This window comes from Melospiza georgiana, chromosome 1, assembly GCF_028018845.1.
Source record: "Melospiza georgiana isolate bMelGeo1 chromosome 1, bMelGeo1.pri, whole genome shotgun sequence".
Classification (NCBI taxonomy): Eukaryota; Metazoa; Chordata; class Aves; order Passeriformes; family Passerellidae; genus Melospiza; species Melospiza georgiana.
The window spans coordinates 153,218,258-153,289,085 of NC_080430.1; the positions used below are offsets into that span (position 1 = coordinate 153,218,258).

At 49.5% G+C, this 70,828-nt stretch overlaps 1 protein-coding gene across 1 annotated transcript; it reads left to right on the forward strand.

The window, feature by feature from the left end:
- The first annotated feature begins 6,374 nt into the window (after positions 1–6,374).
- RHPN1 (rhophilin Rho GTPase binding protein 1) lies at positions 6,375–31,945 on the forward strand. The gene is made up of 15 exons (XM_058035097.1): positions 6,375–7,218; positions 15,067–15,185; positions 19,440–19,568; positions 21,733–21,808; positions 22,088–22,165; positions 23,030–23,154; positions 23,815–23,981; positions 24,456–24,643; positions 24,749–24,905; positions 26,958–27,077; positions 28,951–29,145; positions 29,385–29,461; positions 30,175–30,321; positions 31,172–31,330; positions 31,417–31,945. The coding sequence occupies exons 1-15, from the start codon at positions 7,129–7,131 to the stop codon at positions 31,612–31,614; spliced, it is 2,025 nt and encodes a 674-aa protein (XP_057891080.1). The 5' UTR covers positions 6,375–7,128; the 3' UTR covers positions 31,615–31,945.
- The last annotated feature ends 38,883 nt before the right edge of the window (positions 31,946–70,828 follow it).

Genomic DNA, 70,828 nt, shown 5'->3' on the forward strand with positions numbered 1-70,828 from the left:
GGGATAGGAGCTAAAAGAAAATGAGCTCAGAGGGGACACAAACAGATCCTTAAAATCTGACTCCTGGAGGTCACTAAAAATCCTAAAGAAAGGGGGAAAAAATCAAAATGTATGGAAAATGGGGATAAGGAGCTAAAAGAAAATGAGCTTAGAGGGGACACAAACAGATCCTTAAAATCTGACTCCTGGAGGCCACTAAAAATCCTAAAGAAAGGGGAAAAAAATCAAAATGTACGGAAAATGGGGATAAGGAGCTAAAAGAAAATGAGCTCTAGTAGACACAAACAGATCCTTAAAATCTGACCCATGGATGCCACCAGAAATCCTGGAGAAAAGAAAAAAACTTCAAAATATAGGGAAAATGGGGACCTATAAGGAAATTTTTAAAAACTAAAAAAAACACAGAGGGGACAGAGAGCCCTAAAATGTGACCCATGGAGGCCACCAGAAATCCTAGAGAAAGGAAAAAAAACCATCAAAATATAAATGAGAACCTAAAAGAAACCGAGCTTGTAGGGGACACAGAGACTTAAATTCTGTCCCTTGGAGGCCACCAGAAATCCCATCCCACTGGTTTTACACTTGTTTTCCAAGCTGGAACCATCTTCTCCTGCTCCTGACCACACGAGGCATCCCAAAACTCATCCCAGCCTCGTCCAGGGCTTGCCAAGCTCCGAGGTTCTCACTCTAAATCCCGACTTCCCCAAGTTTCTCTTCCCAAGGCTTTCAAGGGAAGCCAAAACCACAGAGGGATTTCTCCTGAAAGCTGCTGGGTGAACTCATTAAGGGGAAAATAAAACCCTGAGTTAATTACAGGTTGGTTAGGTCCACATAAACTTTCATTCCCTGGGAACACGCCTGCTCTTGGATTCACAATCCTTCAGAAAAGCTGTTGGGAAATTCAGGAAGAGGCACGGCCTTCCAAAGTCATTCCTGCCTGAAAATGCCTGGATGGTTGCACTGGGAATGTTGGGACCACAGGGGGTTTCAAGGCTTCTCCATGAATTTGATCCATCCAGGAGAGTTTGGGGACATTTGGGATCCTGTTTGTGAGAAGGGTGGAAAGAAGGAAAAAGGAAAAGCATCTCTGCTGGATTTACACAACAGGACAAAGAGTGTCCAGATCCATGATCTCCACCAAGAGGAGAAATTAACACAGGAGAAAGCAAAATATAGCGGGGATTTCCTGGGATTTGTGCTCTCCAGCACAAGGAAAGGATCATGGAATGGTTTGGGTTGGAAAGGATCTTAAGGATCATCTCATTTCACTCCCACTTCCCACTATCCCAGGTTGCTCCAAGCCCTATTCAACCTGGCCTTGGACACTTCCAGGGGGGGTATGAACAAGGAAAGCAGTGAAAACCAAATTCCTGAGGAAGAGATTCCCAATCCCAACCTCCTGCTCAGGACGTCAGAGCCACCCATATCCTGACGCTCCCCACAGGTGCCACCAAAATGTGACGTATTAAACCCCAAAACCAGGAAATTCACTCCTTAATTTAATTCCAGGTGCTCAAAAGCTCCTTCCAGGAGCTGGAAGGAGACCACAAGACAGAACCCTCCCAATTCCCTTGGGAACAAACCCCAGGAATGCTCCCCAGTCCTTCAGCACAGCGACCACCACCACGTACCGAGGGTGCAGCTCCCTCCTCTGCTTGGATCCCGTTCCAGAGGCTCGAGCCAAGGCTGTTCCCATCCACAGCCTCCTGCTCCAGGGAGCTTCTTGGCCACAAAGGGGACAGAGAAGGGACACAAACATATTTTAGGATCATGGTTTGGGTTGGAAGGGATCATGTTGTTCCATGCTGCTTCCATGGGTAGGGACACCTTCTGCTATTCCAGGTTTTTCCATGCTCTATCCTACTTGGTCTTGGACACTTCCAGGGATGGGGCAGGCATGGCTTCTTTGTGAAGCACCTGCCAGGGGCTCAACACCCTCCCAGGGAAGAACTCCTTCCCAATATCCAATCGAAACCTTCCATCCTTCACCTTAAGGTGATTCCCCTTTCCCCATCACTGCATGCCCTTTATTTTTCCCTATTAAAAACTCCTTTTGATAATCAAGGCAACACAAGGAAAGCAGAGCTGGACATTGTGGCATTCCCATGCACAACTCTGGGATATCCCAGATGGAAAAGCCCATTCCAAGGACTGACCTGCTGATGATGTTCTCCTGCAGTGGCTTTTCCTTGGCTTTTGACTTTTCTTTCTGCTTCCCTTTTACTGTGGAAGGCTTCGCACCAGGACAGAGCAGGACCAAGGAAAAGGAAGTTCATGCCATGGGTTTGAATCCCACAGATTTTTTTGGGGATAAGTGCAAGGGTCACCCCAAAGCACAGAGGGGGGTGTGGTACCTTCTCTGTGCATTCCAGCTCCTTTGGCTTGTCCTGCCCATTTTCCAACTCATTCTTTCGCTTCCTGGGATAAGGAAGAATTGATCCCACTGAAACCAACCCCTTGGTGGTAACCACAAACCATGGCATGATGCCATACTTCCTAATCCTTATGCCCAGCAGCACCAAAAAATGCTTCCCAAAAGGAATTCCGGAGCAATTTCTCTGCTTGAGCATGAAACTCCGAGGAAAACCAGTGGGATAACAAAGCAGGAGCCCCCCCAAAATTCCCTGCCACGCCCCATGGTACCCACCTGCTGCTCTTCACCTCGCTGGCTTTCGACACCCCCATGGCTCCGTCATTCACAATTTCTTGGGAGTGCTAAGGCACAGAATCCAAGGATGGTCACTGGAACGAGATGGAAACAGCACAGGGTTGGTGCCACCGCAGTTTTGATCTCCAAGGAAACCCCAACAGCTCAGTCCCAAAGTCTGGAGCCCACAGGGCGAAGCTCAGATTTAATGAGGACCCATGTTGAAAAAAACTTTAACTCAGTCCCTGAACTACTGCTGGAAGTGGCAAAATAAAAGGCAGTAAGAGGAAAAAAAAAAGAGGAAATTCCCTAAAATAGTTCAGGAATTCACAGCTTCCACCACCACAATTAATAACAATTAAGCACAGCAGAGAAATTGGGTAAATTGAGATATTGAGTCCCCACCACCACTCCTCCCCTCTCCTCTTCTCCTGGAGCAGCCAGACTCTCCTAAATCCCTGTTTTCCCTAGAAACTCAAGAGGATGCAAGGAATACAGGTCATATTCCTAGTCCCCATCCATGAAAAACCTCTACATTGAGGGAAAAACCCCCAGTATTTCTCAAAGAGTTAAGTAAAAACAGTCTGAAATACCCTGAAAAAGTTTTTGGGAGTAGAAAACACTTAGAAAAATTCCTTATTTTACCAGGCTGTGCTGTGCCAAGAGCATTTGCAGCTGCAGTGGGGATGAAGCTCAGTTGGTAGAGGAGAACATTCCCAATCCCAGCCAGCCTGGAGAAGACCTCACTCCTCACCCACCTGCTTCCCCCTAAGGGAAGTCCCCCCTCTCCCAGGAAACTCCTTAAAAGTGTCCCTCATCCTGATTGGAGGCTCCCAGCCCAGGATGCACCCTGGGAAATGAAGTTTTAGCCCAAAAGCTGAATTTTGGGAGTGTCCCTCAACCAGCAGCTCCTCAGCAAGGAGACCTGGGAAGCAGGGAAATACTTTGGACCACTCAGGTGGAGAATGGGGGTGAAAATATGGATTTAAAAATAATCAGGAGAAACCTACTTGGCAGGAGATGCTTCCTCTTCAATTACATAATTAAATTAATCCCCAAATCCAACTTTTCCCAGCTGCCTCTCATTCATCAGAGCTCCATGGTTGCCTGCAGAGGAATCTGGGCACAAAGCCCAGATCCCACTGGGTCCTACTGCCCAGAACCCTCATCCTGAAACCCATCCCACTCCTCTCCAGCCCTTTTCATGGGATGAGTCATTGCTTCCAACCTGCCCCTGATGTCATCAAGAAACTCATCCCAGCTGAGCCTCCCAATGTCCTCATCCATCCCAAACCAGGTGTGAGCAGCACACCTGGGAATGGGATGGGGGAAATTGGGATAATGGGCAAAAGCTTTCCCCAAATTAGGGGAAAAAGGAAGGATTCAGGGAGAGGTCAGAGCCCCTTCCAGGGTCTAAAGGAGCTCCAGGAAAGCTGGAGATAGACTCGGGACAAGGGATGGAGGGACAGGACAAGGGATGGAGGGACAGGACAAGGGGAAGAGCTTTAAACTGGACTGGGGTCAGATTAGATGGGATTTTGGGAAGGAATTCTTGGCTGTGAGGGTGGTGAGGGGCTGGAATGGAATTCCCAGAGAAGCTGTGGCTGCTTCATCCCTGGAAATGTCCAAGGCCTTGGATCAATCTGTTCTAGTGGAAGGTCTCCCTGCCCTCTGTACCGGATGGCCTCTCAATCCCATTCCAACCCAAACCAATCCCATAATTGGGAAAACTCAGGGATTTGGGTCAATGAAGGGCACTGCTCCATGTGGAATCCCCAGCCAGGATGAGGAGCGGGGACCCCGCATTCCCTTGGGAAGGTCCCGCCCGGTTCGCGGCCGGGAGCGGAAACCCCCGGAGGAAGGGCTGGATCTGGGAAAGCCTCTTTGATCCCTGTTGCGCCATCCCAGGAAAAAAAACACATCCAAGCCACCTTTCTGGCTGGATGAGTGGAGGTTGTCCAGGGATGGCAGCCAGCCCCGGGGAAGGGAGCAGGGAAGGACAAATTCAAGCCGGGGCTTGCTCGCCCTTGTCCGCCTCCTTTCAAGGGCAGCCTGGGTTTGGATTTCTCCCGTTTTCCCTGAGTTCCATGAGATTTACTCAGCTTTCTCCTAAGTTCTCCATGTCCACTATGGGTTCTGCAGGGATGTGAGCTGGGAAAAACCTGTCCTAGCCTGGAGCAGCTCCGGTTTGCTCCTCAGTCCCACCCAAGCACAATCTGGGATGAATCTATTAAAAATTAAGCTGAGTTTTTGTGTATTTTTGTGTATTTTTCCCTTTGTAGATGCTCTTTGCAATGGGAAATTGGAACTGGAATTTGAATGGGAGCTCCAACCGGAGCTCTGCTTGGGAAAATTGGAGCACAAAGTGGGTTTAGCTCATCCTTAGGGAAAACCAAAGTGGAATGGGATCCCTGCACTGTTTGGTGACTCCACAGCAGCTGTTGGGGGATGTATGCATGAAATATTCCAGATTAATCAGTAATTCCACTTTTCTATTACATCTGTTCCATTTGGATTGGAAAATCCTGGAGGGAGAGAAGCCCTTCCCTGGGATCACACAGCCCTGATGAGAAAAAATAACTGGGAAAGGCAGAACAGGCATAATGACTGCAGTTATAAAATAAATCCACACCCTCTAAAATATTTAACGCATCCTGGGCTAACATTTTCCACCCAATAAGCAGCTGGATCCGCACAGAATTCCCTGTGTCCCATTAATATGAATGGGATTCATCACTCACTAATTTCATTGTGGCCCACGTAAAACTCAGGGACCTTCTTGTGGCCGGCGACAAAGGTTCAGAGCAGGAATACGGGGCAGGATTTGCCTGCAAAAACGAATAAAGTGGATTTGATTTTATTTCTTCATCATTTTTTCCTTACATTTCATATTAAACTATGGCTTATAGTGGACCAGCTACCAACAGGGCAAGGGCACAGCAGCCCAGATGTTGAGGAGAGGGGGGGGCAGCCAGGGAGAGGAGGGTGCAGGGGCAAAATGAGGGAGGGATGTGGCCAGGGGGGTGGCGGAGGACTGAAGTTGAGCAGCCCAGATGTGGCTGAGATGGGAGCTGGGGGCTCCTTGTGGTAAGTGGGGCCATCCAGATGTGCCCGTGGTAGGAACATACAAGCACCCAGATGTGAGGCAGCGAGTGCGGACAGGCCCAGACGCGGCTGGAATCGCCTGGCTGGAGTCGGGGGCCTTCCAGATGTGGTCGGGATGCGGAAGGCGCCCCTTGTTTCAGCTGGGATCCTCCAGATGTGTCCGGCCCGGGCTCGGAGCCCACCCAGCTGCGGAGCCGTGAGGGCCGGCCCGACTCCAGCCGCGCCTGTGGGCGGGGCGTGGAACCCCGCCTCCCGTGACGTCACCCGCGTTCTAATTCCCACCGTTGCCACGGGCAACGGCCCCTCCGCTCCTCCCCCCCTACCGCCTCTCCCAATTCCTCGCATCTATTGGGTACCGCTACTGTCCATCAATGCTGCACGGCGCTGTTATTGGTTGCGTGGCGGTTAAACCCCGCCCCTCCGCCCTGCTTATGCCCCGCGCTCGGCGGAGCCGCCGCGATCGCTGCGGGGCTGGCGGGGCCTGAGGGGGCACCGGGGGTGAGTGGGGGCACGGCCGGAGGGTCCCGGGGCACCCCGGCGTGAGGCGGGGCTGTGGAGTTGAGGTTTGGCTCTGGAAGGAGGTTTTGGAGGGTCCCTTTTGCTGGGGCATCTTTGGGAGGGGGATTTTGGGGGTATTTACGCTGTGAGGGGAAAGGGGGTTTAACCCCTCGCCCCGTCTGGGATCGCTGTATAAGGTGGGTTTGAACTCGGTGTGTTTAGGGTAGTTCTAAAACGGAGTTTTGGGAGGATTTAAACTTCCCTCCCCCCCTATTTAGGATAGTTCTAAAAGGGAGTTTGTGAGGGTTCGCCCCCATTTGGGGCAGCCCTGTAAAGGGGTTTTAAGAGAGTTTGGCTCCCTTCTCATTCCGGGTCTCCGTTTAAACCCTCCCCAGTTCCATTTAGAATAACTCTTTTACGGGGAGTTTGTAAGAGTTTAAACACCCCCCTATTTAGGGGACTTTGGGGGGGTTAAACTCCCTCTTTCCCTTATCCAGTTATCCAGGATAACTCCCTTATCCTCCTTATCCAAGCGGGTTTTGGGGGAGTTTTAAACTTCCCCCATTTAGGGTCTGGTGGGATTTAACATCCCCCTACCTTGGGCAGCTTTGCAAAGGGGGTTTGTGTCCCCTCTTCTCCCTGAACTATTTCTGCTCGGAGGGAAGCTGTGGGCTCACATCTGGCCAGATGTTGAGTGCAGGGGGTTTTGCAAGAGAACAGAGCAGGGCTTAGGAGGGGTTTAAGCCCCTAGATAGGACAGGGCTGGGATCTGGACCCCGGTGGGGTCACCGAGCCCCCAGACCCCCCCTGTGAGCTCAAGCAGGAGCCCCCCAGCTCCAGCCCCCCGTTCCCAGCCTGTGGATGTCACATCCCTGGAGATGATGCCCCCCGAGGAGGAGAGCCCGGATGGGGACAGGGACGGTGGCCTTGTCCTCCTGCACGGCCCGAAGAGCGGCAGCACGCGCAAGGTGAGGATGGCCCCATATCCCTGTCCCATCCCTAGGGATGGCTGTGCCCGTGGATGGGGGCACAGGGATGTCCAACCCCTGCCAGGGCTGGAAATGCTGTTGCTGCCCCATAAACAGCCCTAAGCAACGCCCTCCCAGCTCCTCATCCCTAAAACTCTGCTCCTGAATCCCATCTTTTCTGCTGGCTGCATCCCCAAGCTTCCCAGCACCTGCTTTTCACCTCATTCCCTGAGATTTTGGGGGTTTTTCCCTCTTTCTTGCCCCTGGGAAGCTGATCCAGGCAGGTGTTCCCTGGGAAGGTCAGGATGTGCAGGAGAGATGGGGCTGATTGCTCTTCTGGGGTTGTTGTTTAATGACCAACATTTGGGATGGAATCAGTGGCAATTGTCCTCAGGCTGCCACCAGCCCCTGATTTCTTGGGGCTGGTGGATTTCTTGGGGTCAGGGAGGATTTAGGGAGCAAGAAAATGTGGAAAACATTTATTTTAAAATCTATTTAAGTGTTTTTCCCATTAGTTTTGCCCCCTGAGGTCCAACAGGATAAACCAGCAGCGAGTTCACTCCATAATCTGAGCTCTTCTTGCAAAAAGTCCCAAACCTTAAAACACCCTTAAAAAAGAAAATCCCAAATAACCAAGAAAGGGGAACTCAGCCAAGCTCTGGAAGGGATTTTTTTTTTTTTCTTTTTTTTTTTTCCCCCTGGATCAATCTGATCTGGAGTCACTTGAGCCTGGGCTGCAGCTCAAGAGGTTGCAACCTTAAACCAGGTCGGGGTTTAACTCGGGGGCCTTGTCTAAGGAGCAGGTGCTGCTTGTAGGGGAAGATTAACAGGAGGGATTTGGGAATTTTTTCCCCAATTTGTTCTCTTTCGGTCTGGAGCACAAAGAAAAACATGGAAAATATTGCCGAGCTTTGGAGGGAGAACTGGGCAGGGCCATCAGCAGCCTCTGTCATAATATGATTATTTTTTAATTAAAGCAGCAGAACACCTGATGGGCTGTATTACTTTATTTTTGTTATTGTTATGTAAAAGAAATTATCAATACAGTCTTTTCCTGCTGTTTTTATCACCCTGACAACATCAGGAGCGTGGATCCATATTTTCTGTCTTGCAGGGGATCCTGAATGCTGCTGAAAAAGTGATTTTTAATCCTTATTGGGGTTTTTTTGCCAAGTTTTCTGTCCTAGGAGTGAAGACTTAATCCACCTGTTTCCTGCTGGCACCTTGCCCCGACTCTCTGCTTCCTCCACCTCCTCAGAGCACTTTCACTCTCTGAAAATTCAATTTTTAACTGCAGTTTGTGCTGTTCAAAAACACCCAATCCCCCAGATTTTTTATTCCCACCCTGGGTTTATTTTTTTTTTTCCTTCCTCTTGCTGACTGCATGAACCACCAGTGAGGCCACTTGGGAAATTTAAAACCTTAATCCTCCCCTCATTTGTTCAAAGGCTCTGTGATGTAACCATATTCGCAATAAAAGGTTTTAGAGGTTTTAGCTGCTCCTGTCTCCCACAGAAATGCAGCTTGGAGCCAGGGTGCTCCATGAGATTAATTCCATGGCAGGGAATTTCCTATCTAAATGGATTTTCAGGGAGTAAAAACCCACTTGTTGTCACTTCCTGCTTGTCTTATAACAGCTCATATTAATTTCTTAAATGCTTCTGGCTGGGAAAAAAAAAGGAAAGAAATTCTGGATAACCCTGGGAAAAAAAAAAAAAAAAGGAGGATTTCCAAGCCTGTTTTTGTGTGTGGAATGCTTCCCTGGCTTTTGTTTTCCTCTCTGTCCCACGGGATAATGTGGCTGAAGCAGGGTCACTTGGCCACTTCTGCTGTGCTGGCCTGACTCAAAAACTTGTGGATTCCAAAGAGGAATAAAAATTCCAGCTGACAGCTGTGACTCTGTGGAAATCCTTTAAAGATCAGTGTGGTTGTAGAATTCAAACAGGTGCTCAGAGTTATCCTATTCCAGCCTGGAATCATCTGTGCACTTGGGAGCTTCCTGTTTGGAGGAAAAAAAATCTGTGTGAGGAAGTGCTGGTGCTGCTGAGAGGGCAGGGAAATAAATCCCTGATTTATTTATTTTATTTTTTGGAGTGGGATGTAGGTGTTCAGTGGGAGAAATTTATGGGGGTTGAGGTTGGAGCCACAGACCATGGGCCCAGAGGATGGGGTTGGGATCGTGGATTGGGGTCCAGCTTTGGGCTTCCCAACAGCAGAAGGAGCTGGAGCTGATGGAGTCATTCCAGAGGAGTTCACAGAGATGCTCCAAGGGCTGGAGCCAGGCTGGGAGAGCTGGGAATGTCCAGCCTGGAGAAGGGAAGGATCCAGGGAGAGCTCAGAGCCTAAAGGGGCTCCAGGAGAGCTGGAGAGGGACTTGGGACATGGGATGGAGGGACAGGACGCAGGGAATGGCTTTGAACTGGAATAGGGTGAGATTAGATGGGGTTTTGGGAAGGAATTCTTTCCTCTGAGGGTGTTGAGGCTATGGAATGGAATTTCCAGAGAAGCTGTGGTTACCCCATCCCTGGAATGTCCAAGGCCAGCTTGGAAGGGGCTTGGAGCAACCTTGGGATAGTGGAAGGTGTCCCTGCCCATGGCAGGGGGGTGGAATTCCGTGATTTTGAAGGTCTCTTCCAACCCAAACCTTTCCATCATGCCTTCAATATCCCTTTTCCTGTCAGGAAAGTGCCTCTACGTGTTTGCTCACACCCACAACAGTGATCCAGACTGGCTGGAGTCCTGCTCTCCTTCATTCCCTGTCCTTGGGAACAGGAAGGTGTCTCCTGGAGGTGGGGCTGCCTGTGGAGCTGAGCTCAGCACCAGCTGATGACTCCTCTTCCCACATTATGGATGTCTCGAGTCTCTGCTCAAATTAAACTTCCTCAGTTTCTCTCTGGGCATTCCCCAGCCTCCCTAATTGAGAGGAATCCTGGTGGTGACTCCTTTGTGGCCAAAACTGGCCTTGGACATGGCCCAGCTTGGTCCAGTCTTGGACAGCTGAGCTGTGGAGCAGCTTCTGGGATCCAGCCAGGTTCTCCTGGTATCTCCAGGAGATTTTGTTGAAATTCCTGTTGGGAATTACCAACCCCTTCCTCGTTTCTCTGGAGAGATCCATGCCTGGATTTTACCAGCACATTCCTGATCTGTGCCTCAGGAACTGAGTCTTCATCTCCATTTCTCTATTTCTTGAAACTTTAACAGTATTTCCAAGGATCCCATTTTCCCATCCCACATTTTACTTAATATCCTTCAGTTTCATTTCTTCAGAAGATTTTTCCTGCAATTCCTGCTGGGGCTGTAACTCCCAGTTACCGACCCCTTCCTGTAGAGAGATCTGTGCTGGATTTCACCAACACGTTCCTGATCTTCACAAACTGGGTCTTCATTTCTCTATTCCTTGAAATTTTAACAGGACTTCTAAGGATCCCATTTCCCCTGCCCACATTTTACTTAATATCCTTCACTTTCAAGTTTCATTTCTTCAGGAGATTTTTCCTGCAATTCCTGCTGGAGGTAAAACTTCCAGTTGCCACCCCCTTCCTCATTTCTCTGGAGGGATTTGTGCCTGGATTTCACCAACACATTCCTGATCTTCAGGAACTGGGTCTCCATTTCTCCATTCCTTGAAATTTTATCAGGACTTCCAAGGATCCCCTTTTCCCTTCCCACATTTCACTTAATATCCTTCAATTTCATTTCTCCTCTGTTGCTTCCAGCTACAAAGGAGCAGAAACAATCCCTTTGCCATGGAATTACTGGCTTCCACATCTTCCTGCAGGTGATTCGGTTTGTCCCCGGTGCCTTGTCTTTGTCACTGAGGTCACAAATCACGCTCAGGGTGTGGCTGGCACCCAGGAGTCATCAAAGTCCACGCTGAGTAAACATTCCCTAAGGACTCCAAACTGCCACCCTGGATGGGCCCTCTGGAACTGGGAGAGGTGGCTGGAAGTGACAAAAGCCCTTGAGTCATTCCAAACATTCCCTGCAAAGATAAGGCTGGAGAATCTTTCCCCTCCCTCACAGGGGAGCTTGATTCCCTCTGGAAAGGGTCTGAGGGAATCTTTTTTTCCCTCATGTGGAGAGGCTGGATGAGGATTTTTGGTTCCATTGTCGCTTCCATGTGAGGGATTTCCCCTGATTTTTTCTGGGCCTCAAGAGCCTTATTCCAATAAAATCATTGGATATGGGTTGGAATGGACTCGTTGGGATCACAGAGTCCAATGTTTGTCCCTAATCCTGCTTTGTCACATGTGATAAACATCAGGGCTGGCCACACCTCGCTCATTTTCATGGATTTCTGATCCATCATTCCCTAGGTACCAACAAAAGCTGCTGTTCCATGGCTCCTCCACAATTTATGGAAGAGTTCTGTACTCATTCTTCCTTTAAAACCAGGAGGGAAAAGTCTGAGTATCTCCAGAGCCCCTTCTTAAACTCCCCAAATTCCCTTTTCCAGGTGTCCCCAGGATAATACACCCCAAAGCCTGGATAAAAAAGCCTCTCTTTCTTCTGACCTTACAGGGGTGACCTTGAGAGCTTGAGCAAAGAATTCAGTGAGGAAAATCCCTTTTGGAACCCAACAGTGGAATTTTGGTGGGATTTTTTTTCCCCCTTTATGTAAGTCATGTTTAAATCCCTGGAAATTCATTCTGTGGTTTTTAGTTTTCATTGGAGCTCTGACAGGAAAAGCTTTGGGATCCTTTGAGCTGTTGGAAGGTGGAACACTCTTTGCTTGACTCCTTATTTTCCTCATTTATATTTGGATTTAAAGATGGCCTTTTACGCTTTCCTGGAGCCAAATTTCCTCCTTGCTCCAAGATTTGTGGAATTACAACATTCCTGTGATGCTCCAGGAGCTCCTGCAGATGGAGCTGGGTTGTTCCTCATGGAATGATGTTTCTATTGATCTGTGCAAGCCAGGGGTGATTTCTGGGGATCGAGGAAGAGCCTTTTGAGGGAAGATGTGCAGCAATCTCACATTCTTGCACCTTTCCAGCCTCATAAATGTAGAGGAAAACAAAATGTGTGGAGATGACAAGAAATCCTTGAATTCCTGACTTAACCTCACAAGGCTTTGCGTTTATATCAGGGGCTTCTGGTTTTCCAGCACCTTTTTGCTGCCGGCTTAGGAGCCTGGATAGGGATTGAGAACTCATCCCATTAAATCTGATGGAGAAGCCAGGAAAAAAAAAACAAAACCCTGAGCTCTGCAAACAGCTTTAGTGCTTCCCAGCAGGAGAAGTCAAATCAATTTGCTAAATCTTTTCATGGCTCCTGCAGGGAAGAGGTTTTTAACCCCTCTTGGAATATCTTGGGGAGCCATCCCAATGTCTTCTGCATCCCACTCCTTTCTTTCCTTCATTACCTTCCTCCTTTCCCTCCAGGCAAAAATCTTTATTTTGGGTTTGGATAATCCTTCTACTTATGCCTTTTCCATCGTCCCACCTGCACTTCCCAGGCCTCTTCCCTGTGTCTCCAGGTGGTTTTTGGTCCTTTTCCTCACAAAAATTCCCTAAAATCCTCTTGCTGCTTCTAAATAAATCTTTGCCAGGGATGGAAAGGACTCCAGGGTGCTGGAATTTGCAGGAAGAGATGGAGTTGGAGAAGAGAAACTTCCCACCTCTAGAGCTTTGCATGGATTTCTGTGGCTCTGGAGGCCCAGAGAGGGAACCTGGAACTGTCTCATTTGCATATATTTGCATATGTTTGTCTCTGGATCTGTCGTGCTCTGAGATTTCATCTTGAAATTTGAAATTAAACCTTGAAATTTTAATGAGCACCTTCTCTTTACATCTTGTCTTGATTTCCTGATCCTTTCCCCTTTTTTCCTCTGGTTCCTAGATTTTTTTTTTTCCCCTAGGGATCCAACAAGATGGATGGATTCCCCCCAGGACAAATCCAGAAATTACAATTCTGGATCAAACTTTCCTCTGTGTGTTCCTGAGTATCTCAGACCCAATATTTATGGAGGTGTTGGGGTGTTTTCCTCAAATCCCACTGCTTTTCCAGAATAATTGGGGTCTTATGCTTACAGCTTGTTCCTTTTCATCAAATTCATGGATCACTGTAAAGCATTAATCCCACAGATTTATGGACCAGCTGGAGTGTCTCTGATTCCTCAGTCTCCAAGGGACCAATTAGAAGATCCAATCTTTCCCTTAAATGAAAATCCCACTGTTAATCCCAGACCCTTTTCCAAAGGAAGCAGCGCTCGGTGGACTTCAAATACGAGGAATTAATTTTAAGGAAGCTGAAGTCCATGGAAATGCAAAAATTTTCTATTTCCTCCTTGTCAGGTCCCATTGGAGAGGTGATCAGGCGTTTCATGGAATTATGAAATGGTTTATGATGGAAGGGGCATTAAAGATCATCTCATTCCATGGGCAGGGACACCTCCCACTATCCCAGATTGCTCCAAGCCCCATCCAGCCTGGCCTGGAACACTTCCAGGGGAATCCACAACTTCTCTGGGAAACCTGTGCCAGGTTGGAATGAGATGATCCTAAAAGTGTCTTTCAACCCAAACCATTCCATGATTTTGGGATCTTCCTGTGATTTTCAGGCTCAGAACTTTCCATACTCTTAAACTTCCCAGCTTTGTGCCTTCCCAACCAGGGATTTTTTTTTATCCAGGGATCTTCCAGAGGCTCATCCCTCTGAATCTTCAATGGGAGCCATCCCCACTTGGGCAGAGCTTTAATAGCCCTGGATTTGGAGAGGCCCCATTCCCTGAGGCATCCCATAATAACCCTGTGAGCCAGAGGGAAATCAGGCGGCTGCTATTTCCTGAAGTCGAGAATCCAGCGTGTTTTCCCCGTCTGCAGAAATTCCGAGCCGGAGCCGCGGAAAGGATGGAATCAATTTAGCGCCGTGAGCCCCTCGTTCCTGCATCCCCCTGAACTCCCTGTGCTCCACGTCCTGGAGATGGCCTTGGGATCACGTTTCCTCCTGAGCTTTGGGGTCGTTTTGAGCTCATCTCCAGCCCCCCTGGGTCTTGGCTCATGTCCAGAGCCTGGGAATGGAATGTGGAATTCTTGTTCAGGGCTGAGTTTGGGAAGAGCTCAGGGAAAGAAATCCCTGCTGCCAACACGTGGGATCAGGGAATAAAATGGTTATTCCAGGGGCAGGGGATGGTCTGGGGGGTGAGAAACTCAATGTGACCTGGCCACGTGTGCTCACATCCCAGAAACTCCCCCTGTCCCAGGCTCATCCCACAGCATGGGCAGCAGGAAAATGGGAATTCTGCCCCTCTGCCCTGCTCAGGTGCAGAAACCCCACCTGGAATTCTGCATCCAGCTCTGGGTTCCAACTGCAGAGGGATGTGGAGCTGCTGGAGCAATTCCAGAGGAGGCCACAGAGATGCTCCAAGGGCTGGAGCCAGGCTGGGAGTGCTGGGAATGTCCAGCCTGGAGAAGGGAAGGATCCAGGGAGACCTCAGAGCTCATTCCAGTGCCTGAAGGGGCTCCAGGAGAGCTGGAGAGGGACTTGGGACATGGAATGGAGGGACAGGACACAGGGAATGGCTTCAAACTGGAATAGAGTGAGATTAGATGGGATGTTGGGAAGGAATTCTTCCTTGTGAGGGTGGTGTGGCACTGAAATGGAATTCCCAGAGAAAATTTGGCTGCCTCATCCCTGGAAGTGCCCAAGGTGAGGTTGGAGCAACCTGGTCCTGTGGAAGGTGTCCCTGTCCATGATAAGGGATGAAATTCCCTGATCTTTAAACTCCCTTCCAGCCTAAAGCATTCCATGACTCTGGGCTCTGAAAGTGCTCAATTTACAGAATCGATGGGACTTTTTGAATCCCAAAATGTGGATTTGGGATGAGAACCTGCCCTTGTTTCTCAGCAGGGCTGTGACCCCTTTGCCCAGACCCAGCGCAGCAAACTCCAGCACCGCCGGGCCCGGATCAACCAACAGATCAACAAGGAAATGAGGATGAGAGCGGGAGCAGAAAACCTCTTCCGGTGAGTCCTGACCCCCTTGGCATCCCCCTGGCTCTGGAATTTGGTTGGAGGCAGGAATAGAGTCTTGATATCCAAGATTCAGCTGGTGGAAGATTGTTAAAAATCAGGATGGGAGCAGATGGGATAATGGGAATGAATTTGTGGCTGAGATTGGGCTTGGAATGCAGAGCTCTGGTTTGAAAACCCGGGGCATGGATCCAAGGGATATGGAGCTGCTGGAGTGAGTCCAGATGTTCCAAAGGTTGGAGCCCTTCTGCTTTAGAACCAGGATGGGAACTGGGAATGTCCAGTCTGGAGAAGAAAAGGATCCAGGGAGATCTCAGAGCCCCTTCCAGTGACTGAAGGGGCTCCAGGAGAGCTGGAGAGGGAATCTGGACATGGAATGGAGGGACAGGACACAGGGAATGTCTCCCACTGCCAGAGGGCAGGGTTAGATGAGATTTGGGAAGGAATTCTTCTCTGGGAGAGTGATGAGGCCCTGGAATGGAATTCCCAGAGAAGCTGTGGCTGCCTCATCCCTGGAAGTGTCCAAGGCCAGGTTGGAAGGGGATTGGAGCAGATGGGATAATGGCAATAAATTTGTGGCTGAGGTTGGGCTTGGAATGCAGAGTTTTGGTCTGAAAACCAAAGGCATCTGAAGCTCTTGGTGTGAGTCCAGATGTTCCAAGGGTTGGAGCCCTTCTGCTCTGGAACCAGGATGGGAACTGGGAATGGGAATGTCCAGCCTGGAGAAGAGAAGGATCCAGGGAGACCTCAGAGCCCCTTCCAGTTCCTAAAGGGGCTCCAGGAGAGCTGGAGAGGCACTTGGGACAAGGGGTGGAGAGACAGGACACAGGGAATGGCTTCCCACTGCCAGAGGGTGGGGATAGATGGGATTTGGGAAGGAAATCTTGGCTGTGAGGGTGGTGAGGCCCTGGAATGGAATTCCCAGAGAAGCTGTGGCTGCCCCATCCCTGGAAGTGTCCAAGGCCAGGTTGGATGGGGCTTGGACAGACCTGGGATAGGGAGAAGTCCAAGCCCAAGGCAGGGGGTGGAACTGGAGGTTTCTGCAGATCCACCCCAAACCATTCCATGAAATCCAGCCTTAGAATCATAAATAGCTCAGAAAATCCCATCAGGATTGAGTCCAACCATTCCCCCAGCACTGCCAAGGCCACCATCTGTCCCCAAGTGCCACATCCACAGGGATTTTATCCCAAGGACAACTTTTTTTAGTATCTTTTGTGTTTATTTCGTTTTTCCTTAATATTTGGAGCACATTCCAGGCTGGACAGGTCATTAGTATTAAAAATCCCATGAATATGCCTTAAAATAGAATCTTTTGGGAATATTTTACTAACTTGTTGATTGTTTTTATCCCAAATAAAATAAAATAAAATTAACTTTCCGCTTTGGAACTGGAGTGATTTAACATCAATGGAGTGTTCCTGGAAGAAGGGGATAATGGTTAAGCCATAAAAAAAATTGGTGTTTTCCTGGGGGGGGAGATCCCACTGCTCCATCCACACTGCCGTGCCTCATTTAATTAAAGAAAAAAAGCCACAGAGCCACCCAACTTCTGCCTCTCCTGTGTTATATTAAAAAAAAAAACCAAAACCAAACAAACAACAGAGGGAAATGTGCTGGCTCAGCAGAAATCAGCCTGGTTCGGGTTGGAACCGGAGCTGTGGGAAGTGGGAGTGAGGAAAAACGGGATGCAAAACACATCTTAATTATCAGGGAAATGCACTGAGGGGGCTCTTTCTGTGCTGGCTCAGCACTCTGGGTGTCCTTCGGAGCAGCCACTTTCCCTCCCTCCCACCCTCCCACAAATCCAGCTGAGTAATAAAGTCGATTTCTCGGCATTCCGGTGCTCTGAGCTTATGAAATTTTGGAAAAAGGAATCATCAAGCTTGAAATTCAAGGATGAGGAGGAGGGAGGGGGGGATTATGTTGCAAGTCTAAAGGTTATTGCTTCAAAATTAAAGATTTGTGGTGCATGGATAAAATTCCTTTGGATCTTTAGCCTGGTGCTGGTGGAAAAAACTGTGGGTTGTCCAGCCTGGAGCAGTTTGGAGCTGAATTTGGTGGGATTTTGCCTTTAAATTTAAAAACAAACTGGCCTGATGCTTGGTAAAAACAATCCTGTTCAGCCTTTCCATGTTTTTTCCTGGAAAAGTTGGCAGGAATGGGGTGTTGTGAAAAAAATTCCATGCGGTATTTGCTCAGTGGATTTGTTTGCTGGGTAAATAAATGTGAAGAGCCAGAGGAAACCTTTTCCTTCCTGTTCAAACACTGGGATGGAGCGGAGGAAAGGGGGAGATAAAAATGCCCAGGTTTTTGGAACGAAAGAAAAATAAATCACAAAATAAATCCCAGAAATTCCCAGTGTCCTGGGCTCATCCCACAGGGTGGGCAGCAGGAAAAGGAGAATTCTGGAGAGCTGGAGAGGGATTTGGGAGAAGGGATGGAGGGACAGGACGCAGGGAATGGCTTTAAACTGGGGAATAGGGTGAGATTATATGGGATATTGGGAAAGAATTCTTCCTTGTGAGGTTGGTGAGGCCCTGGAATGGAATTTCCATAGAAGCTGTGGCTGCTCCATCCCTGCAAGTGTCCAAGGCCAGGTTGGCCAGGGCTTGGAGCAACCTGGGATAATGGAAGGTGTCCCTGCTTGTGGCAGAGGAATGGAATTTCATTATTTTGAAGGTCTCTTCCAACCCAAAGCATTCCAGGATTATTTGCTGTGTGTGGCACTTGCAAGTACCCCAGGAAAACCTTTTAACAGATTCCTGACAAAATCATGGGCAGATCCTTCTGGAAACTGTGCTAAGACACCTGGAAAATAATCAGGGGCAAAAAAAAAAAAATTGTTGGCAGCTGGGAACAAGGAGGGAAAACTCTCCTTAATCCATATGGGATGAAAATCAGACTGACAGTGTCCTGGAGGTGTTGGGATGTGGGGGAGATAAATAGGAATTAAGTCTTGGTTTATATGAATTAAATACTGGTTTATATGGAAACATAGGGTGAATTGCAGGAATGCTGAAGGATTTTTCAATGGAAGAGCCATGGGGATCTTTGGATGTGCTGTGGTTTGGTTTCATTTGTTTGGAATCAAAAAATCCTGGCAAAGGAGAGGCAGGAGGAGGCTCTGAACCACCAGATTTTCAAAGGAAAACCCTGCAGCTCCTTCTACTGCCCTGAACCAGGGCAGGGCAGGACCCAGAAGGATTTAATCCCTAAAAAATCCATGGCAAAGGCAATACTCTGGCAAAGCAGGAGGGAAGCCGTTTCCTGGTGGAGCAGAGCTTGTCCATGTGTTGTTTTCCCTGGATCCCAGCGTGGTTCAGCAGCCAGAGCCCCTTTCAGCTCTGGGTTATCTCTGCCTGCTTTCCTCTGCAGGAGATAAGCAGGGAATAATCAGCCTGGGAGCTTGTCCTGCTGGGAACAGCTGGAATCAATCCCTGGTGTTTACAGCTCCTGCTGGGAGCCGGGCAGGGAGGGCAGGAGCTCGCAAATCCTTTCTTTTCCACAAGGATTCTTTGCACCCAAAAATGAGTTTTTTCTCCTCAAATCCCATCATTTATTTGGGATGGGGGAGCACCTGGACTGGTCACAGCCCAAGCTGGAACTGCACTGGAGGTGAAGTGGGAATGGGCAAGGGGAGCTCTGGAGCAGGAATTCCTGGATGCTGCACTGCAATGGATTTTCCCTGGGCTCAGCCTCTACCTGGATGTTTGGACTTCCCTAATCCTGAAAATCTGGGAAAGCTGGGAATGTCCATCCTGGAGAAGGGAAGGATCCAGGAAGACCTCAGAGCCCTTTCCAATGTCTGAAGGGGCTCCAGGAGAGCTGGAGAGGGACTTGGGACAAGGGATGGAGGGACGGGACACAGGGAATGGCTTCCCAGTGCCAGAGGGCAGGGAAAGATGGAATATTGGGAAGGAAATCTTGGCTGTGAGGGTGGTGAGGCCCTGGAATGGAATTTCCAGAGAAGCTGTGGCTGCTCCACACTGCTGGAAGTGTCCAGGCCAGGTTGGATGGGACTTGGAGCATCCTGGGATAGTGGAAGGTGTCCCATGGCAGGGGATGGAATGGGATGATCCTCAGAGGTCCCATCCAAACTTTTCCAGCATCACCTGGAGAACCAGAGGCAAAATCCTGTGGGAAGGTTGGGCTCGACATGGATTGCCCTGCTGGGTAACTGAGTTTGAAGTTATAAATAAATTAATGGATAAAAAGAGGGAAATTTGATCCATTGGTTTCTTGCAGGGCCACCAGCAACCACAAGGTGAAGGAAACGGTGGCTCTGGAGCTGAGCTATGTCAACTCCAACCTTCAGCTCCTGAAGGAGGAGCTGGAAGAGCTCAACAGCAGCATGGATGTGTATCAGAATGAGAGGTGGGTCTGGGAAGAGCAGCCTGTTCCCTTGGGATTTCATTTTCCTACTATTATGGAATTTTTCTGGGAGCAAGGCTGGTCTCACCTTGTCCACCCTGTCCCATGGCCAAGGGTTGGGATGACCTTCAGAGGTTCCCTTCCAACCCAAACTTTCCATGGTCAGGGACAACAAGGTGGTGGCTGGAGGATAGGGGAGGATTTGGGCATGGGCCAGAATTCCTGGAAAATTCTCATCCTGATTCCCTTCTAGCGCTGCAAGGAGAGAAAAATCAGCTTTTCCTAGGGGATACTGGGGTGTTTTGGGATAGATGGAGCATCCTTTGGACACTGATGTCCCAAAGCAGGAGGAATAGGGAAGAAAGAACCATCTTCCCTTGTATTGATCCCCTTTCCTGACAATCCCACCAGAGCTCTTCCCAACAGGATATTTTGGTGATGGGAATCACCATGCCTGGAAGTGGCCAAGGAATGACTGGATGTGGCACTCAGTGCTCTGGGCTGGGTGGGATCAGTCACAGGTGGGACTCAATGATCTCGTAGATCTTTTCCAGCCCAAACAATTCTGGGATGCTGGGATTCTTTTCCTCCTTTTCCCTTCCTGAGGTGGACGGTGTTGGATGGCAGCGTGAGGTGTTGTGTGGGTGATGTGGCTGAGGGATGGGATGGGATGGGATGGGATGGGATGGGATGGGATGGGATGGGATGGGATGGGATCCAGAGGGACCTGGATAAGCTCCACATGAGCCTCATTAGGTTCAACAAAGCCAAGTGCAACATCCTGCACCTGACATGGGGCAATTCCGAGCGCAAATCCAGGCTGGGGGGTGAAGGGAAGGAGAGCAGCCCTCAGGAGGAGGATTTGGGAGTGTTGATGGATGAAAGGCTGGAAATGCCTCATCCACATGTGCTCGCATCCCAAAAATTCCCCCTGTCCCAGGCTCATCCCACAGGGTGGAAAATGGGGATTCTGCTCCTCTGCCCTGCTCAGGTGAGACCTCACCTGGAATTCTGCATCCAGCTCTGGGCTCCAACAGCAGGAGCAGGTCCAGAGGAGGCCACGGAGATGCTCCAAGGGCTGGAGCCCCTCTGCTCTGGAGCCGGGCTGGGAGAGTTGGGAATGTCCAGCCTGGAGAAGGGAAGGATCCAAGGAGACCTCAGAGCCCCTTCCAGTGCCTGAAGGGGCTCCAGGAGAGCTGGAGAGAGACTTGGGACAAGGGATGGAGGGACAGGACACAGGGAATGGCTTTAAACTGGAATAGGGTGAGATTAGATGGGATGTTGGGAGGGAAATCTTGGCTGTGAGGGTGGTGAGGCCCTGGAATGGAATTCCCAGAGAAGCTGTGGCTCCCTGATCCCTGGAATGTCCAAGGCCAGGTTGGATGGGGCTTGGAGCAGCCTGATCCTGTGGAAGTTGTCCCTATCCATGGCAGTGGGTGGGAATAATGGATGATCTTTAAAGCCCCTTCCAACCCAACCCATTCCCCAGTTCCACAATTCCACATTTCTGTGTCCATCCACGTGCTTTTCCAGGCACATTCCCTATCAAGGCTGCTCAGTTTTCCCAATTTGCCACTTGCTTGCCCTGGTTTGAAAAGAAATCAGGAGCAGCAACAACAACCCCAAACCCTGCCCAGGCCAAACAAACGCCCCTTTGTTTATTCCAGACATTGGATTCCAGTGGAATTCTCGTTAGGAAATGAGCAGTAATGGCTTTCTGCACTAATTATAGCTCCTAGAGCTGTTTGTTCCAAGGAAAATGTGGGTGCTAATTCCCTGCCTTGCTCTCCTGGTTTTCATAACTTCCTTTGCTTGTTTTCCTCCCCAGTTAATGGTTGATTAATGAGTTGCCAGCAATCTGGGGGGATAATGAGAGGGAGCTGTTGTGTTGGTGAGGGCTTGATCCTGCCTTGCCCACCCAACATCCAGGATTCCTCTGAAAATCAGGAGCTGGAAAGATAAGATGATTTTGGGGGGTTTTTTTAGCACTTCTTCTCCTATGCTGCCATTCCCAAATCTTTTTGGGAAGAGCATTTTTCGATGTGGAGTCTCTTAATAGGAGCAGCGCCAGCCCAGGGCAAGGAGCTGCTTCCTTTTAATCTCCAACCCACAGGATCCATCCAAGATTTTGAATCCAACCACCAAACAGGTTCTTGTCTTCTTGCAGTGAATCCATCAGCGTTCCCATGATCCCTCTGGGACTCAAGGAGACCAAGGAGCTGGATTTGCTGGTACCACTCAAGGTGAGCTTTGGGGTTTCATGGATCGTTGCTGAAGCGGCTGAAATTCATTTTCCCATTTGGAAAAGCTGCCAAAAAAATAAATGCATGGTAAAGAACTGGACTTAAAGCATGGAAAAGTGGGAGATGAAGGTCTGGAGATGCTGGAGAGCAGGAAAGGGAGGAGATTATTACTTAGTGGAGGTTTTCTTGTGGGCAGAAGTGAAAAATTCTTGCACAAAATTGCCAGAAATATCCCTTTAAATAATAAAAATCAAGATTTTCTTTTGTTTCCCAATCCAGGATTTCATCAGTGAGCACTATGGAGAGGAGGGTGTCCTATATGAAAAGGAAATCAAGGAATTCATGGAGCTGCGACAGGTTGGTGTCCCTTGGCTTCCAAAGTTTGCCTTGTCCAGGATCATTCCTTGGAGATGCCACATTTCCTTTGGGGGACCCCCTCATCCTTTCTTCAAATTCCATATTTGTCCTTGCGTTTCAGGCTGCAGCATTCCCACTTGGGAATGTTTATAGGTTCTTGGATTGGTTTATAGGTTCCATAATATTATTGGACTTGGTTTATAGGTTCCAAAACATTACAGATTATTCAGGAATTGTTCATTTTTCCCTATCCTCAGTGCCCTGCTGACCTACAAATGAGCAGCAATAAAATTTATAGTACAATCATTATTTATGGATGTTAATTCACCCCTGGCAAGGCTGAACAACTTCTGTCTCTCTGGATAGGCTTGGAGAAGAGGGAGTTTAAAGCAGTCTGGGAAAGGAGGGGAAAAAATCCTGTTTATTCCCTAGGATTTATAATATCAGAATTTCCATGAATTTTTCCAGCACAACTCCCAGGCTGCTGCTTCCACATTTGAGTGTCCCAGCACCCAGACTTTCCCCATGGATGAAACTCAGAATCATGGAATAGTTTGGGTTGGAAAGGCTCCAACCCATAAAGATCATCCAATTCCAACCCTTTCCATGGGCAGGGACACCTTCTACTATCCCAGGCTGCTCCAAGCCCCATCCAACCCAGCCTTGGGCACTTCCAGGGATGGGGCAGCCACAGCCTCTCTGGGAATTCCATGCCAGGAATGGAATGGAATCACCACCTTCACAGGGAAGAATTCCTTCCCAGTATCTGAGCTATCCCTGCCCTCTGGCAATGGGAAGCCATCCCCTGTGTCCTGTCCCTCTGTCCCTCTTTTCCCATCCCTGTCTCCTCTCCCGTTCCCGCAGGCCATGCGCACCCCGAGCCGCAATGAGGCCGGATTGGAGCTCCTGATGGAATATTACAACCAGCTCTACTTCCTGGACAGCCGGTTCTTCCCTCCCTCCAAAACCCTGGGCGTCTTCTTCCACTGGTGGGTGCAGCTTTCCCTGTCCCACCCGGGTTGGGAAGGAGTCAGGATCCAAATTTCCATTATGGAATCTCTGCCAGAGCTGGTGGGCACCAGGATCTGGATTTGCTGTTGCCTTGGGTGGGTTAATTTGGGGTGGGAAAGGGAAACACAAATCCCGTGGGATGTACCATGATGGGAATGATGTCTGCAAGCCCACCTGAGCACTGAAAACCCTGCAGGCTCCTCCTGCATCCATGGGAATCATGGAGTGGTTTAGGTTGGAAAGGGCCTACAAGATCATCCAGTTCCAACCCTTTCCATGGGCGAGGACACTTTGTGTGGGGCATGACAGGGACAGGAATCAGGGATGGGCTCAGGGATGCACCAGGATCTGAAGTTAAGGACAGGATTTGTCCTGAACACAGCTTTTTTAATCCTCTTTCCTGCCTTCCTTTGCTCCAGTGTGGAAGCAGGACTGGGAATGAAGAGCCCTGGGATTTCCCCACCTGGAGGTCACTGACAGGGAGACAAACGAGACAGGGAATCATGGAATGGTTTGGGTTGGACGGGACCTGCAAGACTGTCCAATTCCAACCCTTTCCACGGGGAGGGACACTTCTGCTTGGCTGCCTGGGGACCATGACAAGGGGATGGGCAGCTGTTGGCTCTTCCCTTCTCCAGGTACGACTCCCTGACGGGGGTCCCATCCCACCAGAGGGCTCTGGCCTTCGAGAAGGGAAGTGTCCTCTTCAACCTGGGAGCGCTGCACACCCAGATCGGAGCGCGGCAGGACCGCGCCTCCCTGCCCGGCCTCAACCAGGCCATTGATGCCTTCCAGCAGGCAGCTGGTGAGTGCCTTCCCCTCTTCCTCCTCTTCCCAAAGGTGGGAATGATCCACAGAAGCTCAGGAAGGGGTGGGAGCAGTTGTAGAAGAGGTGCTCCCAAGGGGTCACAGATGGAGCGTGAGGTGGCTCCACGTTGGTTGTGTGGGTTGGGAAGAGGAGTTGGGGTGGTCCAACAGCCAAAAAGGATGTCCCCCAAAAGGATGGCATGCAAAAGGGTGTCCCAGCTGTGGAGAGGAGAGATGCTGATCCATCTCCCTGTGGAAAAAACAGAGCCTGGAACTGGGATCACTCAGGGCTTTGGATAAGGAATTGAATCTAAACCATCCTTGTGGTTTAGATGGCAAGGGTGGGACCTTAGATCTTCTTACCCACCACTGATGGTGAGGGGAACCTGTTCTTGGAGGGAAACCTGCCTGATCCCAAAGTTTGATTCTCTCCCTCACAAGCTCACTTCCAGGAGCTTTTTTCTTCCTCCAGGTGCCTTTAACTACTTGAAGGAAAACTTCTCCAACGCTCCCAGCCTGGACATGAGCGCAGCCTCCCTGACCATGCTGGTGAGGCTGATGGTGGCCCAGGTCCAGGAGTGTGTCTTTGAGAAGATGACCTTGCTGCGTGCCCAGAACGACTTCCTGGCCCGCCTGCAGCTGGCTCAGGAGGCAGCAAGGGTGAGGACTTTAGGAGGGAGGAGATTTGGTGCGATTTTGTGGTTGGCAGGACCTTCCCAGAGAGTACAACCTGCATCCCATCTCTTCTCCCTCTCCTCTTCCCAGGTGGAAGATGTTTATTCCCTGGTACACCAGACCATGAGCCAGCCCCACGTCAAGGACTACGTTCCCTTCTCCTGGACCACCATGGTCCAAGTCAAGTCGGAGCATTTCAAAGCCCTCTCCCATTATTTCGCTGCCATCGCCCTCTGTGACTGCCCCGGTGAGTGTCCAGCCTGGAGGGAGCTTCCTGCTCATCCAGCTACTAATTCCACTTTATTCCTGGGTTTTGAGGAGGGTTTCCCAAAAAAAAAAGATGTTATGGGTATAACACCAAAGTTTTTTGAATGCTCTGAGCTGAGGATCTTCTTTGTGGACTCAGTGATTCATCCCCAAGGCAGATTTTTCCATACTCCTGGTTTCCACAGGGAAAAGTCCTTAAGAAGGGGAAGAAAAAGCTGCTGGAGGAATGTCACCTGCTGTCCCCTTTGGGGCTGGGTGGGGAATGAGAAGTCACCTACCTGCTTTGGGTCATCTTGTGTTGGACCAGCTGAGGGCTTCAAAAATCCAAAAATAAATCCAAAAATACCTTGGATTTAACTTCCAGCCTCATGGATGGACGTCCTGGGAACCTCAGGGTGGTGGCAGCAAGGTACACGTGGTTCCATGGAGTCACTTGGAGCGTGACTTCAAGATGTGACCCTTGATCCCCATCTCTGCCACCTCCAACAACCTGGGAGCAATTTTGGGATGGAGCAGAGGATCCGGGGGTGGGCAGCAGATGCTCCTGGTGGCCTTTGGTGTCACCTGGTGGGTGGCTGGGAAGATTTTTGAGGGCTGGCTGCCAAAACCAGCGCTGTGACCAGCGGCTGCCAGACTGTCCTCACACCCTCCCCCACTCCAGAGCCTGCCCAAAATCTTCCTTGTGCCATGTGGGCGTTGCAGAAGCTGGGCTGAGCAAGGAGATGGGAGAGAGGGGGGATAATGTGGAGCTGGAAGGGCTTAAAGATCCAAACAGGAGAGGATGATGATGGAGATGGGATTCCATGGGGTACCAAGGGGCAGGGCAAACCTTCCCCCTAAAATTTTTGTTGTCCTTAGGCACTGTGGGAAGCAGAAATCTGCAGGAGATGCCTAATTTAGGAATTTTTTTGCCTGCTGTTGGGATCTCATGTTCCTGCTCCCACCTCTCCCTTGTCAGAATAACAAATCTTCTGCTTCCATAACCAGCTGGGAATAAATTCCTTACGCTGCAGTTTCATCCCTCAGGGATGCTGACATGGCAGGAGCTGGCACAGGGAGAGCCAGCCCTGGAGCTGCCAGTTCCCAACCCTCTGGATCCCTGTGTCCACCAGGCTTTGAGATCCTCTGTTTGGAGCAACAAAGCTCCCAGGAATATTTTGGGTTGTTTCTTATCCCAGTCTGTGTCCAGGGAAAGAGGCTGCTGTGCCTCTAAGTGAGCCAAAGAGGGTTAGGAACAATTTGGGCTGGAAAATGGGTTTAAAAAGTGGGATTTAAAGTGTGGGGTTTGGAGAGCCTGGGAAAATTGCATCCATCTCTGGTTTTCTATGGAATGACCTCCTTGGTTGCACTGTGAGATAGAGAAAAGGCTCCAGGGAGACTTTAAAGCCCCTTACAATGCTTCAAGGAGCTCCTAGAGAGATTTGGGACAAGGGATGGAGTGCCAGGACACAGGGAATGGCTTCCCACTGCCAGAGGGCAGGGATAGATGGGATACTGGGGAGGAATTCTTCTCTGGGAGGGTGGTGAGGCCCTGGACTGGAATTCCCAGAGAAGCTGTGTCTGCCCCATCCCTGGAATTATCCGGGACCAGGATGGCTGGGACTTGCAGCCAAGTGGAAGTGTCCCTCCCTATGGAAAGGGGTTGGAATTAGATGATCTTTAAGAGCTTTTCCAACCCAAACCATTCCATGATTCCCTGATTTTGTTGTCTCATTTGTCTCCCTGTCAGCGACCTCCCAGAGCTCCCTATTCCCAGTCCTGCTTCCACACTGGAGCAAAGGAAGGCAGGAAAGAGGATTTAAAAAAGCTGTGTTCAGGACAAATCCTGTCCTTAACTTCACATCCTGGTGCATCCCTGACTGGAATCATCCCTGGGCCCATCCCCGATTCCTTGCAGGCTGTGGTTGAAAGACAGGAAGGTGCTGCCAGGGCCACCTGAATATGGATGTGACCTCCTTGTCCCCACTGCCACCAGGGGCTGGGTGGCCCTGACCTCTCCCTAATCCCATCCCCATCCATTTCCTTCCCACAGCTCCCTCGGACGCCGAGCTGCTGGAGCAGGAGAAGGCTTTCCTGCAATTCCATGTCACCATGCCAGAGGGGCCATCACTGCGTGTCCTGCTGCAGGATCCCGAGGAGAGGAGGAAGCTGGGTGAGCACGAATTTCTGGATCCCACCCTGATTCCCACAAATGATGAGGTTTTAGGGGGATCTCTCCATGCAAAGAGGAATTTCTCAGGAGATTTCTTCTCCTGGGAAGTAGGAAATCATCGCAGTCCCCACGAGGGTGTGAGGACCAACTCGTGGTGCTTGTCCCAACCTGTCCAGCTCTGACAGGAAAAATTCCAGGTATTCCAAACCAGGTAACATCACCCAACACTACAGAGAAATCCACAGGGACACAGAGATCCTGGAAGCTCCTTGGTTTGGGCTGACTTGGCTGGAAAACAAGACACAGCAGATGCTCAGGGGGTGGCTTTTTCAGCTGCAGCGAATTCTTGGGAGACAAGAACTTCTTCCCATGCGGGATTTCAGCTCCAGGGAAAGAACAGACGCTGCTTATTCAGCTGAAGTCGTGTTTTGGCAGCCCCTCCTCAACAAGGCTGCACCAAAAGCAAACTCAGCACTCAGAATTTGGGGTGTTGCCTCCCCCAGGAGCTCTTTTCCCTCCTTGCACACATGTGGAAGGAGGCTGATCCCACCAGGAATGAGTTTGGCCTCAGCAAAATCCTTCAGGATGCTCAGCCAGGTTTTCACTGGAAACCTTCAAATAAACCCCAAAATCCAAGTGGTTTATGGTGACAGCACCCCAACACCCTCAGATGTGGTTTGCATCAGCTTTTCCAGCTCTGCCTGATTTTCCTGGGGAAAACAGGCTCTGTTCAACCTTCCTGGTAAAAAATACATGTGCAGACACCAAGCTCAGCTTGGATTTGGTTTACAGGAAGGGAAAAACTCAGAGAGGTTGTGGATCTCCATCCCTGGAGGGGTCCAAGATCAGGTCACAAAGAGCTTGGAGCAACCTGAAATGGTGGAAGGGAGATGAGGGAATGTCCCTCCCTATGGAAGGGGGGTTGGAATGAGATGAGCTTTATGTTTTATTCCAACCCAAACCATTCCATGATTCTATTATTATAATTACACATTATTTCACAATTTATAGGTTTCACAATTTCATAAATTAGATTTCGTAATTTCATCATTTCACAATTTATAGATTTTATAAAAATTCTCAGTGGGGGGAATCTCCTCTCTGTTTTCCATCCAACCCCCAAAACATTCCCTTGGTATTTAAGTTCCTCTGGCTGTGGATTCCGGGAGTCTGGAGCAGCCCTCATCTCCCTGCATTCTGTTGCCACCGTGTGTCCTGAACGTGAAATGCCACAGGCACACGTGTTTCCATGAGACACACACGGAGAGAGCTTTTCTGGGAGTTTAGCCTTGGATACGGCTGCCTTGGTTGCAGTTTCCCACGGAGGAGATGCTTTGCGTTGATATCCGTGGGTCCGTGGAATTTCAGCTCCTCTTTCCCGACCACTTCCATTTCCCGGGGGTGGGAACGCGCTGAAGGCAAGTGGAGAGGAGCAAAGAGCAGAGGATGGAGGGCAGGACCTGCAGGACAAGGAAAAGGCTTAGCCTAGAAAACTGGGATGTGTTGCACCTTCCCAAGGAGGACAGGGCTGGCTTGTTCTTCGTGTTCCCATTCCCGAGGGATCTGAGGCGAGGGAGAGAAGTTAATTTGCTCAGGAGATTGAGGTTAAGCGTGAGGAGGGACGTCGGGGGTGGTTTTTCAGGAACATCTGCCAGCTCTGCCGTCAGGGGAGCGAAGTAGGTCACCCTTCAAGGTCCCTTCCCAGCCCTCCATCGGGCTGGGACCGACCCCATTTAGGGCTGGGAACGTGACTGGGCTGTCCCTGAGTCACAGCAGGGTGGTGGCACCGCTCCTGAAATCCGTGGGCAGCCGAGCGGGAAACGGCGCCGGAGCTGCCGCTCCGTCGGGCTGAGCTCCCTCTGCTCCCTCGCAGGCAAAGCTCACCTCAAAAAAGCCATCATGAAGCACGAGGAGGCCATGAGGATCCATGGATTGTGCAAGATCCTAAGGAAGATGGATATCCTGCAGGAGGTCCTGTCCTTTGCCCACAAACGCTCCCTGAGCAAATATTCCGAGATTGACCACGAGGAGGATTTCTTTGAGACGGGAGAGGCTCCGGACATCCATCGTGAGTAGGGGTTTTTGGGATTGTGGGTGGGGAGGGGGTTTGTGGGTGGGAAGGACTCCATGGGGAATTGTGCTGTGGAGGGGGGTTGGCCTGGATGATCTCTGAGTTCCAATCTGAACTATTCCAGGATTTGAGGTCCTGGCTCTTATGGGATCATGCTGTCCCTCTTTGGGATGGCAGCAGCTTCCCCAACTGCCTGAGGTCACGCCCTGTCTGTGCTTTTCTCTCCCTCCCATCAGCCAAAACGCACCAGAAACCCGAAATCAAATCCCCCAACTTCTCCCAGGTGAAGGTGACCGACCTCTTCCACAGGCTGGTACGTACAGCTCCAGGAACGGGAATATCCCGAGGGAGCAGCCGTCTCCTCCTCCTCCCCTGCATGCTCTGCTTGCCTGGATTCCTTCCTCCTGCAGCCTCTTCTCCCTGTCTCCAGCAATTTTGCAAGGAGGAGCAGCAGGAGGAGGGCTGGGATCTGTGTCTGTGACACAAATGGGTCACAAAGCTCCTCTGGCACGGGAATTTTGGGTGGGCTTTTCCCAAGAGATCCTTGGGAAGAAGGGTTTTGGTGGCAGCAGGCACCAGGAAAATCCCACTGGAACTTTATCCATGCTCTCTTTAGGTTTTTAGGGTCCTGGGATTCAGGACAGTGGTGGGATCTGTGGTGGGGTCATCCCCTGAGTACCCCAGGGAGAGTTTGTGCATCTCAGCCCCAGGGCAGGCAGGAATATCCTGCTCCTGTAAGAATGGAAAAGCAGAAAAAGAGGGGGAAATTGGAAAGAACTGGGGAAAAGTGACCGTGAACTGGGGACCTGTCCCACCACCCTGCTCCTGGACCAACCCCTGGTGGCATCCCCCAGATCCAGACAGCCTCAGCCCCCATCATTTCTTCCTGGATGAAGGGACTGTTTTCCCTGCAAAAGACAGGATTTCTTCTGCTGCCCCCTCCCCATCCCTGGAATTGGGATTTTACAAGGGTGCACAGTTCCAGGGAGCTGAAAAGATGCATTCCATGTTTCTGCCTCATCCCAGGGCCCCCTGTCCGTGTTCTCAGCCAAGAACAAGTGGTATCCAGCTCGGAGAGTCCACCTGATGAGAGGAGAGAACGGCTTTGGGTTCACGCTCCGAGGAGACTCCCCCGTCCTCATTGCCGGGGTCATCCCGGGGGGCTGCGCTGCTGTGAGTACCCCAACTTCTTGCTATTCCCATGGGAATGCCACAAGGGAGCTGCCTGGAGGGATTCCAGGTGTTTTTTAGGTCTTAAAACGGTTCAGGAGGAGACTCATCCCTGCTGGAGCTCAGCCTGGGGTTTGCAGGTGGGCGTCATGAAATGATTAATTTTTAGGAGATAGCTAAGGAGAAAACATGGAATTTTGCTGTTTTTAACTGCTGGAAGCCCATCCAGCTCCCTTGTCCCTCGTGTTGGGATGTGACAGTGGCTGGAACAGGATGGCACATCCAAAAAACAGAGGTAGCTTTGTTTTCCATGAGAAGATGCTGGAGAATCCTGGTGAGATTCCCTAAGGGTCTCTCTGCTCCACTCCCAACCCATCCATCCAAATCTCAGCATCTCTGGAACAACACTCTCCTTAGCAGCAGGAAAACTCAAATCTCCCCAAAGACTGGGATATGGACCGGATATGGTCCATATCTGGAGCAGAGTTGTGTCTTCTCCTCAGCCTGGAGAAGGGAAGGTTCCAGGGAGAGCTTGGAGCCCCTTCCAGTGTCCAAAGGGATCCAGGAGAGCTGGAAAGGGGCTTGGGACAAAGGATGGAGTGCCAGGATGAGAAGAAATGGCTTCCCACTGCCAGAGGGCAGGGTTATATGAGTATTGGGAAGAAATTCTTGGATGTGAGGGTGGTGAGGCCCTAGCAGATGTTGCCCAGAGAAGCTGCGGCTACTCCATCCCTGGAAGTGTCCAAGAAGCTACCTGGGATGATGGGAAGTCCCTGGTGGGACTGGATGATCTTGAAGGTCCTTTCCAAACCATTCCAAGATTCTCTTGGACGTTTTCCCTCAATCCCTGCAGGAAGCTGGGCTGAAGGAGGGGGACTACATCATCTCCGTGAATGGCAAGGACTGCAAGTGGTCCAAGCACGCCGAGGTTGTCCAGCTCCTGAAGAGCACCGGGAAGGAGGGGGTGGACATTGGAGTCATCACCCTGCAGGGCTCGGATTGTCCCAAAGCCGTAAGTCTCATCCCACAGGGATTCCTTCCTTGGAGCTCTCTGGGTGCTGCCCTGGCTTCACTCCCCTCTCCACCTTTCCCAAGCAGATGGACAGGAAGGCAGCAGTGATGTCCTCGGGATCTGGGATGCTGAAGAGCAACAAGGAGAACAGCAGGAAGAGCCTGATGAACAGCAAGAGCGCCAGCACGCTGCTGGTGTGGAGCAAGAAGAGCAAGAGGAGCAAGAAGAGCACCTACAGCGGTGTCCCCTTCACCGCCGTGGGGGACAACGAGGCCATGTACTGACCGTGCTCCGTGGTGTCCCCTGAGCTCCAGGACTGGCTGCCTGCCCGGGAAGCTTCCCAAGCCTGGCTGGGCTGTGAGGACTCCCAGACCCGGGAATGCGCCGCTGGTCGGATCCGCGCCGAGAGGTGAGCGAGGCACCTCCAGCCTCCCAGCTCCTGTGTCCAACGATCCCCTCAATCTGGGGGAAACTCGGGTTTATTGTTAATTTTGGGATGATTTTTTTGTTTTGTTTTCAAGGGGGTTGGGGGAAGCTGTGCTAAAGCAGGGCCCGGTTTGTGTCTTCTGCTTGGCCAAAGCCAGCCCCAGCCATTAAAGCAAAAGTGTCACCTTCTGTAGCATCTCCTGGGCTTTCTCTGTGAGGTACAAGATGGAGCTGCTCTCCAAGAGCTACTGGAGGAGTTGAATCCTTCAGATGAATCCTCCCAGACTCCCATTTTTTGGGAGAGGGGACAGCACAGGCATCGATAACTTGTGGTGATCCCATCACAGGGTCCAACCCAGGCCTCATCTCCCAGGTGGGGCTATCCCAACAAAGCAGGATGGTTTGATCATTTTTAATGCTTCTGGGGTGGTTTTTTTGGGGGGGGAATGAACCCCCACCTTGACTCAGAAAATCCAGCCCAGCTGCCCAGCCAGATTCTTTGGAAGAAAAGAGAAGGACTTAACGTGCAGTTGTTGTCTGGCTTTTTTAATCAGGAGACGTGGATTGCCCTAAATATTCTGTGAGGAGATTAATAGCTAAGAGCCTTGGGGGGGGGTTTATTTTTCCTGGGAGGAGATTAAAATTCCAGGAAGATATCTCCTCCAGATTATTAAACTCCTAAATTTGTGCTACTGTTGGATCTTGCACATGTTGCTAATTCCCTAACACCGCTGTCAGCATTCCTAGGCTGGCCTGATGGATCCAGGCATCTTGGTAATTGTCCTGGAAACACTGGGAAACTCTGAATCCACAAAACAGATTGGCAAAATGTCCTCCATCCTGTTTCTGCCTGTTATTTTTTCTGAGGGCTGAGGAGCTGTCTGGTCTTCAGTGCTTGAATGATCTTGGGAGGTAGAAATTCCCCTTGGGACAGATGAAATGGTATTTTTGTACTTTTCAAGGAATTTTTAGGGATGGTTTAAAGGAGCAATGGGATCTTGTGGCCACAGTGTCCCCTGGGATTGTGACTTCTTCTAGTGGCTCCCTGTCCATTTTCCAAGCTCTTAACCCTGATTCTATTGAAGGAAAACTTCCAGGAAAAAAAGCCAGGTTGGACGGGGTTGAAACAACCTGGGGTGGTGGAAGTTGTCCTATGGCATGGGCTAGAACAGGATGGGCTTTAAGATCCCATCCAAGCCAACCCATCCTGGGATTTTATGAGCTCAAGGAGGAGGTTTTAGCTCTGCTGTTGTCCAAGAGGCCTCTCCATATCCTGAGGCATCGCCACACCGGATTCCGGATCCGCCTTGCAGCGCGGGGCCATCTGTAGCAGCCGAGCTCCCCACGTCATCTTCCCGGCTGCTCGGCGGGAAGGGAACGAGGGGGTGGGGTCACAGAAAAGGCCACCTTGCCCTTAAAACATCCCAGCAGCATCTTCCCACCACCCTAAAAACGTGGGATGGACGTCTCCGAGCTGGAGAGGGATTGATTTAGGAGAAGCCGTCGCCTTCCGCCCGCATCACCCAACCCCGGCATTGGCAAAGGGGTTGAGTTTTGTGGGATTGGGGTCATTTCCCTAATTCCAGGGTTTTATGTCGGGCTTGTTTTGGGTTTTTGGTTTTTTGTGTTTTTTTTTTTGGTTTTTTTTTTTTTTTTTTGTTTTGTTTTTTGTTTTTAATTTGTACATGGACTCACCTTTTATGGATTAAAAAGCACTGATTCAAATCCAATATGTAGCATTTTTGTTGGGAATTACAGGTGCACCACCCGTGATGGGAAACAAGCCCTGGCTGATCCTCCTAAAGAGTCAATTTTGGGTCATTTTTACACAAATCTGTTGGGAGAAATCCTTTGGGTCCAGGATGGGCTGCTCCAAGGAAAACCAAGGTCCCAAGTATCCAAATTAAGTTTGCTGAGCTGTGGTCTCCATTTCCAGGAGGATGCAATGGGAGATGGCGGCTTTGTCACGTGAATTCATGGAAATTATGTGGGAAGTGGAGGGTGGGGCTCAGGTTGGATCCCGTGGGGGCTTTTCCCTGCAAAAGAAGAAAGGGAATTGGTCAAGAAAGTAATTTTTGCTTCACACAGCAGGTTTTAAACTGCTATTCTGCTTCCACAAAGGGTTTCTGATTCCTTTTTTTTTTGTAAGAGTTCATCAACTGGAATTTAGGCTGGAAAGTAGCAAATCCTTGGCAGGGGACCCCCTATTTTCCCTTGTGTCCTGGACACCACCTCCCCACCATCCTGGGAGCATGGCCAAACCCATGGATTTGGGGCTGGATTATGGGAACACACATCCCACGGGAGAAAGGTGGGTTTAAAGCCCCTTAAATGTGAAAAAAAAAACCAAGGCCAGAAATTTCAAAATCAGATTTATTTATGGAATGTGGTGGGAGCTTTTTTTATCCTGTCTACCAAGCCAGGGTTAAAACAGCATCCAGCTTTTTTTTTGGGGGGACATAATTTTGGAATTGAAGGAGTTTCCCCTTCCATCAGCCCTCCTGTGCCAGGTTTTAGAAGCCACCCACACTGAAGTGGTTGTGCTGCTGAAGATCCTTTTCCCACCCACGTCCAGTGGATGTGGGAAACTCGTGACTCCGGAGCTGGCATCGCCTCCCCGCTCTGGTGACGTGTGCTCAGATGGGATCTGTGCTCCATCAGCAAGAGCCTGCTGCTCCTTCCCTCTTTCCTGAAATCCATGGAGCTGGATCTGCCCATGCCTGTCTTCTCCAGCTTGACCAGGAAGCAGAGAGGTTCTGTAGGGTGAAACGTGGTCAAAACCACCAAAAAAAAGGGCAAAAATAATTTTACACTTACTAAGAAATGGAGATCTCTCTGTCCATGCAGAGAGGAGCTCCAGGGGAATCAGCAAACAAGGAATGTTTGGATAACCTGGACTGGGACCAGTTCATGCAGATCTTATGACCAGAGTGGAGATGGAAAGAGGAGTTTGGGGATTTTTTAAATCACTGATGATTTCCAGGGCCTTTGAGTCAGAAAATAGCCTGAAAATCCCCTCCCAGAAAACCACAGGGATTCACCCAAATTTCCTGATTTTCCCCCTCTTGGAGCTTCACTCTCCATAATAAAAATCTCCCAGCCCATTGAGCAGCCCTTCCAGCCTGGTGGGAAGGGGATTTGATTCTTTCCTTCATTCATGACACAAGACAAGAGGAGAAGGTCCCTGTGTTGTCCTTGTCCCTTCACATCCTGCTGGCACCGTGACACACAGCAGCTCCTCTGGAGCTGTCACTGGCTCCAAATCCCTGCTCCTGCTTTTCCCTGGGGATAACAGCGGGAAAAGAGCGAAAGAGGGCTGGTGTGGGTTGGTGGTGGGACACTGGAGCCGGGCCAGGTGCTCTCACTGCTAATAAATCAAATAAATTTGGAAATTTTTTAGAGGGATCAGGGGCTGGAGCTGCCTCCAACCACTCCTGGTGCAGGAGCAGAGGGATGGGGCAGAGCAGGATTTCTCCTGCTCCAGAATTTCTCCTCTGGGATCATCCCTGTCCCGGCGCCTGCTCCACCCCATGGGAAGGGACATCCTCAGCCCCACCCCTGCCTTCCCAAGCGTCCGTACGGAATTCCAGGCTCCTCTCCAGCCTGAGCCCACTGGAGGGCAGCAGCAGCCTGTGCAATGCAGCCATTGCCCACAGCCCCCCCAGATCTGCCCAGCCGGGCATCCCCCACCCACGCTGGCACCCCAGGCTGGGCACGGGTGTCCCTGGGGTGCTCTGGAGTCCGGTGCATCCCAAAAAAAAAGGGGCATAAATAGCGGGGTTCGTCCCTATATCCTGAAAAATCCTGCTGGGAGAAGCTCGCAAGGAGCGAAACCAAACATTTGTCATGCAGCTACACCCTGAGCTCACAGCAAGCCCCATCCCAGGAAGGGCTGGAATTTTGCTGGAAGCAGTGGGAGCACCACTCTGCTCCTAAAAGCTGGAGCGTTCATCCCTCATCCCCCTGAGAGGGAATTGCTCCCCTGGGCTGATCCTAAAAGCTTTGCCAAGGTGCTTTCTGAGATTTCCGAGGTCAACTCTTGGTCCGAGGTCCCCTTTTGGACCAAGTGCCCTCCTGGCCCTGTCCCCCCAACACCTTGGAGGTACAAAATCCCTTCTGTGTCACCTCAGGAGGCAGAAAACACCGAGAAGTTCATCAGGCCACCAAGAGGGGCTTCACCAGAGGGGTGTGAAGCCACCAGAGCCACCAGGGCTGGGGGACCAGGACCTGCAGGGGTGACACCAGCAGGTTCAGGAGTGGCAGTGGGACCCACAGAGGTGACACCAGCAGGTTCAGGAGTGGCAATGGGACCCACAGAGGTGACACCAGCAGGTTCAGGAGTGGTGATGGCACCTGGTGGAGCTGCACTAGAGGGCAGAGCTGGGACACGCTGGATCCTGTTCTCCACATTCCCTCATCACCCTGAGCCACTCTGATCCCAAATTGTCACATGTGGGACACAGGTGTAGCTCCACGTCCTCTGGCCACCCTTGGGTGTCACATAGGTGGAGGCTCAGGTGCACCCAAGGGTGCTCAGCTCCAAAAATTGGGATTGGGGGTGACAGAGGGACAGCAGGGACCTGCCTGTCCCTGAGGCTCCTCATCCTCAGCTGCTTTCTATGGGGGACAAAAGCTGGGATGGGGATAACCCCTTTTCCCATCCCTTGTGTGATCCATGGGGAGTGCTTGACCAGCTTCTCATGCATGGGAACTTGGGGATAACCTGGGAATAACATCCCATCCCATCCTGTCGCATCCCATCCTGTCACATCCCATCCCATCCCATCCCCTCCCATCCCATCCCGTCCCTTCATCATATTCCCATGGATGGGAACAAATGTCTCCCATGTGGAATCAGGTTAGGCCTGGCCCAGGTGGAGCTGGCTTGGCAGGAAGACAGGGATGCCGAAGGGAATCTCCTTGGATCCCTGTTTTCTGTAGGATATTGGTGGCTTTGAAGGGTCTGTGCTCTGTATTCTAAAAGAGGAGGGAGGATGGTCATGGAATGGGGAAATGGGGGATTTTGGTGGGAAGAAGGGAATTTTAGGGGCCTGGAAGTCAGTGGAGACCCTGTCATGGCTCAGAAAGAGCTAGGTGGTGTCATCTCGCTCTGCAGGGCTGGATCACAGAATCATGGAATGGTTTGGGTTGGGATCCATCCCATTCCAACCCCTTCCATGAACAGGGACACTTTGCCCTATTCCAGAGCTTCATCCAACCCGGCCTTGAACAATTCCAGAGATGGGGACTCCACAAATTCTCTGGGTAACCTGTGTGGCTGGGCCAGGCAGGGATTTACCTTTGGATCCTGCTCAACCCCTGGAAACCAGGGAAAACCAAACCCTGCAGCAGCAGGAAAAGCTTCATCGCAACACCCAGCACCGCTTTGGGATGAAATTCCCGCCTCTCCTCCTTTTCTCAAGCTCCTGCCGTGCCTTTACACTCTCCCAGCAACCCCATCCTGGTTTTTTTTCCCATCTCAGGAGCAATCCTCTTTTTCCCTGCAGTCACCCTTTCGCCAGGGTCCAGCCTGTAATGGGAAGGACAGAACGGAGGCATTCGGAAATGGCTCCTGAATCTTTAATAAAGCAAACATTGCCTGGGCCATAAACATGGGATGACAGCTCCAGAGGCTCCCAGGATTCCTTACTTAACTCTGCCATAATGGCTTTAATGGCCCGGCAGGGAGCTGAGGTGAAAGTCCTATTAAAAAATGGATTCCCGAGTTTAATTGAGGCTCCATCTGTGGGGGAAGATGGAGGAGAGGTCACTCCACAAGAGAGCTTGGGGGGAAAAAACAACATTCCTGCAGCAACTCCCAGCCCTGGTGGTGGCCCTGGGAATGTGGAACATTCAATGGTGCCTCCGTGGGATTGTGCCTTCCCTGAGAGGGGACATCCCAGTTTGGGATGAGGAATGAGGATCCACAAAGCCCAGTGGGAAGTGCTGGAAGTGCCTCCGTCCATACTGGGAAGCACTGGCCTCACAGGAGGAATGAGGATCTGTCATCCCACCTGTCTGACCTGCACGTGACTTCCAGTGACCCTTCAGTGTCCTGATATTCCCATTGCATTCTTGGTCCCATCCTCATCAACATCATCAATCCATTTGCTCCACCTCCATGAATATCCATTCATCCATCAATCCATTAATTCACTTCTATCAGTTATCTATCCACCAATCCAGCTTCCTATTTATCCATATATCCATTCATCTGCCCGTCCATCCATCCGTCCATCCATCCATCCATCCATCCATCCATCCATCCATCCATCCATCCATCCATCCATCCATCCATCCTTCCATCCATCCATAGATCCACACACCTCCATCCTTCCACTGATCCATTGCTCCATCCCTTTCTCCATCTATCCCGAGCTTTTTCCCACTCAGGGAAGATTTGCACATTGAGACCAGGGATAAGAACAACATTCCAACTGGGAGACATCCCAGTGTCCTGAATCATCATGATCCATGGTTTAACACCCGGAGATGGGGTTATTTTTCCTAAAAAAAAATGTTGGAAGTTGGATGGATAAAGGGACAGACAAGAAGCAGATGGATGGACAAGAGGAAGGAAAGAGGAAATATTTGGGATCAGGCTGGGAGATCAGTGTGAATCAGCCATTAATTAGTGAGGAGGAGGAGTTGGGAAAGGAGGAATTCACTCCTTCCTCCCCCCATCCCGCTGCTGGCGAGCCCCACCCTGAGTCAGCAGCTCTGCCGAGGTCACGCCACCCGCACTATTAATTGGATTAATAAAGATGTTCGTCATGGAGGTAATTAGCTGCTAATTGGGGATGACAAGGTTGTCAGGCTTTGTCCCTCCAAGGGACAATTTCCCATCCCAGGCCCTCCCCTTTCCCAACACGCTCAGAGTCAATGGCATTAATTAAAAATCACGGAGTCCATAACCTTGTGCTGCCGAGCCCTGGGGAAATTCCCACCTCCGGAGCCCAGGGGACAGGTCAGGATGGTGGCATTGTCACCTCCAGCCACCAGCCCAGCTGAGTATCCCAACTGTTTGAAGGAAAACCAAACTGCAATCCCCACAACACGCAGGTATCCTTTTCTTCCGGACTAGGAAAAGCTCTTCGGAAAATGTTTTGTTAAAAGAAAATTCCCTGAGGAAAGATCTCAGCCTGATGATATCTCGGGGATGAGACATTCCCACTCTCCCCAGACTTTCCCTGCCCTTTCCCTGGAGTGAATCCCTGTCAGCCACCAGCTGTGGATTATCTCTGCCTCTCCCAGGAGTCCTTTTTTAGTGGGAATGTCTGACAAAAACATCCAAAACAATTCCAAACCTGTTGCCTCATACGGCCAGAATGCCCCGGGAAAATCCTGCACAGCTGGATGTGGCACAGCTGGATGCTGAGCTGGGCATGGATCCTGCACAGGCATGAGGAGCCTGGCACAGCTGGGTATGGCTCTGGCACAGCTGGACGCTGAGCTCTGCACATCTGGATGATGGGGGGCGCTGATCCTGAACTGCTGCTGAGTCTCGTGTGGGACTGAGGAGCCTGGCACAGCTGGAAAGTGAATCCAGAACATCTGGATGCTGAGCTCCACATGGGAATCCAGAGCCTGCCACAGCTGGATTCCAAATCCAGCCCAGCACATCTGGATGCTGCCCAACCCTGATGGAAATCAGGTGCAGCCTCAACACCTCCGCAGCCTGGAAGTGCTGAATTTTCGGGATCAAATAACAAATCCAGGTTTAACTGGGAGAATGGAGCTGTTCCCACGGTGTGGGATGTGAGGAAAACCAGGGAGTCACCACCTGGCAAAGATCAAAAATTTCCAGCACGTGGGACTGGGAGAGTTGGGAATTGAGTGTCTCTTCCCACAGTGGGAACTGGTTGGGGTGGGAGGTGACTCAAAGCTTGGAGAAAATAGGGAGGGTTTTGTGGCATGCAAGGATTTGGGGGGGTTTCCCTTGGATTCAGGTCTGCCCAGCCAGAAAATTTGGCTTTTTCCATGCTTGGTTGGCTTGGACCCCCTAAATCCCTTGGATTTGCTCCATAGGGATGGGAAACTGAGGCACATGGGGGGCAGCTTTGCTGCTGCCCCTTATCTTTCATCTTCCCTAATCACCAGGCTGAGGGATGGGAGTTGTTCCCTCAGCTTTTTATGGGACACAATCCCATCATTTAATCCTTGCTGAGCCCAAATCTGCCTCCCTGCCCTGGCTCTGTGTGCTGGAAAACACAGATATATTAAAGTGGATATTAAATTGCTGGAACAGCCATTAAAATTGCCATCCACATGGAATGCTGCTCGGATAATGATCCTACAGAGACTTAGGTTTCTTAATTACCCATTTTTGGATGTGTTGATTTTATCCTGATTTTTTTTTAATTTTTTTTTAATCTTTCCTTTAAATCAGGCCGAGGCAAACACCAATATTCCTGTGGTTTTGCTATCCCAAAATAATCTTTTCCCTTCCCTATCCACAGGGAAACACTGCAGGTGTTGTGTCATCCTGATGGTTTTTCCCAGCAAAACTGAGCAGAAAATAATGGGAAAAGAAACTGGGAAAGTGGGAAACTCATCCAGCTGGATTTCTATCCCGATATCAGGACAGGTAGAACAGTAGAACAGATGATGGAAAGAAGGGTTTTGATCCCTGAACCTGCCCATTCCAAGAGGTTTGGGCTCCGTTTTCCACGTTTTTCTTCACAGAAAAGGAAAAGGAAGGAAAAAAATGAAGGAAAAGGAAGGAAAAGGATGAAAACATGGTTGGAGAAAAGAGGTCAGGCTCAGGAAGGCTTCCAGGCTCATTCCCAAAGGATGAAAGGTGAAAAGGAAAATAGGGAAGGACCAGCAGCATTGTTTCCCAAATTCCTCTGGGAACACCTGCAGTGGGTGGGGAGGCACACAAGGTCTGGAATGTCCCTGTTCCCTGTTTTTTTTAAGCCAAGAGCAGCTTTGGGAAAGCTCTGGAATGAGAAGGGCAGGAAGCTCCAAAGAAAACCACAGCCAGAGCAATAAATCCTCGGAGTGGGGCTGATGACATAATAATGGTGCTATGATGTCATCTCAATCTTCCCATTGATTTTTCCTTCCTTTTTTCCCACTTTCCCTCTCGCTGAACGGGCTTTTTCCATCCATTACCCTGCCCAAGCCCACACGGACTCCGCTCCTGTGACTCGTTAGATCCGGAGGTATCGATTGATCCTAACACTGGGAGAGGGTGGGAAAGAGGGATCTCTGTGTGGATGCAGGATCCTGGGAGTTCCCTCTCCAGGGAGACCCTTCCTGAGGCACCAGGATGCTTTTGGGAGCTGGGAGGACCAGTTGGCCTCTTCAACCTCATGCAGAGGGAACAGGAGGGTCTTGGCTCAAAGCTGGGTTGGAATTTTGTGCAATTCCTGTCCCATGAGTTCAGGATGGTTTTGGGAAGGGCCTTTAGAGGTCATCCAGTCCAATTCCCTGCAATAATCAGGGATACCTTCACTAGATCTGGCTGTTCAGAGCCTCATCCCGCCCCTTCCACATTTTCCCTTGGAATGAAAGAATTTGCCCTTTTCCTCCTCCAAATCCAGGCCGGCATCCACATTGCATCGACCTTCAGAGCTGCTCTTCCATGCCATGAGGAATCCAAGCTGGAGCCCCAGCACCTTCCCCCTCACCTTGCAAGGATTTTCCCTGTCCCAGCATTCTGGCTCCAGCAGGAAAAGTACCAGGCGAGCCGGCTCCTCCGGAGCAGACAGAATTCCGTCGGAAATGCAAGGACAAGCATTAATCCTGAGGCTCCGGCTCTGCCAAGGAGCAGGGAGCATCCTCCCAGCAGAATCCCTTCTCCATCCCCTCTGCCCTTCTCCACCACCCATTTTCCAGCTTCAGGGATGGAGGGGAAAGAAGGAACCCTCCCCTCTTATCCGGTTTTCCAAGGAAGCAAAACCCATCAACACAACAGGGGTGTGTTGAGTTTCACATCCAAAATCTGGGAATAAATACATGGATGTGAAGATGATTCCTGGCAGGTTTGGAATCACTGAAACCACATCAAGCCCTCGGGGAGCTCGAATCCCACCAGGATGTCCCAATTTCCTGGGAACAGCTCCTCCTTTCCTTGCACCATTCCCCATTCCCAGGCCTTTCTGAGCCTTGAGGAAAGGACAAGGATGCCAAGCTCAGCTGGGAAAGGGAAAAATGGGGAGCAAGGAGCAGCTGATGGATCGAGCTGAGCTGCTGCCAGCAATTTCCTGCTGGGAAAACCCATCCATCAGCCTGGCACGAGGAGAGGAGCCACCGGCAGCTGGAGCCACCAGCTGTGGAGCACATCTGGCAGCGGGGCAGGGGGGACATCCCTGTCCAAGAAAAACCCCTCCATTATCCTGATTTCCAGGAAAAAGCACCTGTTTGGGGAATGGAGCTGCAGTGAAGGATTGCAGCTGGAGCAAGGATCCCTCATAGGGATGGGAATTGGGGTGACAGTGGGGTGAGATGGGATTTTTCGCTCTGGATACAATCCAGGGATGAGGAGGGACAGGGATGTCACACACTGGTGGCTCAAGGAATCCTGGATTTTCCACAGGATTTGGGAACGATGTTCCCAATGCAGCAGCCAGGGCTGAGTGAGGCCTTTTGAGCCTTGTCTGTCCCTATGGATCATGGACATATTGCTGGGGACATGGAAATTCCACCCTGGGGCATCTCCTCATCCTGGCAGTGGCTTTCCAGCCCCTTTTTTCCCTGAAACTCACCAGATCCCACTGAAGAATCCCAGAGAGCTCTGAGATTCCTCTTCTCCCTCCTTCTTTGTAGTTCTTTGTTTTTCCTTCACTTCCTGACACCACAGTGGGATCCCATTTCCACATCTCCCTGGATAACCTCCAAGGGACACATTCAGAGCTGGATGGGCTTGGAATGAGCACTTTGGAACTCCCACCCAGGCAGAATTTGAGGAAAACCCCTCCAATTCCCTGTGTGTGCTCAGTCCTCGCTTCCACGGATGAGCTTTTCCTGCAGAGTGGGGCTGGATCCGACTCCGAGCACACACAAATTCCCTGGAAAAGTGCTGTGCGTGCAAATCCGTGTGCAGATGGTCCCTGCAGCTGGCTGGTGCCTCATGGAGCGTTTTTAGGGACGCATGGATGCCCCACGGAGGGATGCAGGGGGTTGTGGGATGTGCTCCTTTAAGAGGGAGCGGGGATTTTGTGGAGTTTGCACTTTGCAGCGTGGAATGTTACGGCTGCAGCGGGAATTGCTCCCTGATATTGAACAGGTAAATAAAGCTTGGAAAAAGCCTCTGGAAATGGGCTGTGGATGAGGCAGAATTCCTGGGAGTGTCCTCAACCCCCAGTCCCGGCCCCACAGCGGCAGCTCCCGGTCCTCTTAACCCTTTCCTCATCCTTTGGAATCCTGGAATATAAAATTCCTGTGCAAGACTCAGATCAGGAGGGGAAGGACCAGTGAGGTCCAGCTCAGAAAGGTGGGGATGGTCAGGAATAATCCTGGGGATCTGCACCCTCCCAAAATTCCCTGTTTGCCCGCGGAGCTGCTTTGTTTTGGGAGCAGCTTTGGAGGGAGAAAATCCAGGATTTTGGAGACTGGGGGGAGGAGGAGGAGGGGGTCTGTGTCCTGCAGCAAATCCCAGAAATTTGAAATCCTTTCTGCAGCTCGGGCATAAGGTAGGGATGAATCCCATAATTCCAGAGCCTCCAGCAGCAGGAGATGCTCTCCTTCCACTCTGGGAAATGAATCCCACAGTCATTCCCTCTTCCCAAATCATTCCCACTCATTTCATCCCTCATCTGACCATTCCCCATGGAATATTTTCCTTGTGCCCATCCCTGAAGGTCTCACTGGTGATAACCAGGAAGGAATTTTTGTGACCCTAGCAGATTTTAATGGATTTCACCCAAAAAGTCTGGATGATGCTCCCCAACATCTCCACACAAGCATCACTGCTCCTGTTCCTGCAATCCCAAACATCCACAGCTGGAAAAGTCCCAACCACATTCCCCAGTCCTGTATTTATGGAGTGGCAACGAGATCATGATCCCACATTTTCCCCACGATCCTCCCTGGATGTTAAACATTCCAAGTCCACTGAAAGAGAATCACAGCCAATATTTTATCAGGATTTTCACTTCCCCTTAGGAATCTATTTGTGGCATTTTTGCTGGATTGTCCCCACACACCTGCTGGCCCTCAGTTGTAGAATCTGAGTGGATTCATGGTGGATTTCCTTCAGGAATATCCAATGAAAAGATGAATTTTTTTTTAAATGGAAAAAAAGGAAAAGACAAATGAAAATAAAAGTGAAAACTCTCCAGAATTTGAATAAGAAAGAGCTGGGAATTGTAATTTGCTGTTTAAAGAAATTTCCCAGAAAAAGTGGTGTTTGGATGGACTTTAAAAGCCCAAATTCTGCAGACATTCCAAGGATATTATGATCCCATAATATTATTTCTGTGTATTTTTTAAAAATCATCTGGTTTCCTCTGGTGACTTGATAGGAAGTGTTTTCATTTAGGAAAATCTTGGGAATTGAGGCCTTTTCAGTTTCTCATGGAAAACACAGAGAGTCTCAGGAAAAATAAAGATGAATGAGAGAAAATCTCACCTGAGGTAAATCCACAGATTTTTGTGCCCTTATTAATGGATTGTTAATTAATTAATGAGTGAAAATGGGGCTGGCCTGATCCAGCCTGGAATTTGCTGGGATTAAAATCCACAGCGACGTTTCCTCAGGGCAGGAGGAATTTTTTTGTAGATCCACTTTGGTTTTTTCCATCCTAAACCCAAGGGAAGCAATGTCCAGAGGAAAGTTTTCCCTCTGCTCATGTGATCCTGATGCCAACTCACACCTGGAATTCCAACCAGCTCAGCAAAAGGGACACAAAATCCCTGGAGTCGATGGTGATGGATTGGGATTGGAGACACTTTGGGGGCGTGATGCCTCCACTTGTTCCCAAAAATGCAAGAGACCCATCCCAGGAACATCCTCATGAGTGATGGGAAAGCAAGCCATGAGTTCATGGAAAACCTCAGGAAAGGTGGGGATCCTTGGGACTGGAGCGATAGGCGTCTTCTCCTGGGATGGAAAGGCCAGGTTTCCAGGGGATTCTTCATTTGGAGAATTCACTGCTGTTTGCCATGTCTCCACTCCATCACCCCAATTCCTGAGGAGAATGAAAATATCTGGATTTGGAAGGCATCCATAAGGATCACTGGGTCTGAGTCCTGGCCCTGTACAGGACAACTCCAATAATTCCACCATGAGGACATTTTCCAGACTTTTCCAGGGCTCTGGAAGCCTTGGAGCTGTGACCATTCCTCTCCCAGCTGCTCCAACCCCTCATTTGCAGGCCAGGATTACACAGGAATTTTCATCCCAGTATTTCTCAGCAGCCCTGCTGGGAATTCTCCTCCCCAGCCACCACTTCTCCTTTTTCCTGCCCTCCATTCCAGGGGTTTTGGCCCAGCAAAGCCAAAGAAACCTGAGCAGCTCCTGAGGACACCACAAAACCTGGATCTGTTTTGTCCGGGAGATGAATCCCAAAATATTTCCTGTCTGGATGTTTCAACCCTTTTCTGAAACCACCAGATTCTGGAACGTGAACTGTCAAGGGTAAAGAACCTCAGGAGGAGGACCTGGATTTTCCAGCTCCCAGCAAGGAGCACAATTTAGGGAATGGCTGATTCCAAGGTTCCCCCTCCTGAAGGTCCCATCTCGGAGACCACTTGGATCAGGGATTCTGCCCAGAATTCCTGCTTTAGGGATGTAGGAAAGGGTGTCCTGAATGTCTCAATCCCAAGGTGCTTCTCAGCAGGACGAATGTCCCCAAGACACTTCTAGAGATGACACTTTCCCAGTTCCACCTATCCCAAATTCAGTCCTATACAAAATTTAGGGATGAATCCAACCAAAATTCCTTGCAAAATTCTCTCTTTTCGCCTTCCCTTCACTCCACCCATCCCACCCTGCTCACACTGTGCCGTGTGTGACATCCTGGTGTCCCCAGCCCCGTGTGGCCTCTGCGGGAGCCTTGTCCTTGAGACATCCCCCAGATCCTGCTGAGGAGCCAATTCCAGAGCTGCTGACTTGGCTGCGCAGAGGAATTTTGGGAGCAGCTTCCCCACCTGGGCCCTGGAGCTGAAATCCAACACCAGGCTGACCCTTGGGATGATGCTGAATGTCCTGTCCCTGCCAGGATGCTGCTCCCAAATCCCGTGGTGGGCTCAGGCCAAGCTTTCAAACATTCCCACTCCCTTTTCAGACCTGCTCAGACCCAGAAAAAGCAGGAAGACCCTTCCCTGGACAAAAAGTTCTTGGATTTTGATGCAGTTTAACACTGCCCTCAGTGCCTCTGCCAAGAGCATCGCTGGCTCCTTGTCCAGCCCCTGGAATGAGAAGATCCATAGGGTCCTATTTTTCCTGGATTTTGGCCAAGATGAATCCACTGTTTCATGCCAGGGCTGAGAACGCTGCTCTCATCCCATGGAACACATTCCTGAATTCCTGAACACCCTGCCTCGCATCCAGGAGCAGCATCCTGGGAATGCTGTGCAGGGAGGCTGCCCTGCCACGGCAAGTGGGATGTTGGAATGTTTTATCCAGGATTAAAGCTCCCACGTGCTCCTCCATGAGAGGTGTTCCTGCAGTGTGTCCAGACTCCAAAATGGGAAGAGAAAGAGAGACCCCACAAAAGATGTGGAATTCCTGGGAATGCAGGCGTATTCCCTCTCCCAGTGCCTATCCCAGGCAGGTAAAGCTGGATCCAGCACCACATTCATCTCTCCATCCCTCTTCAACTTCCCAGGAGGAAAAATTCCCTAGAAAAGTGCTGAAAAATCCAAGTTGGAGACCACGGGATCAGAGTAATTCCTTGATTTTCCTGCTCTCTACATCCACCTCTTTTCCCTTGGCAGTCTCTGTGTTCCCAATGGGAGCTGGTGCTGTAGGGACATCCTGGGAATTCTCTGGCACACCATGAACATGATTTTTTCTTAATTCATCCCTAATTTATGGAACAGGGATAATAATTATTTCCTTCTCCTTCATGGAGACACTTCCTGCCCATGCTGGTGGATTTTCCTCCTTGAAGAGGAAAAATTGGAAGTGGAAATGGATCAGGCCCCATCCCACCATCCTGCTCTACATCTGCAGGAACATTTCTTCTTTTATGGAAAAATTTAAATTCCCATGGGAACCTTTGGAGGGAAACCTGCAGGAAACATTTCCATCTCTTTCCAGAGGTTTGGAAAACCTCCTCAAAGGCAGGGATTTGTCAGAGGAGCTTCATTTTTGTCAGTGAGAGGATTTGAATGGTGAAGTCATGGAATGAGGGAACGGTTTGGGGTGGAAGAGACCTTCAAGAGGATGGAATTCCACCCCTTTCTAGGGGCAGGGACACTTCCACTATCTCAGGTTTCTGCAACTCCCATCCAGCCTGGATTTCATCACTTCCAGGGATGGGGCAGCCACAGATTCTCTGGGCAACCTGGTCCAGTATTTCACCACCCTCTGAATAAGGAATTTCTCCCTAATTTGAAGATTTTCCAAAAATAAAGGGGAAAACCAGGGCCACCAGAACACCCCTGAGCCACGGGACAGGATGGTTTTCCACTGATTTGTTTGGAAACAGGAGAAATCGGTTGCCTTAACTCACGGCTGGATGAGGACAAGCAGGGAAAAACCAGGAAAAATGAATCCCCAGGAGCTGCCTCGATAATTTCACCCTTTAAACAGCCATAAAAAAGAGCCCCCACCCTCCAGGCTCCTTCCCCACTTCCCCAAATGGAAATAATTCCTTTTCACTTCTAAAGGGTCAAAGTTTAGTCCCTCCAAAACTAAAAAAAAAATCAAAATAATTCCAGGTGGGGAAAAAAAAATAAAATCCTCGCTGTGCTTTGCTGGCAGAAAACAGCGAGGGGTGAGGGGTGAGGGAAAAAAATCAATTTGAGCTTGGGTCAGCGGCGTGTGCCAGAGAGACCTTTGGAGCAATGGAGATTAATTTAGTGGGAGAGGGAAGGCAGAGTGGAAAAACCAGGAAGGGGGAGAAGAGAGAGCCCAGCCCCACTTCAAGGGAGCCAGGGCCGGGTTTGGGATGTGCTGGCTGTTTTTAGGAGGATCCCAGTGCTAATTAATCACTGCTTCGTTAGGACACAGATGCAAAAGTGCCGCGTCAGGTGCTGCACTGAAGGAAAAATCCTTGGAGGTGCTGTGTCCCAAAGCCACTTTCCTCAGGAAAAAGGGCCTGGATTTGATCCCTCCTGTTTCTCCCTGTTGGAAACTCTGTTCCAAACTCTTCTGGGGGAATTTTATCCCCAGGTGAGGGTCCAGCAGCAGCAAGGACCTCACCTGGAGCAGATCTGGGATCCCCGTGGATAACAGGAAGTCTGGACAGCGCCAGAGCCACTGGAAGCTCCTTAATGTCAGGAGGGATGGATCCATCCCTCATCTCCACCTGTCAAAAGCATCATCCCTGGATTAGGCGTTGCTATAATTGGAGAGGGATAATAACCCCTAATCCAACGTCTGTCCCGGCCTTGGAGCATCCCGGTGGGAGATGAGCTCCCGAAAATCTGTCCTGCTCACCTCGGCCATGCCAGCCGCGCCTCCGGTGACGTGGGCATGGCCCCGAGCTGCTTAAGGGCTTATGGAGCCCAGCTGGCTCCTTAGAGGCACCTTCCAGGGCTTGGGGTGGGAAACAGGAATGTTTGGAGGGAAAGGGGTGGGGGGGAACTCAGGTGGAGCAAGGAAAAGCAAAATTCGTTTGTCCCAAAAAGTCACCCCACAATGGGATGCAGGTGGCCCAGCCTGTGTCAGCTGGGAATGAGTCATTCATGGGCTGATTGATTTTATCCCTAATAAATTAATAAAATAATTTTATCCCTAATAAATTGATAAAATAATAAATTAATAAAAAATAAATATCCCTGGAAATTATTCTGGGGTGGATTCTGACCAGATTGACCTGGCCATCCAAGGCAGTATTGACAAGGATGAGAATTGCTCTGGACAGAATCCTGGAAGGACTGGGGTGATGAGCGGAAAGAGGAGAAGGATCAAGCTTTGCTTTTCCTAAAGATGACCCAAAACTGCCAGGAATGCAAGAAACAATCCCAGGTGGGAAAGGGGAAGCAAAGGGGGACTCACAGCATCTTCCCACTGCTTGGAAAGTGCTCCAAGACTGATCCCAGGAGGGGCAATGAAGGAGCAGCCTGGTCACCAGGATGGATTCGCAGAGATTTGGGAAGAGTTTTTCCTCCTCTCCAATCCAGGAGATGTTTGGCTGAGAGCATTCCAATATCCTGCCTTCTGCCATCTGTAGGGAATTTCCCACATGGATATGACAGCCTGGAAGGAAAACCAGAACAGCTGAAAGATCCCATTTTATGGGGCCAGTTAAATCAGCAAGGAGAAAAGTCTTAGAATCATGGAATGGGTCACCTTGGAAAGCACTTCCAGCCCATCTCATTCCACCTCCTTCCGTGTGCAGGGGCATTTCCCACTATCCCAGATTGCTCCAACCACGGATTTCTTCCTCAGCAAGGAGAAATTTCTGTCTCTACCCCGTCGTGCCTCACAGCACAAGGTAAAGATAAGCCCAGTTTAGTGTTGTTGGGTGACTTTAAGCTTTGCTGCTCCAGCCTGGGCCCAAAGCTGGGCCTGACTCCTCCAGGCTCTCGGGAGCAGTGGGATCTCACCCAGCTGGAGAGGGAAATATTGCCAACAAAGCTCCTGTCCAGCAGGATTAATGACTCCTGGAATGACCCCAGGCTTTCCTTGTCCTCACTCCGCCAATCCCACAGCAGAAATGAGGAAAGACTTTTTTAGTGGTGTTTAAAAGGCTTTTAGGGAAAAAAAAAAAAACCAAAAAAACCTCCCAAAACACCCCAGCAACTCCCCCAAAACCTTTTAATTGAGTCTGCAAAGGATTTAAATGCTTGAGTGGTCGGGAATTGCTTAGAAATTACCTCAGGAGCCACAGGGACTTCCCAGCATGGGCTCGGCGTCATCGAGCGGTTCTGCCTCGTGACATTCCCGAGGTTTGTTCCTTGTCATTGGAGGATGCTCATCCTCCAGGAGATCGGGATCCGGCCCCAAAAGGTGACAGGCAAAGAGCTGAGCAATCAGGGTCACTGGGAATGTGGGCAGAATGGCTGTGCCTCAGTTTCCCCCATGTCTAAAGTGGATTAAATTGGGAATGAGGCGGATGGGAGAGGGAGCTCAGCTTAAATATTAATATTTTAAGCTAAAGCAAAGACCTGTCTTAAGTCTGTTTTGCTCACATACCTGCACATATACCCATATCCTTATCTATAAAATTTATCTGTTTGAATTTCCTCCTCAGATTTAAGCTCCGTATGAAAGCAGCCAAGGAAGAGCTCCGTCTGTTCCCAAGGACTTTGTTCCTGCTTCCCTTAGGAAGAACACCAAGATCCAGAAAATCCAAAGGGGAAAATCACCTTGAAGAAAAGGAAAAAAAAAAAAAAAGAAAAAGACCTGACTCGATTTGACTTTCATAAGACACCAGTTAATTTTTTTTCCCCAAGATTTCCCACAAAATGGCCTAAAATTGTTTAAATTTAGATCCAGGGAATTATTTTATAAGGATGGGGAAAAGGCTGTTTGATACCATGACTGAGTAATGAGGAACTTTTCAGCTTCCCAAACACCTTAGAATGATACTTTTGATTTTTGATACTTTTGACTTTTTCCCACTTTTTCTTGTCTTGACAAATGCTCCACTTATGATTTAAAGAAAAGTTATGAGGTCTTCTCAAGCATGGCTAAGCCCAAGGTAGAGATTTGGTTTAAAATAGAAAAGCTGGGCTGGGTTTTGGTGGTTTTTTTCTTGTGTGATCTGAGACAACAGAAGAGAAATATAAAATCAATCTCATCATGATGTCATTCCCAGTGTTCCCTGTTCAGCCCTCCCAGCAATCAGGCAATCCTTGGGATCAAAAAGATCAGACAGACAAAGACCTTGAACTAAAGAGAATCCTTTGTGGGTTTGAGCTGTAAAATCCTGGGAAAAGGGAGAGAGAGATCTGGAGATCTGCCCTGAAGGTGTTGAAGTCTTGATAATCCCAGATTTGGGAGCTCCAAAGTCAGAAGGATGTGGGCCAAGAAGCAGGTCAAGAGGAGGCCATGGAGATGCTCCAAGGGCTGGAGCCCCTCTGCTCTGGACCCAGGCTGGGAGAGCTGGGAATGTCCAGCCTGGAGAAGGGAAGGATCCAGGGAGACCTTGGAGCACCTTCCAGTGCCTAAAGGGGCTCCAGGAGAGCTGGAGAGGGATTTGGGACAAGGGATGGAAGGACAGGACACAGGGAATTATTTCAACTGGAACAGGGTGAGATCAGAAGGGATTTTGGGAGGGAAATCTTGGCTGTGAGGGTGGTGAGGCCCTAGAATGGAGTTCCCAGAGAAGCTGTGGCTGCCTCATCCTTGGAATTGCTCCAGGCCCGGCTGGATGAGGCTTGGAGCAACTTGGGACAGTGGGAGGTGTCCCTGCTCATGGTTGGGGGTTGGAATTCCGTGATCATAAAGATCCCTTCCAACCCAAACCATTCCATGATTCTCCTTCCACCCTTGTGAGTGGCACTTCAAGGTTTGGGCTGCAACATTCGGAGCTCTCCAGGATCTCCCTGGGCTTGAGGAAGTGGGAAAGCTGAATGTTTGGAATGGTGGGAAAGGGAGAGGAAACTTTCCTCACCCAGGGAGAGGAAACTTTCCCTCTGGTAAAACTGATCCTCAGACTCCTGTTGGGATTTTCGTCACCCTGCAAGCCCCTGAAAGCGTCTTACACTCACATGGGGTTGTGGAAGGGGTGATGTCACCACGTGGAGCTGCAAATGTGGGACAGCTCAGCCGGCTTGGGGACAAAACGTCACCACAGATCCACTGCACGTAGCCCTGCAGGTGACAAATCTCCTGCCAGCCCCTCAGGTCACTGTCACCAGGCACAGGATGGGTCACAAGGGCAGGACCCGGGTTTTGGGCAACCTCAGGGCTTATTTTAGCCCATGAGGAAAGATTGGGAAAAGATTTTTTGAGTCTAGGAAGTTCCACTCAAGTCTCCCTGACCTGGTGATGACATCAGCTGGGTGAGGGTGACACAGAGTGGCCAGAAATTCCCATCCACTCAGCTCCCTCATGCTGACAAGGGACCAATCCCACCCATTCCAAGAGCTCCTGGAGAGGGAAGAAAGTGAAAGTTTCCTCTTCTGGTTTTGATTTCGTTTCTGCGTTCAAAACTCCCAGAGGATTAAGATCCACGGGATCTGGATCTAAGCTCCTTATCAGTCAGCGTTTCTAAATAAAATCCTGATCCACATCCTCCTGCCACACAAGGAACGGTCCCGCAGGTGGTCACGGATGTGCTCCCCGTGATGGGTCCCATGTGAGCACCTGGAAAAGTCCCAGCAGGGCGGGAGGAGGGAGAATCCCACCTGTGCCCAGCAGGAAGGTCAGACCTTCAGGATGCATCTAGGACCATCTGGAGGTGTCGTTGTCACCTCCTGGAAAAGTCCGTATTCACCTTCCCAAATGCAGGATCACAGGATCATTTAGGGCAGGGTCAGGTTGGACATCAGGAGAAATTTCTTCATGGAAAAGGTGGTGAGGGGCTGCCCAGGGAGGTTTGGAGTCCCCATTCCTGAAGGTATCCAAGGAATGACTCGACAAGGCACTCAGTGCTCTCTGGGCTGGTGACAAGGTAGGGATTGCTCCCAGGTTGACCCAATGATCTTGGAGGTGTTTTCCAACCAAATAATTCCAGGATTCTGCATCTTGAGGGAAAAGAGCAAGACAGACAGAAGGATCTTAGCCCTGGATATTTGGAGAGAAGATCTAGGATTGTTTGGACTAATCCTATGGGATACAAACAAGGAAAACAGAGGGGACTGTGACAGCTGATTGCTTTACAAGGAATGTGCCCTCCAAGCTGAGGAGTGGTCACAGAATCATGGAATGGTTTGGGTTGGAAGGAACCTTCAAGATCATCTCATTCCAAACCCTTGCCATGAGCAGGGACACCTTCCACTGTCCCAGGCTTCTCCAAGCCCTGTTCAACCTGGTCTTGAGCACTTCTGGCAATGGGGGAACATCCCAAAGCTCAGACAGTTCAACAGAAGTCAAGCTGGAAGTGTGGCTTGTGGAAAAAAAAATAAATTAGCAAATCTGGGATGTTCCTACTCCAAACCATCTCCAGAAAAATTCCATTCCCAACTGGGTGGAAATCTCTGCTCAGAAACTGCTCCCTTGTCTCCTTCCCAACTCCTCATCCTGCTCTGTGCCCATCCTAGAAATCCACACAAGCTCAACACAAACATTGGGGACCAAAATCCCCTGGAAAAACTCCCCTGGAACCGGGAAACCGCAGCAGCAAAGGTGACCAGGTAATAGAGCCGCTGTCCTGGAGACCTCTGTTAGATCCCAAGGAAACGAGGGGAGCCAGGGAAGCGTGGTGCTCTGCCTGTCGTGTCATATTAATGGCCGAGATCATTTAAGCTTGGATAAAACCCACAACTTAATTTTTTTTCCAGTTTTTATTTTTTTTGGCGCTGGGGTTGTCGCCGCTGCCTTTTCCGGATGATGAATGGTCCTGTTGGAGGCCGCTCCGCTTGTTTGAGCACTGTGGAGTTTTCCAGCCCTCATGCAAAAGAGGAGCCTTGGCCATTTTTCACTCGGAGAGATGAGCGACACGGGAATAAATTTTCCTGCTTAAAATTTGCTGGGCCCAGGGTTTTCTCGGGAAGGCAGCTTTGACAGGCTGTCACTTTGTTGGATGTTTGGTGCTCCCGGGATTCTGGGGCCTTTTATTGCTTTTTAAAAGATTCCAAGGAAACAAAAGCCTGGTGCATTATGACATTTAGCAGGGTCGATGTGTGGACCTGACTCTATATCCAGGCACTGCATCCCAGTGTGCCAGGTCCTGATCCCACCTTTCCCGAGCCCAGTGTAAATCAGGAAGGAATCTGTGGCAGTGCAGGAATCCCAGGGATTGGGAAAGCTGCAAAGCAAAGGGAGGTGAGATCAGAGCAGATCCAAAAGTACAACTCAGCTCTGGCTCCTGGACAAGACTGAACTGAAAGTTCTGCACTTTTCCATGACAAGGAGATTTTCTCAGGCCTGATAAAGAGCAGGAACATCCAGTGCAGGATGCTGGAGCTGGATTAGTTTGATCTGATGATCTCCAAGGATCCTCCTAGTGAGCAACAACTGAGACCCCCCGCTCAGGGGTAATATTTTTGTTATAAAAAGCTGTAAATTCAGTCTCTCTTTTTTGACTTCACTTCGCCAAGCACTTGGACTTTGGTTCAGTTTCTGGGAAAAGCAGAATTCTCATCTACTCCAGTGCATGATCAGGATATGCTGGGCAGTGGGAATGGTCCATCCAACCCCCCTCATGCTGAGCAATGCCTTAGACAAGTTTTCTCCTTGGAATATCAGGCACTTTGCAGAATTAAAATGTGTTATCTTCCATCTCTGGGGCTCAGCATCCTAAAGATAACAGGACACACCACAGTGGCATGTAATTCCCATAATCAGACCTCTCCAAAAGACTGGAACTCTGCATGGAGAATCAGCAATGGAGGAGGAATGGCATGAACTGGTGGTTTTAAGGTTTTAATGTTGTTCCAGTTTCTCTCCACGCTCCCAGGAAAAAGCCTTTTCCCAACATTTAAACTAAACCTACTCTCAGCTTGAACCCACCCCTGCTTTTCCTGTCACTCCTTTCTATTGGGAATAATTTCGCCCTATCTTCCTTGTAAATTCCCCTCAGGAACTGGACCAACAACTTGATCCAACTGGACCAACAACTTGGTCACCCCAAAGCTTCTCTTTTTCAGGCTGAGCGATCCCAGTTCATCGTGAGAAAGCTGGGAAATGGGGAAGCACCAGCACTGATTCCCAGTTCCCTGGAGCCACCCCCATTCCCCACAGCTGGATGAGGCTGGGCAGGGAGCAGGATCAGTCCCAGGCTGAGCAGGGAGGAGATTAAGCCAAGCTCTACTCTAACCCCAGCTCAGATTAGATGCTGGGAGAGCAGTTTGGGGTGAAACCTGGGATTTAGGGGAGCCTGGAAAACATCAGATATAGGAAAGGAGCCATCCCAGCCCTGCCTCAGCAGGGATTGTCCCAGGGAGGGGGAGAAAAGGGATCAGAGGATCAATTCCTCCAGGCTGGGCCCCGGAGATGGGCACTGGGGGAATGTGGGCTTATAAATTCTTCATGGAATCCTGCAGGGACAGGGATTGGTGTCACTTTAAAAAGTAAACATCGGCAGCCTAATGAATGAGTTATATCCCAGGCGCTCCATTCCAGGAGAGGTATTTAACAGGAACTATTGGATTCTCCGCTATCTCTCTATCTGGAACCAGTGCATTATGACCATTAATGGATTTTTGAGGCTGGATTGATTTTTCATTAATTTGGTAAAAATCTTTTCCCTCTCCCATATAATTCTGTCTTAAAACGCCGGCCCTGACAGAGCGATAAGTCACTCACCTCATAATGCAAGGCTGGCTCATAAATCCCGGGATCTGAGGGCTGGGGGGGAGCAGACAGAGCTGGGGGAAGGAGGGGGAAAGGGGGAACCTCCATGGGGCTGGATGGACCTGCCAGGCAGCTTCCATTACGTGTGGAACTGGAAAGATCCATCAGCAACGGAGTGAGCGGGGATGTGGATGCGATGTTTGTGGGGGCTGATGCTCATCCAAGAGTGGATTCCAGAGGCCACCTCATCTTCCCAAGCCTTGGGTTTGTAGGACAGTGCTGGGACACACTGGGATCTGCTCCATGACCCCTGGTGAGACTGATCCGTGTTTATCGCAGAGATTCCTGACATGGATTTTGACTTTTCCCTGTGTGGTTTCACCTCTTTGCAGAGGGGCAGCCCTGATCCAAGGTTTGTTTCCTTCCCAAAGCTGTATCCAATCCCTGTGGAAGGCAAGCAGAGGAGAAGAGGCAGCCCAGGACCTGTTTTCCTGAGGGTGTCTGGGATACTCTGGGACTCTGAGACCTTGGATCCAAATTCCAAAGAGCCCCAAACTGAGATCAGGATGGGTTTGTCTCTATCCTGGCGCATCCAGATGGAGATTTTTGCTAAAAATTAATCCCATCCTGCCTTGAGTGACCCATGGAATAAATTCCTGAGGGATTTTCAACCCTCCAAGCAGATGCTCTGGGCACAGAGGGAGCTGCCATGGAAAGCCAGGGTGAGAATCCAGGACATCTTGGAAAGAGGCAAAGTGGTTTCTGCACTCTTTGGAATCTGCTGCCCCCAGCACGATCCCCACAAATTCCCGTGGCTGCAGGAAAGTGGGAGAGCCCCACTTTAATTCCCACTATTGGATTTCCTGCCACGTCACCAGTGCATTACCACCATTAATGGATTTTTGAGGCTGGATTGATTTTCCATTAATTTGGCCCCCAAGAAAAAGAGGAATCTTGCTTTTTTTCCCCCACCTCTTCATCATTCTGCCTTTAAAATCACCCCTCCCAATGCAGCAAGGCAAGGCAGTGCTTCCCATTGGGAAAGAAGGGGGGGAAAACTCACATTCCAGAAATCTTTGGCTCTTCCAGGTGGGAAACCAAGCTTGGCAAGGTTCTCTTGAGAGACCTCAGACACCTGCCCAGCTCCTCCCTGGCAGCCTCACCTGGGCAAAGTCTCATTCCCCAGCCTGACCTCCTGCTTCTGATCCAGAAGGAATTCCCTCCAGATCCCATAAAACATCTGGCAGCCCCAGGAGGGTGTCCCAGATTCCACAAAGATCTCACACTGATATTTCTGTACCGAGCCCACACTGGAATCCTGGGCGGAAAAGGAGAAAGAGGTGCCTTGGGGAGGAAAAACAGAGGCAGGAGTTGTGTTTACCATCCCAAATCCTATACAGAATCTTCCCTCTCTCCGTGTCCCATGGATTCAGGGATGCTGGTCCTGTCCCACCACCTGGGGACCCACAGAAAAGCAGCTCCTTTTTTTTCCCAGGGTGGAGATTTTTCTACATCCACAACATTCCTGGAACAAAGGGCACTGGTATTCCCTTAATATTGGATTAGAGCTTGTGGACACAGGGAATTGGTGATTTCTGGTCACATCCAGCCTGGAAAACCCAGGGATCCCACTGAAAGTGAATTGAATTTTCTGAGAGGCTGCAAACTCGGCAACTTAGGTCCAATTTTAAGGATGTTTTCCTGATTTTGGCGCATTTTGGAGGATACCACAAAGCAGAGACAAGATGGGATCATAAAAATATCAGGAAATCAAATTCAAGATCCAGCTTTCTCCCTGTAAGATCTGCAAATGAACATAATTTGTTTTGGGGATGTCCTATCTGGAGCTGAGAAATGTGTCCCAAGAAAAGCTTCTGCTGGCTTCTGGATTATCTTCCAATGGTTGATTAAAACCCATCCTTAATGAAGACTAATGAGCAAATAATCAATACCCACCAGGTCACCCAGGAATAGATAAGCCTCAATAAGCCCTTGGGGATCAGGGTCTTCATTAAGCAGGCAATTAAGAGGGTAATGATTATTTGGGCAATTTAAAATTAATAAAATGGGATTCCATCCCATGGAAATGGAAACTGATGAACGGAATCACACGTGGCATTAGGCAGGAGTTTTGGGAATGGTTTTTAACCCCAGAGATTGGAGAGAAGGACCAGCACTCAAAATCCTCATTAATCTCACAGCTAAAAGCTAATTTTGAATTTTCCACAGTTTTTTGTCTAAATTGTAGAAACCAAAAATATTTGGAAGGAACCTCTGGCAATCTCCTGTCCAAAGCTCTGCTTAAAGCCCTCAACATTGAAGATACACTCAGTTTTAGATTTAGAACAGGATGCTCAGACTTGGCCTTTTCTCCCAGGGAATAAGGGACAGGACAACACAAAAAATGCTCAAACTGCTCCAGGCAAGGTTCAGGCTTGGAAATGGGAGGAATTTTTTCATGGAAAGGGTGATCAGGCATTGGAAGGGGCTGCCCAGGGAGGTGATGGAGTCCCCACCCTTGGAGGTATCCAAGGAATGACTGGATGTGGCATTTCTGATCTGGGTGACAAGTTTGGGTCACAGGTGGGACTCAACGATCTTGGAGGTCTTTTCCAACCTCAATGATCCCATGATTTTCCAGCTGAGATCTGGTTGCCTCCAGGGATGAAGATCCCACACCTTCTCTAAGTCCCTGATTAAACATCTGATCACTTTCACTGGCAAATGCTTCTGGTGTATTCCGGGGGGAATTCCATGTGGCATATCCTGAGTTTTTGGGAGTGATGTGTTTCCTGGATTCTGTGGAAGACATGACCTCCACTCCCAAATGTGTCTGTATCCTTTTTGGGCAGAGATGGAGCAGGGACTTGCATCCAGAGCTGGAAAATACCCATGGATCTGTGCAGGCAGAGGGGGATACAACATTTGCATGGAATGTTGCCACATCTGGGAAGAGATCTGGACAGGGAGAATGGGACAAGCAGAGAAGCTCCTTTTTAGTAGGTCTGTTTTAATTGGATGTCATGGGTGATATCCCTGGTTTTTGGGCATTCCTGCCCGCTCTGAACGAAGCTGGATGGATCACAGGACCATATTTTGGGGGCTTCTTGCTGCATGAATCCTCTGCCAGTGCAACTTTCCATGATTTCTCTTTCCAAAGGGTGGCACTGGTTGCTGTCACTCATCAAAGCCTGATAATGATGAGGGATAGAAAACACAAGTCCCAAACAAGCTGAGCATCCCTGTGGAACATTCCCTGGCAAGAGGCCATCAAAGGAGGCATCAGTGACAAGTTTATGTCACCTCAGGATGGCAAAGCACCTTCCTGTCTCCGTTTCCTCTTCCCAGACAGCTCATTAGAGGTGGAAGCACTGAGGAGGGATCAGTCCTGGAGTCAGGAAGCTCCATCAGCCCTCTGAGCCAGGCTTTGATCAGCAGAAACCAAAGGTGTGACTGGTCTCTAGCTGGGGCTTTGGTTATGTGGGGAAAACAGCCTGGAAAAAAACCTGGAAAAGAGGATGGAATAGTCTGTAAAAGGGTCATAGAGAAGGCTGGAATATCTGCTCTCGATCCAGTCTGGGAGAGTAGGGAATGTTCAAACTGGAGGCTCTGGGGAGACCTCAGAGCCCCTTCCAGTGCCTGAAGGGCTCCAGGAGAGCTGGAGAGGGCCTTGGGACAAGGGATGAAGGGACAGGACACAGTGAATGGCTTCCCACAGCCAGAGGACAGGGATAGATGGGATATTGGGAAGGAATTCTTGCCTGTGAGGGTGGGGAGGCCCTGGAATGGAATTCCCAGAGAAGCTGTGGCTGCCCCATCCCTGGAAGTGATCCAGAAGAGGTTGGACAGGACTTGGAGCAAGCTGGGGCAACTGACAGTGTCCCTGAAATTGGATGGTCCCGAAGGTCCCTCCCAACCCAAACCATTCCATGACTCCATGGAGTCGTTCCCTCTCCTCAGGGAGGAGTAGCAGGATCCACGTTGCCCTTCCAAGGTTTTGCCTGACCTGGTCCTGAACTCTCCCAGTGTCTGGAGATCCTTCTCCTTCCCAGACATTCCTTCACTCATTCCACTTGGGAACGTTTGCCTAATGTCCAGCCCAAATCTTTCCTGCTGTGTCAGCTTCTAAACCTTCCCACCAAACCCTTCCCTCCCTCGACTGATTTGTTTATTGGATTCCAAGGCTGGATTTCTCCTCTCACCCAGAAACAACCCGAATTCCTGCAGGATTTCCCTGCAGTTCCTGCCCTGTCACTCCCTGATTCCAGCTGCCTGTCTTGGTATCCATCATCCCCTCTGCCCCAAACTGGACTCTCCACCAACATTTCTGCTCCCTGTCCTTTTCTCACCCCTGGTGCTCCATCCAGCAAATTCCACCTATCCAACAACATACCCTGATTAGTGGCTTTCCTTGGAATATGACATGGATCTGTTGGATCTTGGACTCGTGCTGGGAGAGAAAGATAATTTTCTTCTACCCTGCTGTCCACAGATGGATTCCAACCCAGCTGCATGCAAAACAGGGAAGACAAAAGCTCGGAAGAGAGGGAGGAGGTGTTTGTCTCACTTGCTGACTCCCCTGCAGCCGGGAAACCCAACCCACCCCATTTCTTGGAGGTGAAGTCACTGGAATTCAAGCATGGAAGAAGAAAGCCAAGAGCTGATCCTTTGGGAAATGAACATTTCTTGAACAACAACAACAACAAAAAAAAACCAAACAAAAAAAAAAAAACCAAACAAAAAAAAAAACCAACAAAAACCCAAACCACATTTGGGAAAGCAGCTGTGATCTGAGTCATCTCCTCATTCCATTTGGGGAGTGAGTGATGCAAATGCTGCTCCAGAACAAATGGAAATCGATAAAAATGTCAGGTCTTATCTCGGAGAGGGATGGGAGAAATTCCTTCCAAAACCACTCTGTGTCCTTCCTTACACCTGCCCACCTCAGCTGGGCTCTGGAATCAGCAGCGTTTGCATTGTGAGCCACAGGAACTCTGCTGGATGCACTGTCAGGAGTTATCCTGACTCCCAAGCCAAACCTTTAGAGATCCTAAGGCTCGCTAGGCTGGATTTATTGGGATATGGGGACAAGGACTATGTCCAGACCACCTTTCCAGCTACTCCCACTGGATTTTTGTTGGAGAGAAAATTAAGACTTTTTAGCTCCCAGCAATTAACCTGTTAATTTTCATTTTGTCTCCCTGCTGCTCCCAAATCCCAGCTCTTTATTCCTGGGAGGCAATGGAATATAGCCCTAAAAGCCTGACCAGCCTTGCCATGACTTCCCAAGTCCTTTTATCCAACTGTTTGGAGTAAAATCCCGGTAGCCAGATGGAAATAAATACGAAGCCTCACTCCACGCCAAGCTGGGATCAGCAAAACCGTTCCTATCCCCGCTTCAGTCATTAATACTCAACTGAGGACTCTGGGGCAGGAAAAAATAATCATAAAATTAAACTGTTATCCAGTGAAAATGCATTCCCTCTCTCCAGAAACGTCTGGAAGCTCGGGCTTTCCGCATCCAGTGGTGGGATTATAACTCACAGCTCTCCTGGCAGCTGGAGCTGTAGCTCCCCATTCATTTTATGGCTGCGAGCATTAACATTTCTGCAGAACATCGGGGTAATTTTCTGCAAAGAATGATCATTTTTTTAGTGACTCGCAACAATTAATTATCTGCCTCGTAACAATTTCCTGGGATGAGTGATCACCAGGGAGAGGCCCTTGGGCACTCAGGGGAGCTCCGAGTGTAATGGCTCGAGCGGCAAGAGGTGAAGGGAGAATATTCGGCAGTTTGGGTGAGAGGCTGCTCTGGAATTTGGGCTTGATGTGCTTGGAAAGCCACCCAGGTCACACCTAAATATCCTTGGAAACCCACCAGGTCACCCCTAAATGTCTTTCGATAACCACCCAGGTCACACACGAATGTGCTTGGAAATCTGCCCAGGTCACGCGTGAATGTGCTCGGAAAACCACCCAGGTGACCCCCAAAAGTCCTTGGAAAACCACCAGGTTGCATCTAAATGTCCTTGGAAAACCACCCAGGTCACCCCAAAATGTCCTTGGAAAAGCACCCATGTTACACCTAAATATCCTTGGAAAACCACCCAGGTCACATGTGAATGTCCTTGGAAAACCACCCAGGCCACACCTAAATAGCCTTGGAAAACCACCAAGATTTCACCTAAATATCCTTGGAAAACCACCCAGGACACCCCTAAATATCCTTGGAAAACCACCCAGGTCACACCTAAGCAACTTCCCAGGATGATTTGCAAAATGATTTGGTTTATTTTTAGTTGGTGAAGGAAAAGATGGATGGAGGCTTTTCCATTCCGTTTTGGATGCAGCTCACGGAATCCTGTAAGGGTTTGGGTTGGAAGGGATCTTAATCATCCAGTTCCACGGGCAGGGACACCTTCCACTTTTCCATGTTTGTTCCAAGCCCTGTCCAACCTGGCCCTGGACACTTCCAGAGATCCAGAGACAGCCACAGCTTCTATGGGAATTCCTCACCACCCTCACAGGAAAGAATTTCTGCCTGATATCCCATTTATCCCTGCCCTCTGGCAGTGGGAAGTCATTCACCCATTTTCCAGTCACTCCAGGCCCTAGTAAATAGTTTTTATATATATCTATATAAACCTTTCCTATTGGATCCCTTCAGAAACATTTCATGGCATTCACATCATTCCCTAAGAAATGCTGGACCAGCTTGGCCTGGGACCTCATCTCCCACCACGATCTCTAAAACACAAAACGATCTTAATGAGAACTCCCCAAAATACCATCCCTGTTTTCCAAACTGTCCAGTTTGCAACTCCAGAGCCAGAGGCAGTCTCATATTTCACAGCCCTTCACAGATTTTTCCCGGCTTCATCCATCCAGTTTTTATTTTCCCTGTTTTTTAACCCTTGTGAGGCACTCACATGATCCCAACATTAACTGAGTGTTTCTTGAAGCTCCACCTCATTTCTCTGTTTTTTTCCAATCCTTTTCTCTCCCATTTTCCAGTCCCTCCACTGGAAGAGCCCCCACACAGTTCTCCCTCTAAGGAGGGGGTTAATCTTGAGCTTTCCAGACTGCAGGCAGAATTTTCCTGTGATTTTACATTTCCACATTTCTGCTACCTCAACCCAAACATCTGCACCCCCTCCATGCCATGAAGAGGGAACAATTCCCAGTTTGGCACCACAAAACCTCAGCACCACCCACCAGCAGTGACCAGAAGGTGACACCAGGCACTCTCAGAAGGTTATTCCAGATCTGCAAAGCTTCCCCTTCAAATTCCATGTGGGATTCATGTCCCTTAAGCGCCTCCAAAAAAAAAGGGAACATCCATCCATGCCACTGCCAGGTCCTTGGGGCTCGGGTCATCATTCACCCGAGCAGGACAAATATTCTTTGGGATGACAAAATCCCCACAGAATCGCTGCCCTTTGACTACTGAGCGCTCCCAGAGTGAGGTCACACATCCATAACTCCATGAGGATGTGCATTAACCCCGTTCTTTACCCTCTCCGGGTGGGAACGAGCACTCACACCCCACACAGGCCAATCCCATGGGAAAAGTGGCTGTCCATGATTTCGAGCCCCCGAAAGGAGAGAGCAGGGACTCCCAGGATGGCTGAGAGGGGGAGCTGGAGCCCAGCCCCGCTTGCAGCCTCAATCTGCTGAAGGCAGCACATTCCTGCAGCCTAAGCAAGTTTCCCAATAAAACCCTCTCCTAATCGAGGGAAGAGAGAGAGAGAGGGAGAGAGGGAGAGAGCAACTGGGCCACGCTGTCCGTGTGGAATAAGCACTGGAGATTTAAGTGGGAGAGTATTACCTTAAATATGTATCTAAAGAGGGAGAGAATCTATAGGTAAGCTTTAAAAAAAAAAAAAAAAAATTAAAAAGCACCACGGAAGAGGAGTAGAACCAATTTCCCAATTCCAGTCTCCGGCACGCTGGGATTCAGCTCCTCAGATGTTTCCTGCTCTGCGAAATTGGTTGGGCTGGTGCTGATTTGGGCTCATTGTGGTGCATTTATGAGGGGCTGTCACACGCCTGGGACACGGTGATGGATTGACCGGGCTCCCCGGAGCTCCGGGAAGGTGGGGAGGGAGGGGGAAAAGGTGATGGGAGCGAGGAGAGAGGGTGGGAGATGGGGGCAGGGGGGGGGAAACCATCCCGAATCGATTCCGCTGGCAATAAACAGCCAAAGCCGGGGGGAGGATCATGGATAGGGAGCGGGGGAGAGGCTGGAGAGAAAACAGCAACTTAAGCAATTTGTTGCACAGTTCCCAGGGGTTTATTACGTGGGATTTACAGGAAAAACAAGACTTGGTGCTGCCAGGGTTGAGAATCCCAGATAAAACTGCACAGATGGATCCCATCTCCCAGTCCCAGGATTTGGGGACCTCTCTGACAGTGGAATTTCAGGGTGATTTTCAGAGTGATGGGGAGCAGAGCAAAGAGGAGAGTGGGTAAAGATGCAATTTAGGGATTCTGTAGCAGCAATCTCTTGGATATTTGATGCTCTTCCTTCCCTCCTCCTGTGTGTGGATCCAGGGAAAACATTTCCTGCACCCTGCAAAACAGAAAAGATCAAATAAGTCGGGTGGCCATTGATAACAACCGATGGGTGTCAAAGAGGTATAGATGTATTGATCCTTATCTGAGACAGATGGGCTCTGTCCAAATCCATCTCCCCAGCATATTTATCCATCCTCAGATCTCCCTCCAGGCCTTTTCCCATCTCCACTATCGATGCTTATCAATTTCCCTATCAAATTTGACGTCTGTCAGGCTCCCTCCCTCCCACAAGATATCAACCACACAACGGCGAGGGACAGCCTGATGTATCAACAAATACAATATGACAATGGCAATAAACCCTCTTCTTGTCCCACAAGGTCTGGAAGAAGCTGCTTGGAAAGCCTCAGGTGCTCCCCAAATCCCAAGGTGGATCCCAAACCCAAGCCTGACCCCAGGAGCTGTAATTCCAAAAACTGGGAGCAAAAGAGGAGGAAGGAGAAACAGGAATCCCTCAGAGGAGTTCTGGTTTTCCTCTTGACCATGGAAGAACTGTGAGCATGTGCTGGTTGGGGATTCAATATCCCTTGAAGTGTCCAAGGCCAGGCTGGATGGAAATTGGAGCAACCTGGCGCAGTGGAAGGTGTCCCTGCCCATGTGAAGATGATCCAGCCCAAACCATTCCATGATTCCATGGATCATTTTTCACATCCAGGACAGGATGAGGGATGGGCTCCTGTCAGAGGGAACAGTTTGGGCTCACCCCAATCCCTGTCTCCAGGTTGTTTCCAACCTTTTTTTTGCTGTAAATTTCCAGTTTTTCAGGAAGATCTTCCTGATATTCCCATATCCCAATCCATGTAACTACTCCCTAAAGGAGTGAAACAACAGAGGGAAAAGTGGTTTTCTAAAATCCAATCGTAAATTCCAGCAATATTAATATTGACTGTCCAGAGCCATAATGCAGGAAATATATGGATAATATGATCCCCTCTCCACAAAATACATCCCAATAAATAATTATATCATCCCATAAATCTTCCCTGTGCACTAATAAGCAAATTTTTCCTACAGAAAATCCTGCGCTTCATCCCATTCCCAGCAGATATATCCCTTTTTATAATTACACATGGTGTCGATTTCAAATCCAGTTAAAAATGTGCAAACGGAGTCAATTTTTACGCCGTAATTTTGGGTGATATAAAGTCCAACATCCAGACCCCCCTTCCTTGTGCTCCTCATCCCTGATCCCGACATTAAACTGCTCCACTTAGTCCGGGTACCTGAAGCCAGGCGGGCTGACCTCATTAAAATGGATTAGTGCAGGAGTAAAATCTAAAAGGTAATAAAAATTGCTAATATTTTTTATCAGGACACACATGGATTTTCCTTTTTTTTTTTTTTTTTCCCTCAGTGGATAAAACTCTTCCTCAGGTATCCAAATATCCAGCAAATGTCCACATTTTCAGTATTTCCCTCCAGGCAAGATGTTAGGAGTGAGCTGGAGAAGTGAGGATGCTTTGCCTTTTCCTTCTTTTGCTGTTCCAGGAAATTCCACAGGCAATGGAGTGATGTGAGATGAGGTAAAGCTTATGAAAAGGCGGAATTCCTATGGACACTCCATGAAAGTGTTCCTGGTTTTATTCATCACATCAAGTCCCTATAAATATTCCTCAAAATACTCAGAAGAAAGACAGACAGGATTTTTTAATTTGTATCTTTTTTTTTTCTTTCTTTCCATCAGAAATAGGTCCTGTGGGGTAATTTCCAGTGATATCTCCAAGGAGTTTTGCTTCTTGGATCATAACCACAGGTGATGGAACAAAAAAGGGACAAGAGAATGTGGGAATTTAAGGCCACATGCAGGGCACTTGAGCCAGGAGAATCCTGGAAACACCAGCAGGAAGGTGATCAATGTTCCCACAGGGAAGAAGATGGACAAGCTCCACCTCAACCATTCCAAGCTAATTTAAGCTTGCAATGCCCATACCCACCAAATTTTGTACAGCAGGATCAGGCTCTTCCAGGTTTTCTTGGGATAAATCCTTCTTGCAGACCTATGGGGTGAGAAGGGATCTCAAAGCTCATCCAATTCCAAACCCTGCCATGGGCAACATCCCACGATATCAGGTTGCTCCAAAACCCATCCACCCTGGCCTTGAGCACTTCCAGGGATGTGAACACTCCTTGGTGAACTCCTGGACAACCTCAGGAGGTGGGAATGCAGCTGGAATGTGGCTCCAGCTTTCCTTAACCACTCCAGAGGCCAAACTGTGGGGTTTGGTTGATGGCAGCAGCCTGGAGGTGGCTTGAAAATTCATGGAGTGGGAAAGAATCCCACCTTAAGCAAGAAGGTGGGAAGGGAAGGCCAAGTGTGCCAAGGGTTTTCTGGATGGGCTCAGAGAGGATCTCCTTGATCCTGGAAGATTTTATCTGCCCTTTCTGGGAAGAAAACAGGGATTGGCTCACACCAGGCACGTGGGAGGTGGTTCTGTCCCTGGGAATGGGTAAAGGGAAGGAACAAAAGCCACGATGAGATGGCATTATCCCAGGGAAAATTCCTGAAAGGATCAGGATTTACATCCCAGATAGAGTTCCCGTTGCCATATCATCACAAAAAAAAAAGGGAGAAAACTGGAATTTTCAGCCAGAAAATACCCAGATTCAGCTGATTTAGTGGGATCAAAACTAGGGACAGGGAGGGAAGCCTTCAGCCTCTTTTCCCAGCTTTTCAAAACAGGAAAATAATGAGGAATTTGGGATTTTGATGTCCCTCCGAAGGAAAGTCTGGCTGTGGGTGACCTGCAGCCCCAGACTCCCCCCATTCCCAGCTCCTCCAGAAGGAATTAAAAATCACATCCTCCCTTGCCCCTGGCGCTCTGGGAAGCCCTGGGAATGATTTACTCGGCGCAGGGGAAGGATTTATCAGTTCTTGGAACCGGTGTTTATGAATATTCCTAAAGAGGAAAATCAATCCCTTCTATCATAACATTGCCATTTTTCTAAATGATAGAACAAGCATTTTTATCCACGTCGTGCTGCCTCCTGGAGAATCGATAGGAATTACGAGCTTCTCCCTGGATTTACTCATGTCCTGGCATCGGCCCCTCCTGGCCCTGGAGCCAAGGCAGGGAAGGAGCTCAGAGACCTGGATTTGCTTCTTGTATCATTCCCCTCTTCCCTCCCTGTTTATCCCACTTTTACCTCCTTGATTTTCCAGCTCAGTCTTCCCAGTCTCCTCAAAGTGAGGAGAAAAGGGTCTGGGAAGCCTCAAACACAAGAAATTCCCCTCTCATCCATGCACAGCTTGGATTAAATACCTGGAGGTACCACATATCTGTGGAAAAAGTTTTCCCTTTTTTTTTTTCTCTCCCCAGTGAATCCAATTTAAATAAAATCTAGGATGCCTAGAACCAACCAAACCCCTTAAAATTTCCAATAATATGTCACACTTTTGGTAAACTTTGCATATTTTTTTAAATAGGTCCCTGGAAGAGACTTATTTTTTCCCCCCATACTTTTCTGAACCTTAAGCAAAAACAATACAAAGGAAAAGCCATAATAGAACTTCCAAAGTCCTGTCTCCTCTCAGGTCTGATCCCTGTGCTGCTGGATATCCATCAATCCATCCCTGGGAAGATTTTTCCCCTCTCCTGTGCATGTTTCCATGTTTAGGAAGTTTTCCACTCTGTGCCCCTACTCGTGGAATGACACCCAGTGCCAGGAGGCTCCATCCTGCTGCTCTGATCCATCCTGCTTGGATTAAATGGATGTTTCTCTTCCTTCCCCACGGAATTATCGCCTTGTGTATGGGATCATTGAATCCAGAATGGTTTGGGTTGCAATATAAGGATCATCCCATTCCCACTCCCTGCCATGGGCAGGACACCTTCCACCGTTCCAGGTTGCTCCAAGCCCTGTCCAGCCTAAGCTTGGACACTTCCAAGGATGCGATTCCACAACTTTGTGCATCTCTTGCACATTTCACACCAGGATATAAAAGAAATCCTTGGATTCAAGCAGGGATTAATCCTGGAAGAAATGTTCCTACACCTGTCCTATTAATATTCACTTGTTCTGTCTCCATCCCTGTATTTTTATAACCTTTGGAGCACCTTTTTTTCCATTCCCGAGCATTCCTGGTTCTCACCTCTTCCTGAAGAGCCTGGCTTAGGGACGTTCCACATCTCCCTTAGGATTTCTGTCCCCCTGAACCAGATCTACTCCCTCTCAAAACCAGACATTCCCTTTGGATTCACCCAGGGTCACCTCCATGGGGGGAAGAGGCGAGTTCAGAGCCTCCAGCCCTGATTTGAGCCACTTGGAATTTTTTTTTTTTTTTTTTTCCTTATTGGCAGCCATGGATCTTTGCAATAAGGGCCGGCAGGGCAGCCATAAATCCCACTAAAGGTAAAAGTGATTGATTTTAGAAGACACTGTTTAAGAATTTGTTTTTCTAATGGATCCTAAAGTCCTGTCATCAATTTTGCCAAGCTCAGCGGTGCCAGGAGGCTGCTGCATCCCGGCCGGAGAGGAGGAGGGAGATGCAGAAAAGAAGGAAAGATGGAGTGGGTAAAACAGGGATGGAGGAGGAGGAGGAGGAGGAGGAGGAGGGGGGCTGCAAAAAAAAAAAATAACTGAGTTCATCATCTGTCCCTTTCCAGCTGCAATATCCTAAAATGTGTATTAAACCCGACCATAAATACTAATCCATTAGTTGCTCTTTCACACGCTCCTGGCTGGAATGCTGCTTCCACGAGAATCTATTTGAATATCAATGTGGCTCCATGTAAAACTGCTTCCCTTGGAGATGCAGATGAAGGGCAGGCGTGGAGGGCCTGCGCTTTAGGGATAGGGCACCGTATCCGGGGTGGAATCAGGAGGTAATTATTGAAATCCCTCCTCACTCCCAAAGCTTCCTCAGAGCTGACCAAAAAGCTAAAAAAATCAGGAAAAAAAAAAAAAAAGGAGCAAACCAGGCAGTGTTGCCTCAGTCTTTAATGGGACATTAAAAGAAAGCTCTCTGTTATTTTTAATTCCAGGGATTGCATTGATTTTCTTCCTTCCCAAAGAAGGGAAAGGCAAACACGGCCGAGGGATGCATCCCAGGGGCTGCACTGAGGGAAGGGAATTGCTCTAAATAAATAAAACCCACTCCCCTCCCAGCTGTGGAAGAGCCTCGAAGGTTCTCCACAAACCTCCTGCAATCCCCATCCCATCCCATCCCATCCCATCCCATCCCATCCCATCCCATCCCATCCCATCCCATCCCTTCCTGCTGTACCTTACAGGGATGGATTTTGCTTTGCAGGGTCTGGGAACACAGACAGAAATAATTGACAAAATCCCAGAATCTGAAGGAAAATTGTCCTTGTTCATCAGGGCACAGAGACCTTGTCTGCCCGAGCCAGCACAAGGATCTGTGAAACCCTTGAAATCATCTATAAAACTGAGATTTGTGGCCAAAGTCTCATTGTAGCTGAATTTTATAGAATCATGGGATGGTTTGGGTTGGAATGGACCCTAAGGATCATCTTGGTCCAATCCATCCCAGCCATTGGCAGAGATGACCCACACAAGACCAGGTTGCTCCAAGTCCTGTCCAACCTAGTCTTGAACACTTCCAGGGATGGAGCAGCCACAGCTTCTCTGGGAATCATTTTCCAGGGCCTCACCATCCTCACAGGGAAGAATTTCTTCCCAATTTCCCATCTAACTCTGCCCTCTGGAAGTTTGAAGCCATTCCCCCTTTACCTGTGATTCCATCTCTTATCCAAAGTCCCTCCCCATCTTTCTTGCAAGATCCCTTTAGGTCCTGGAAGGCCACAGTTAGGTGACACCAAAGCTTCTCTTTTCCAGGCTGATCATTCCTAATTGTCTCAGCCTTTCCTCACAGCAGAGCTGCTCCATCCCTCTCATCACCTTGGTGCCTCCTTTGGACTCTCTCCAACAGCTCCATGTCCTTCCTGTGCAGGGAATCCCAGAGCTGGATGCAGCATTCCAGGTGGGATCTCCCCAGAGAAGGTTGGAGGGGCAGATCCAGCCCATCCTCAACTGAATTAAAGCAAAAATCGGATGGGAAAAGCTGAGGATTTTGGGTGGCTGGCAAAAACCAGGGAGGTTTGTGTAGATCCCTGGAAGTGTTCAAGGCCAGGCTGGATGGGAATTGGAGCATCCTGGTCTTGTGGAAGGTGTCCCTGCCCTTGGTTGAGACCAGACAATCTTTAAGATCCCTTCCAACCCAAACTATTGCAGGAGTTTACGAACATGGGCAGAGATAAAAAAGTCCCTTCTTAGTTGGCATTAAGGTGATGGGTGAAATCCTCATGGATTTTTCCAAACAGATCTTTTTTATGCATTCCAAGCCTTTTGTAGAATCATGGAATGCTTTAGGCTGGAAGGGACCTCAAAGACCATTTCATTCCAAGCCTCCTGCCACGAAGGCAGTCAAGAACCCTCAGAGCTGTGTCCACCTTCCTTTTCATCTCCTTCCTGCCTTCCTCCAGTCCCTACTCCATGCCTGGATTTATGGGGGATTGCTCCTCATTTTCCAGTTTTAAACCCTTCACCACAGGCCAGTGGCCCATTCCTAGGTCAAGCAGATTTTGGACCTCCAAGGATTTTTGGAGAGCAAGGGCTCCAAGCAGCTCAAAAAGTATGTTGGGAGATTGGGGATTTAAGAATGTTAGGAATCAAATGGCAGCTGAGCTGAGCTCTGGAAAAGCCTGGATAAGAGGAATATCCACAAAAAAGCACAGGGGATTTAAGGACTTTCCGGGATCTGGGCTCTTGTGTTTTCCCAGCAGACAGGAGATTCAATACAACACTTTTTATTTTTCATGGGAATGTCACAAAATGTATGGGAAAGAAAGGAATTTAAGTGGATAAAGAGTTTTGGGAAGCAGCAAAGACGTAAGGAAAACCCATCTCCCTGGCAGCACGGATGCTGCTTCTGGCTCCAAGGATCCTTCCGGCTCAGACCTGACTCTGCAAGGAATCTTTGGGAATGACAAGGACTTGATTCCCGGGCTCTGCTGCTGCACCAGCTGCTCCCTTTTCCATGGAGCTGATGGAGGCCAGGAAGGAGAAAG

Coding starts and splice junctions, on each gene's coding strand:
- RHPN1 (XM_058035097.1), top strand. CDS start 7,129: ATGATGCCCCCCGAGGAGGAGAGCCCGGATGGGGACAGGGACGGTGGC. Junction 22,166..23,029: donor AATTCATGGAGCTGCGACAG/GTTGGTGTCCCT, acceptor CCGTTCCCGCAG/GCCATGCGCACCCCGAGCCG. Junction 23,982..24,455: donor TGCCTTCCAGCAGGCAGCTG/GTGAGTGCCTTC, acceptor TTCTTCCTCCAG/GTGCCTTTAACTACTTGAAG.